Genomic DNA, 60,948 nt, shown 5'->3' on the forward strand with positions numbered 1-60,948 from the left:
TGTTCAAATTTATTTTCAAAGATGCAATCATTTCAAGGTAATATTTTCGACCTTGAAAGTATATCACTTAAGGCTTGGGGACACGAGAAGTTTTTTTCACGTTGATGCAATGCAATATGCTCCATTCCACCAACCTGAAAACTTTTCTCGTGTCTCCAAGCCAGCCCGTTTTTCTGTCTACCATTTTGTCCCAGGGAAAAAATCAGCGTGTCTTTTGGGTATTTCCCTTTTTCTCCCATGAAACTAAAAAAAACCATGGGACACGCACTCTTTTTCTTGTGTTGGTGGGATGGAGCATGTTGCATTGCACCAACACGAAAAAAATGCTCGTGTCCCCAAGCCTTTATTTTAGATCTTTTTTATCATCGCTATAGGAATGAATTGATAAAACAGTTTAATAGTATTGATATGATATGAAGTACTTGCAAAGTTCTTTTTGTGTTCCATTTCAGCGTCTTCGTATCGTATCTTGCAATAAAGTGAAATACCTGCGCTGCGTCGACATGTTCATTTTTCTGGCGACTTATAATGGTCCGGTTTGGTGTTCAAGCTGAGTGAATGGACGTGTGCGAAAGCACATAGAGGTCCGGTGTCTCTAAAAGCCTCTCAACTCAGAAGTCAACCCTCTCCCTCCCCGATGGTGTGCACTGGATAACGCAAATCGAGGGCCCTGACAACAGGGCGAGTGTTCAGCGCCCTGTATAATATAAACTGTTCACTTGTTGGCTGGCTGGTATCCGGATCCATGGTACCCAACTTGATATCATATCGGTGAGATGGTGTCTCTGGAAAAACACTCTGATTGAACCTTGAGAAAGTCAATTTGATTCAACTACTCGTAAACCACTTGATGAAATGTATAAAGTTGTTCAACGGTTAACATCAGGGGGTGCGAAAATCTGCCGGATGAAAATAAACTTATAAATTTAGCTACTTGGAACGTAAGGACACTCTACAACAGTGACGACGATGATGATTTCAAACTGAAAGCCTTAACTGAAGAAATGAAGCGTCTTAAAATCGACATACTTGGAGTATCTGAAACCCACTGGACTAACGAGATCGAAGAAGCATTCGAAATGAATGATTACGTTATCGTGCAGTCAGGCAGAAAGGACAATATTCACCGCCAAGGTGTTGCCATATTTATCACCAAAGAGCTCTCACAGCACATGTGTGGATATGCCCTTGTTAATGAGCGAATCATGTCCATACAATTGAATATCAAAACAGGACCCCTGTTTCTTTTTCAAGTTTACACTCCCGACTCATCTTACAATGATGATACCAAAGAGGATTTTTTCCAACTGTTGCAGCAGCAGATTAACGCATTACCACGTAACTCTAGATTTGTAGTGCTTGGCGATTTTAACGGAAAGGTTGGTCGACATACAGACGAACTTTTGACAGGAATCTGTGGTGTTTATGGAGTAGGTCAAATGAACGAAGGAGGAGAGAGGCTACTGAACTTCTGTGCAGCCAACAAATTGTCAATCATGAATACTATGTATAAACAGAAACTTCAAAGATTGATAACGTGGGTCTCACCAGACGGGAAAACAAAAAATCAGATTGATTACATCCTTGTACCGGCTGACCAAAAGTCCTGTATCAAAAGTTGTAGAGTATTCAATTCTGCTGATGTGAACTCAGATCATTCGCTATTAATGGCAAAATACAAACTACAGCTACCCCAAAGAAAGAGATTCAAAACTCCCCCAAAGAGATACGACATACCCAGACTAAAAACTGAGGAATACGCTAAAGAGTTCAAGATTAAGATCGGTGGCTATTTCGAAACGTTAATAAATGAAATAAACAACAGCTCAGTCGAGGCATCATACAACAAATTTGTTGAAACCGTAAATAAAGCAACCAAGGAGGTTGTAGGCTTTCGAAAAAGAAAATCTGTCGATGGCCTATCGAAGGATACCATACAATTATGTGAAAAAAGGAGAAAACTACGGAAAGACATGCTATCGTCTCCTAACTGTGAAGATGTGAGGAAAAAGTATTGTGAAATCAACAAACTTGTAAAAAAGGAAGTCCGCAAAGCAAAGAAAGAGAAGCTCGAAAACATGATAAAACAACTTGAAGATGATTTTCAGAAAAAGAATTCTCAAAGCCTTTTCAAATCCGTTCGCGAGCTTGAAGGCAAACCAAGAAAAAATGTCCCTGCCGTAAAAGGTGCAAACGGGAAAAAGACCACAGACCCAGCCGAAGTCCTTGAAATTTGGGAAAAGCACTTCAAAAACCATTTGAACACGGAATTTCCCAGAAACGAACAGACGCTAGAAACGATCGAAAATCACCATCCTGTTCTTACCGAGGAAGACGATTTCATAATATTGAAAGAGGATATTAAAAAAGCTATTGCCTCCCTTAAAAATAACAAAGCTCCCGGATCTGACAGCATCACACCAGAAGTGCTGAAAGCAGGTGGAAACACAATCGTTGATGCGCTCAAGATTATCTTTGATAAGATTTTGGATTCAGCAGATACTCCATCTCACTTTGCTAAGATGATTGTTACCCCGATCTTCAAGAAAGGTGACAAGGAAAATCCAGCTACCGAGCTATTGCCCTTCTGTCGATCCCAGGAAAAGTTTTAAACCGTATCTTACTGCAACATATTCAAGCAAAAACGGAGGAAATTACAAGCGACAGGCAGTACGGTTTTAGACCTAACAGAGGGACAACAGATGCGATATTCGTTGTCCGGCAATTGATGCAAAAATCCAAAGAGAAAAACATGAATCTTCATTACCACTTCATCGACTTCAAAAGTGCATTCGACACCATATGGAGAGAGGCTCTGTGGAAAATGATGAAGCGAATCGGCGTCAACGAAACTATAATTGAGGTGATCAAAAACATGTACGAGAAGACCCAATGTGCCGTCAACGTAGATGGTAAATTAACCAGCTGGTTTGAAGTGACAGTAGGTGTTAGACAGGGGTCCTTGCTATCACCGACGCTGTTCAACCTATTCCTGGAGTTTGTGATGGATGAGCTCCAAGAACTACAAGAGGCAACAATCCTTAACAATGGCTTGTGTATTGATGTTCGCTACGCAGATGATACCACCTTGATAGCAGCTGTCTTTGAGAAACTTCAACTCTCCACGAATCAACTACAGGACGCCTGTTTGAAATACGGCATGAAAATCAATACTACAAAATGCAAAGCCATCACAGCCAGCCCTCAGCAAGTTATAATTGACAATAAAAATGTTGAGGCTGTTCAAGACTTCATTTTCCTTGGATCAAATGTTCCGAGTACCTCCAAGGACGTCAAAAGACGAATTGCACTTGCAAATATTGCCTTTGGAAAACTAAAGCAGAAGATCTGGTTAAGGAGAGATGTCTCAAATACTCTTAAAATTCGACTGTACAATGCTCTCATTCTCCCAATCGCAATATACGGCGCGGAAACCTGGTCTCTAACAAAGCTTGATGAAAACAAGCTCTCAGTATTCGAAAACAATTGTATTCGCTCCATACTGGGGATTAGACTCCCAGACCGGATATCACTCAAACGGCTACGTAAGAGAGCAAAGCTCAAAATGCCGATTGTCTATATGATCAAAAAGAGACGCTTGTCTTGGTTTGGGCATGTAGCAAGACTGCCCGAGGAGAGTCTAGCTAAAATATGTTTGAAAGATGAGTTCCAAGGCACACGAAGGAGAGGTAGACCTGCAAAAAGATGGCAAGATAAAATCAGGGAAGACACAGGTCTTCCATTAGCAACGGCCGAACGATACGCACGTGATAGAACCAGATGGCGAGAGAAAGTTCACAAGTGGGCGAAGCCTCAACCAGAGGTGTGCTGATAAGTCAAGTCAATAATGGTCCGGTAGTTGGACAAGGAAATGAATGAAAACAATCAATCAGGTATGTAATTTGTTAGGTTTTTGAAATAAAACTTGAGTCGCTTTCATTTGAGGATTGTCTTTCACTTATCTTTGCATCCACAATGGATATTTATACACCCCCTTCCCCTTCTCACAAACCCGGTGGTATTTTTTAAGCCCTTCGTCTGGCACCTTCAGGGATCTTTGTCAAAAAGTCTAAGGTAAAGATAGTTGGAGATGACAGACATTCACCTGATCTTCAACCAAACCATGAAGATGATCCTAATTAAAGAGACTTTCAAAGATACCAGCATTTCAGGTATTTGTTGAACTATTCAGACCGTCACCTTGTTTCACAGATAACGCTATATACTAGTCATAGCTTTCACTAAATGCCCCCACATAAAGATCATGTCATGCACTTATAAAGCTTTAATGCTTTAAAGATTAAACATTAAAAAATAATCAGGAATAATTGATTGATTGATTGATTGATTGATTGATTGATTGATTGATTGATTGATTGATTGATTGATTGATTGATTGATTGATTGATTGATTGATTGATTGATTGATTGATTGATTGATTGATTGATTGATTGATTGATTGATTGATTGATTGATTGATTGATTGATTGATTGATTGATTGATTGATTGATTGATTGATTGATTGATTGATGATTGATTGATTGATTGATTGATTGATTGATTGATTGATTGATTGATTGATTGATTGATTGATTGATTGATTGATTGATTGATTGATTGATTGATTGATTGATTGATTGATTGATTGATTGATTGATTGATTTATATGGACATATGCAGTGAATAAATCCACAAGGTAACCAATCAGAAATAGCTTGTTTTTTTTATTGGCTGCTATATTTCAACATTTTTCTATTGCTACTTTGCCTAATAAACAATTAGTCAAGAGGATACTACGTATAAAATTTATCAAAAAGTTCTGCGCCATCTTAAGTAGAACCAGATGGCGAGAGAAAGTTCACAAGTGGGCGAAGCCTCAACCAGAGGTGTGCTGATAAGTCAAGTCAATAATGGTCCGGTAGTTGGACAAGGAAATGAATGAAAACAATCAATCAGGTATGTAATTTGTTAGGTTTTTGAAATAAAACTTGAGTCGCTTTCATTTGAGGATTGTCTTTCACTTATCTTTGCATCCACAATGGATATTTATACACCCCCTTCCCCTTCTCACAAACCCGGTGGTATTTTTTAAGCCCTTCGTCTGGCACCTTCAGGGATCTTTGTCAAAAAGTCTAAGGTAAAGATAGTTGGAGATGAAAGACATTCACCTGATCTTCACCCAACCATGAAGATGATCCTAATTAAAGAGACTTTCAAAGATACCAGCATTTCAGGTATTTGTTGAACTATTCAGACCGTCACCTTGTTTCACAGATAACGCTATATACTAGTCATAGCTTTCACTAAATGCCCCCACATAAAGATCATGTCATGCACTTATAAAGCTTTAATGCTTTAAAGATTAAACATTAAAAAATAATCAGGAATAATTGATTGATTTAAATATTGATTGATTGATTGATTGATTGATTGATTGATTGATTGATTGATTGATTGATTGATTGATTGATTGATTGATTGATTGATTGATTGATTGATTGATTGATTGATTGATTGATTGATTGATTGATTGATGATTGATTGATTGATTGATTGATTGATTGATTGATTGATGATTGATTGATTGATTGATTGATTGATGATTGATTGATTGATTGATTGATTGATTGATTGATTGATTGATTGATTGATTGATTGATTGATTGATTGATTGATTGATTGATTGATTGATTGATTGATTGATTGATTGATTTATATGGACATATGCAGTGAATAAATCCACAAGGTAACCAATCAGAAATAGCTTGTTTTTTTTATTGGCTGCTATATTTCAACATTTTTCTATTGCTACTTTGCCTAATAAACAATTAGTCAAGAGGATACTACGTATAAAATTTATCAAAAAGTTCTGCGCCATCTTAAGTTGGGTGAAATAGAAACTCACTTATCCTAGTTAAGGCCTGGGCTCTACTAGCGTACGCTGTGATTGCACTTCTCAAGCAAAATCTTCTTTGTTGTTGGTCAAAAGAAAAGTAAAGGAATGCCATTGTGGTTCATTCAGACGTACAGTCGAGAAAAATTAAATTGCGCCGATTATAAATGTCGCACTATTTATATATCCACGTGACCCTACTGGTCATGTGGTCAAACTGTCAATCATAATTTCTATTCTACGACACGCCTAAATTTCTTTTCAAGTGCATAGTCCTTTTTCATGATGCAATCTTTTCTCCAAGCTGATCGCAGCGCAGACAATGAAGAGACGTGCCTTCAGGAAGCTAAACTTTTGAGTTTATAGCTAGCGATATACTTTCCCTTTATGGTGTTTCTGTATGACTGTCTGTGTACCTAGTCTAACCACCGTTAAATGCCTTCGAGAAGGTCTCTCCTAACTTAGAAAGCCAGAATTTGGAGCTATTTCACCAAACCACTGGAGCGTAAGTTATTTAGGCTATCACAACTGCATGAAAAAGTTTAATGTGCGCATGTAAAGTTTAACGAGTAAACAAACTTTTTTCAGGTTTTTGAAAAAGATTTACCACACTGAAAAAACAGTGAAAAAACTCTAAGTGATGTTGAAGACCAAAAGAAAAAGTTTGTTTTACATTGATTGACATTCAACATTCATTCAACCACTTTTGGATTCAACTTTACATATGCATACATTCAACTTTTTTGTACTTTGCCGGTATCTTGTTTTACTAAGTTAAGAAGGACTTTCTCGAGTTACGACCATATGATGGTATTTAAACCTCGAGAAGCTCTATAAACAATAAAAGTAGTTATTAATAAAATAAAAGACAACAAAGATAAATTAGAGCTTGACAAAAAAAAAAAAAAATATCAAATGTACATTTGAAAACTTGAGCCAATTTCTTTAAAGATTCCGGAAAAAGAATTGAAATCATTGCTGAAATGAACTTCTGACTAAATTAAAGTATTTAGTATTCAGTTTCAAAGACAAGAAACAAAATTTGACATACAAAACACTTTTCCAGTCAATGAATCAGCTCATCATCATCATCATAACCAGTCTGCCATTTTGTTTGTTTTGATTATTTGCACAAGTAATATTGTAATTCGTGTTATATCATACACTGTTATGATTTGTTATGATTTGCATTTATAGCACTCGCTTCAGCTTTTCAAAGCTAAATCATAACTAAAGTTGTAATATGTAATAATGGTAATAGCATATAACGTAATATGAAAATATGTATACTACCGTCCTGGAAAAAAACCGAACATTACGGAAGAGACTAACTACGGGTATGCTTGCGCGACAACAAAAACAAAAAAATTTCGAGATTCCAGTCCAATATCCAAGCATGAAACTATGAATGCCTCCTCGTCGCTACGCTCCTGCGGGGGCAAAAAGCATTGATGACATTTTTAAGGGCTCTGACCATAGTGAATTATTCATAATTGCCGTGTTTAAAATGTGTTTTCTGACTGATGTAACCAACAAAACTATGGCATGTTATACATTTTCTGTTAGACAAACTATTCCTGAATCTGAAAATTCAAAAATTGCATTGAAAAAATTTGATGAAGAAGAAAATGAAGACTTTTGCGAGAAAGAGTATTTCAACTTTGAAGAGCTTAGTTTCGGCGAAGAAAGAACATTTTGAAATTTTTTTCGCAGTACATGGTGTATCTTTTACCGAACAATAAAAATTTTTGCGGAAAATTTTTGTAAATGCTTCTTTGTCTCGAAATCTTCAAAATAGTGGTTTTTCATCAATTTTTCATCTGGATTTTGCTTAAAAAAACAGTCATAACTTTTGACACATACCTTTAGAAAAATTTTCCGCAACATTTAAAATAGTTCAATTCTTTGCGGACAGTGTAAAGAAACTTTGAAACAAAAAAGTTAATTACCCATTAAAACTAAGCACTTTTTGTAAAAGAGGGCGATGCAACATATTATTAACATCTTTTTAAAGTTCATAACGTCATTTTTGCAATTAAATTCTTAATTACTCTTAAGGGATTCGATTAAAAAGCAATTTATAAAGGCAATTCTTTGTTAAAAGTGTTAAGGAACCTGAAATATAACTTTTATGTTCAAATACCAAAATCAATTTTCGGACTATGGTCAGAGCCCTTTAGTTGAACGGGAAAATTTTCAACATCTGGAAGGCTTAGATTACGGAATTTTGCAAGACCGCGTCAGGGATTTTGCAGCGGGAGGTCTGGTAACCCAGCCCTCGTTTTCGGGGATTGGGGCGGGTCCAACCGAAATATTATAAGGCAGCAAATTTTCATATGTCGTACGCACGCCTTCAAACCGTCAGTTCAGAGCAGAGAAAAAGAGTATAAGAGAGTCGGCTTCCTAGCTGTTGTTTGTTGACGATTTTCAAAATGGCGACCAAAGAGCATGAAAAAATTAATTAATAAAGTTCAAGTAATGTTCAAGTCAAGTATTGAATTTAAATCAACTGTCCTACATCAAGTATATTGATGTGCTCATTAAAATGCACTTCTAAACTGCTATTTTCTTGCGATACTGAAAACTGGGTCATGTAGCTCATTTTTAAGGGGGAGAAAAGCTGTTGCTAGAAAATGGACAACATTATTATATTACCGTGCCGTGGGTGGTTAAGAGTGGTTAAGCCATTCCGGGTTTGCTTATTTTTTATTTGACGCTCATGAAAATCTTCAATTTCAGCTCCAACTTTGACAAGCAATTGTTCTTTGTGTAGTTGATCTATAAAATTAATTATTTTTGATTAATTTTAAGATCGTGTGGAGGGAGAAGACATAACTTGGACCCCCCTATATGGACCCCAATATGGACCCCAATATGGACCCCAATATGGACCACATTATGGACCCCCTCAAAAATGGCGGGAAAGCATATTGGTTGATTAAAGAAGCTTTATATTTGACCATCTGATTATTTTTTTAAAATAAGTCATTTTGTCAACACATAAGGACAATAGAATAATTGATGAGAATTGTATCTCTAAAACGATTCCCAGTGTTTGCCTCCTGACAATATTTATCTATTTATATCAAAGGCATCTCATTCGGTACAATTAAAATATTTGGTGTAAATGAAGCTTGCAGGTATCCTACTTAAGTGCCCTGTCAATATTTTTGTCGAAAAGTGTCACTTTGTCAGGAAAATGACAGGTAACGTCTTTCTCGTGGAAGAAAAAGAAACACGTCCTTTCAAAACTTGAAGTTATGTAATGCTCTGTTCATACAAAAATAAAAATAAAAATAATAATAAAAGTACTATTTTCATATCTCTAAAACAGCTCTCTTGGAGCATTTAATGTTTTCATTGCATCACAATCTATATCCATTTGCACCGCCCGCATCCTATTGAGCATGAAAAAAACACTTGTTGTAAATTGGTGTATACACCTCATATTTTTTGATAATGTCCTTATTTACATAACTTAAGTGTCATTTTTGTCAATATTTGGGATTGATGATTTGTCATTGAAATCTTCTAAATAGCATATTTTGTATACACCATTTCCATTGCATATATTATTTTCATGTTATAAATTATATGATACGATCGCGTTACAATTTTTCTGGTCTGTAATTTCAAAGATGTGGTAACCATGATACAATTCGACCGCGTGGTGTCGTGATGCAATTTGCAATTTTTGAAGGGGTCCATAATGGGGTCCATAATGGGGTCCATATTGGGGTCCATATTGGGGGGTCCAAGTTATGTCTTCTCCCTCGTGTGGAAGGGTTGTGTGTTGCAAAAATCGAATGTCGAAATTCGTTTTGCTTTTTTCTTGGCATTGATTCTGTTAAGATGTCCAATAACAGGCGAAGAATTTTGTACAACCCAGAGCTTATTGAAACTAGAAAAGAAACAAGATTTATGATGGAATTGCTCAACATGTTTGTATAGGACTTTGTCTACTTTGAAGACCATGATGGAGACAGCGCGAGACAGCGGTTTGGTACTACATGATTTGGAAGCAATGATCAAGCGGCAACCAATAGGATTCTTCCTGAACCTTTGAGGACCAAAGAAAATAGACCAGTTGTCACTTATTCTCTACATAAAACTATACGAAATAAAATCCAAGTTTATTTTTACAACCTAAATCAAACCAGATCAAACACAAAGTTAATAATTTTGGTTAAAATTTGTCGATTTCAAACAGCTGCGAAGGAAAAAAATGTTCAGACAGTGAAACTTTCCATATTTATCAAAAAATACCTATCCAATGCAATGGTGCTAGGCTCTGAAATTAATTCTTTCATTAAAGTTATTATTTTTTACTTTTTATACTTTGGCAAGCATTTTCAGCCTGGAAATGAGGACTAGAATTATAGAGACTGGTAGGTACCACTCAGTGTAGACCTAACTCTTCACACAAAAATTACGGGAAACGCATGTTTGGACTTTGTACCCTAATGCTGCACTCAAGCACTTAAGCCAAAATCCCACAAAGGTGGGACAAAAATCAATTTTTTCGAAGTTTGAAAAAAAAAACGCCACATAGAAGATCTTTCAAATAGACATTTTTTCAAAGAGGACGTCCTGTTGAATAATTGAGTAGTCCAGCCATAAAAACAATGATGTAGCCATGCATTATTACTGTATCATGCATATTGTAATAATTATGCATGTTTTTATCATTGTTTTTATGCTAGACTACATAATTATTCAACAGGGTGGCCTCTTTAAAAAAAGGTCTATTCAGTATGTGAATAGAGCAGTAAAAAATACAACTTTTCTATTTTTCCTTTTTTTTGCAAAAGTTCTAGGAATGAAAATAAAGGGATAATGATAATTGAATACTATCCATTGATGACTGGGCACTATCGTAAAACTAGAATCGCTTCGCGTACTCTTCGCTTGAGAAAATGATTGACAGATTGAAGTTTTTCACCCGCGCAAGAGTTCGCGGAGCCTTCTCGGCTCAATCCTCGGACCGCGCTAAAAATGGTAGACTGAACTGTGAGTTGTTGGAATGTTTACAAGGCTCTTGACAGAAAATCGTTTGTTTTATTGTCAATGATGACAACGTGCGGTTATTAATTTTGTTAGATCTGACAAATTGATGTTTGTAAGTGCACTTTATAGTTTTGATTCCCATTGAAGAATCATATTCTGGTTTTCATGCTATTAGATGCTGGTTTAGAGCTTTAGGTCTACACTGCCACTGAAAAATTTGACCCTTTTTTAGCCTAAAACAGTTATTTATATGCCATGAGGAATTTTTCCTCCGCAGCGCTTCGATTACTACAAAGATAGGTAGGTTCAGCAATTTTAACTTCCGCTTTATAACGTTTTTATTGTTTTTTGCAATGCAATGTCTTCTTTTTCAAAAAAATGTCTTTTCATTTCTTCCTTGAAGTGTTACTTAGCAAGCCATTACAAAAAGAATTTGATAAAAGTCTGCAGTCAAAATGAAAGATACCTGGATTTTTTTATTGGATTTTGAAATTGGAAAACCATCAAAAAGTGTATATTTCGGTGCCATTTTATATGCCATTTATGGGCTAAATTGGGTCCAATATGGGTCAACCTCAAATGTCTAAAAAGGTGCTATTTTAGCAGAACCAAAATTTCAATATCTCCGGAACCGCTTATCATTAGGAGGTGTATGACCCCTCATTTTTTTTTTTTTTGAAGCTCTACAAGATGAACTACTTTAATCAGATTAATTTTCGCGAGATTAAATTTCGCGATTTCGCAAATTTTTGCCATTTTCGCGAAATTAAAACTCGCGAACACGCGTGAGATTCCTGATTAGCGAAATTAAATCCACCACAAAACTTTTAAAATTGTATTTTTGGCGGAGAAACTAGTTCCAAGTCTCCATTTATGGCACAAAATGGCTATTTTCAGCTGTTTGCTGGCTTATTCGCAAAATTAAATCCACGCGAAATATTTCAAAACTCTGGCTCGCAAAATTAAATCCAGAAAATTTCGCGATTTTTTTAGCTCGCGAAATTTAATCCGGTTAAAGTAGGTTTGATTGCCACCAGAATAGTTTCAATTTGACCCTGGAATGGCTGATTGAGATCGGGTAAAACGTGCATCAGTGGAGGCTAACCATCAAATGACTGACCAATCTAAGCAGCAAAATTTCAAAACAAATGAACTATACACAGCTCCACTTGCAGCTCTACTCTACCATTTTTTATTTGATTTTTAATTTTGTCCAACCAGGTCATTCATTTGAGGGCTATGCATGTTAGCATCCACTGATGCAAGTTACCCAATATCACGGTATGCATATCCTCAAAAATTTGTACTTTTTATTTTCACTTATTTTCTTGAATTTACTTGCTACTTTTCTTGCTTAATATGTTTTCTATATAACTGTAATCTGCAGGGGATGGGACAACTAAGCAATTTGCAAAAAAATAAACCTAAACAAAAGTAAGTGGATAATACCGTCAACTGCTCTAACTTAGGGACTATCTGACAAAACATGGGATGGCAATTCGGGCACCATTTCACCGAACCTCCAAAGTCATTTGATTCAACTTAATGAAAGGTATATTAAAAAATACACAATTTCTATTCCGCACCGAATAGGCTTTTAAATCGAAATATGAAAAATATCTGTAGTGGAACATACGCGAGTGTCTGGAACAAAGAAGGAACAAATTGTTAGCAGAGCGATGGAGCGTTTGACGTCACTAAAAAGGGCGTGCTATCAGTGAAAGTTATTGTGACATGAGCCTTACTTCATTTGACGTCAAATTTTTTCTGTGCTGCCACGATCCTGAAAATGCACCAATATGGCGGAAATCAACGAAAATTCTAACAAGGAAATTCAACAAAAATATGGATATTGCACACCCAATAACTGTTTAACAAACACCATCATAGCAGATAACGACACCTTACAATGTAGGAGATGTGATAGACTTGTCCATTATGCTTGCTCTGACCTCCCGGCCTATCAGATTCAGCTTTGTCAGCAATATAAAAGCTGGCGCTGCGAATGTGGAAATTGTGTTACAATAACGCCACTCTTACTTGAGAGGATTAAAACAAGCAGACAAAAAGCTCGCAGTCACATTACAACGAAGGAAGCAGATAAAGATGAACATCATGAATTGAAATTAGGTTTCAATGAAAGAATAACCTCTCTAGAAAGGAAAGTCGAGAAGCTAATGAGTAAAAAAGACGTCAACAAAGAACGGAACAACAAACAATCTGAAACACAACTCAACAAAAAAACAATCATATGCAGAAGTCACCAAAGATGATCTACAAAAACAAGAGGTGACCATAAAAAGTTTCATCAAATCAGTGAACGAAGAGGAGCGTTGGCTCAAATCAACGAAGTGCAACATCATGGTGCATGATTTAGGTGAAAACAAGCACGAAAACGAAGAAGAGCAACGAGTTGGTGACAAAGATTTCATAGAAAGAACACTGAAACAACAAATGGGTTTCGATGTGACGATAAGGACATGTTTTTTAATTGTTTCTTTTTTGGCATTTTCAAAAAAGCTAAATTTTGATTGGGGTAACTTGGAGGTCCGAAATTTTCACAGGATGTTGGTAGTGATGATAGGACCCCAAAAAGTTCTTTTCCCAAAATTCTAGCTGTTGAAGGGACCAGTTAGGAGCAAATTTTAGCATTTGTATGTGTTTCGGAAAATGATCTAAATCAGAGCTAAAAACCCAGGAAGTTGTCTATCTGACCAATGATTCTCATAGAGGGATGGCAACTAAAGCAGCCTATTGTTAAAAGGCCCACATTTTCCTATTGTGGGGCCCTTGTTAGAGCACTTTTTTAGCACCTATTTCCCCATTGACAATAAGTGCCAAAACACCAAAGTAAAAGGCTTGATTGGGTATAAGACTTACATAACTTCTTTTGAAATAGTTGAATAATCAAGTTATTAACACCAATATAACACTTGAGCTGTTAAAGGGCCCGTTTGGAGCTAAATTTAGCATCTTTCCACTATAAATACTGCAGCTGAATTACTAGTATGTTTCTAAACACCTAATTAAAAGGCTGGAGTGGGTGTAAAACCTTCATAACTTCCTTTGAAGTAGTTTAATAATCAAGTTATTAACACCAATAAAACATTTGACCTGTTAAAGGGCCCGTTTGGAGCTAAATTTAGCATTTTCCACTGGAAATACTGCAATTTATTCTGCTTCTCTTACTAAAATTAACTTTACACCTAGTCTAATTTTTGCTAAATTCAGCTCATTTTGAGACCTAGGAACATAAAATAACCTCATGAAGCTCTGTTCAATTATGTATCAAACATTAATGATAACTTATTTGATGTTCAAAACCTTTTCAGGGTCCAGAATCGAGCAAATATTTAACATCTTCCGTTAAAATGCTAAAATACTGCTCGTTTTTGGTCCATTTAACTATGACAAAGATCACAGAAAAGACTTTTAAGATTCGTGGATGATCCAAGCATCAAATAGCGCCTAAATGAGCTATGAAATAACAATAACCTTCGGGTTTTCAAATTTTAGCATAAAGACATGGCCTTCAAGAACTCTAAGTCCAGTCAATGCTAAATTTTTGCTCATAAAAGGACCCTGGAATGCTTTATATCGACCAAATTTGGTTTTTCTATCTTTTTGAATGCCTCAAGTATGCATAATATCAATATCATAGTTCTTTTGTGTTTATCTTAACTGTGCAGGTGGATTAAAAAAAAGCCACACCCAATGCTAAAAACATGCTCATAATGGGACCATACAACCATTTTTAGTGATTACTTATGTTGGTATATTGATCTTATAAGGTATAAAAAGGCATGTGCAAAGTATTAGAGTCATAGCAGAAAAATTGAGAGAGATACAAGCCTCTAAATCCAAATGCTAAGTATTTGCTCCTACTAAAATGCTAAGTATTGGCTCATTTTTGGACCGCACTTTGTTGAAGCATAAGTCATGACAGATTTAAGCTTTAGAAAAAATTCTTTTAAATTTTTAAAGTTTATCTTTTCCACGCAACCATCATCAGGGCATAATTTTAGTTCATTCATTATATTAGAAATGAATGATGATTTCCCAAGACCCCTAAAAACGAAACAATTAAAAAACATGTCCATAATCAAGGTAGAACGCATAGGTGCTTGTAAAGATGAAATGTATACTAATGAACGATGGAGACCATTAAAAGTTACTCTCAAGAGTGAAGAAGAAAGGATTAGAATACTTGCATCAGCCCACAAACTAAATAAAGACGATGATTTTCTGAGTATCAGACGATTTTTCAAGGAAAGAACGCGAGATAATAAAACAATGGCATCATAAAGCAAAAGAAAAAACATCGAAAGAAGAAGACAAGAGTCATATATGGAAAGTGAGAGGTAGTCCTAAACTCTATTTAAAGAAATTTACGACGGAAACAACATGATTGTAAGAAGAGTGGGTTAGAGGCCAAGGTGCCTAACTGTAAAACTCTATGACAGAATTGACAAACGAATGGAATGATAAGATCTATAAATTGCAAAGATGTAAGATTGTTTCATAGAGGTCAATAGACCTGAGAAATACACTTCTATTAAAATATAATATAATATGTTATGACAGAAAGTATGATTGATAAACTTGGGATGAGCTGGAGTTTTTATAAGATACTTCACTAATTGGTCATTTGAAATAATAGAGATGACGCGTTCTTTAGAAAAAGCAATAAAATCCCTTATCTCAACAAGATTCAACGACCAACCGAATCATCAAAAACCTTGTAAAAACTCCAGTTTGACCCATAAACTTGGTGGAATTATCAAAACAAATTTGTTGTCAAAGAGATTTTAACAGTAAGTAAAAATACAGGCTAGATATCAACAGTCCCATGTTTTGACCAATCGTCCCAAGTTAGAGCAGTTGTTGACGGTACCCACCGCCTAACCGCCTAACCCCCTATCGCCCGCTGGGCGATGGACGATTCATTCTGACAATTGATGATAGTAATTTTTTTCGGTCAGTCTATAATGACTCATAGTAGGGGTTCTAGTCTTGAGCCTACCTGCGCAGGATTGCAGTGACGCAGGATTGCAGCGTTTGCGTAAGACAAAACTCACAAAGTGCTTCTGTGCGATCAAAATATTGCACTTTATAACGTACTGCTAGCTAGAGATGAATCTTCAACCTTTCTCAAGCAAAAAACAAAACCTTGAAAGATTTACGCTACATTTAGAATGATGGATTACCGTAGACAGCTCTAACTTGGGACGATTGGTCAAAACATGGGATTGTTGATGTCTGGCCTGTATTTCCAATTACTATTTAAATCTCTTTGACAACAAGTTTGTTTTTACTTTAACCAAGTTTATCAATCAAACTTTTTTCATCCCATAATCCCAACCAAATGTATTTTTAAAGCATTTTAAAAGTACTGTACGTAATTTTAAGAATTACCAATTTAATCACACACTCGCCGCTCACATCTTGACACCATTTATATTTGTTGTTTTTCTCTAGAGACACTTTTTCCAGCGTGCAGTATAGATTACCATGGTGTCGATAACAGATCTCACGATTTTCTGCTGAAGAACAGACTTTTTTTATATATGTGTTCAGACGCTTGCGAGAATGCGCGATTGCATTCATCCTCTCACGCCGCAAAGATTTGTTCCTTTTGAGATGTGAAAGCCTACCTGGTGAGAGTAGCGTATTCACATTATTTGCTATCTATAATTTGCGGTTATGTTAATTAAATGTAACCAAGTTTAGAGGTTCGGTGAAATGGTGGCCAAATTGCCGTCCCATGTTTTGTCAGATAGTCCCAAGTTAGAGCAGTTGATGTTAAATGTATAGCACTTTCAATCGTATGCGTACACCCCAGCACACGTCTAAACTTGTTTAGGAGTGCAAAGATTTGTACGTCTAGACCAATGTTCTGGAAATAATGTCGTATGTGTAAAACTTATTCTTAAAAAATTATTTTTGTTTCTTTTTGTAAACATAAAGTTGTAAAAGCAAAAGTAAGTGTGTTTTCAATCAATAATCAATGACATATACACCTGATTTATCAGCAGGGTCGCAAATATAAACATGAGTCATCAGTCAATGTCCGACTGAAAATGTATTGGTCATGATGTCCGAATGAAAGGATGACACAGGAAAAAATTGTTAAATCACATCCGTGAGAAAACTGATTTCCCAGTGTGTAATCCGGTTCGTTTTTCACATGGGTAGGAAAAGGTAATTAACACTCTATGTGTTTATCTCATGTTGAATCAATTATCAAACTAAATGCACAATCTGCAATCACAATCTCACTTTTAATTCTTCATAAAATTGAGGTGTTTCAGTCTGATACTCAATTCAATATGGTGTAAACACTAAGGGTGTTTTATACCTTTTCCCACCCGTGTGAAAAACAAAAAGATTCCCACTATGGGTTATCAGTTTTCGCACAAGTGTGATTTAACAATTTTTTCCTGTGTGAATAAAACCATTGACTTGACTTGAAAGCAAATTTTCTATCCCTGCCTCTTGTTCCTAAGATCAAATTTATTGAATTCTTTGTATTTTTTGAGAGTGTTTCAAAGATCACTTTTATCGAATTGCTTTCTTCGTAACTTTTATAAGTGTTTCTAAGATCACTTTTACCAATTCGCTTTCTTCGTAACTTTTGAGAGTGTTTTTAAGCTCACTTTTATTGAATTGCTTTCTTCGTAACTTTTAAGAGTGTTTTGATTTGATTTCATTCGGACTAATGTTCTGACTATAAAGATTTTATTTGCAGCCCTGTACCTAGGTGTTTTGTCAAAACTGATCGTACACCGGAAATTGAAATTAAGAGTACTATGATACATCTTAAATCTCTTGGGCGTAAAAATGCAGTACTTTTCTAATTTATTCATTGCAAAGACTGATTTTTCAATCTAGCGTTAGTGTGAAAAACCAAGCATTTAGGAAGGGAAATAAGGCTTCATTTCCCATCCATGACTCTTATGTCTATCCTTTCGGGTTTGAAAGTCAATGATCTCAATGATAAGTACCCAAAGAATCATGCTCTTTCCTGCTATACTGTTGGTGATAGAGCCAGATTACACCTACACAACCCTTCTGATAAGGTTATGTATGCATGATCATGCTTATAAACATTTTGTTGAAAAATATGTTTATCTTACCTTTCCTCTCTGAAGGAAACATTCTTTATCGTTTTGACGAGATAGAATTTTTCACATGACCTAATTTGACAATTTTTCCCCCACCCTCATGATGATAACACCTGCTATTCTCATCCCACCCTGGCTCCCTTTGTGGCAAAATCCTAAGGTAAACGCTCGAAACTACCTGTTTTTCCATGGAAAGAAAGAAGCATTTCAATGTTAGCGCAGTAAAAGAACTTAAAAGAACATGTGGGAAAGGTAATTTAGGCTTAAGTGTATTTTTTTCAAGAATTTTTTGGCAATTGAGAGGATGGGGGAAAGAGAGAGCCTTAATGGCCTAAGGCAGTGAAAAAAAGGATTTTTGTTTGTCAACAGCCCCTTTTAGCAACTCTCTGCAGATGCAAAATAACGTCCTTCATTTGTTGTGTGTGAAAAAAAACAATTTACTCTTCAAGCTTGCTTCAAGTCAAAATCACAAGCTTCTGAAAATTGTAAGAAGCCTATTAGCTACTTCCATATCAATATGTAATTATACAAGCAGCTTGTATTAGACTTTAAGCCTATTAGTTTTGGAAGAAATGTGGTCTATTAGATTTGATTATCCCTATCTCACTAAGAATAGGTTGGTAATTTTCCTAGATCTCTTTTTAACTGAAACCACAGTAGTTTTTTTACACTCACATGCAAGTCTAAACAGAGCACACCATGGGCAGGGGGTTGAAAATAGGGGAAAACCCATGTCCGGGCATTTTTTCATATTTCGGACACCGAAAAGTGCATTTTTTGGCACTTTTGGTCATGACAGATATTTTTTTCATTTTCACAAATTTCAGTCATTTTAAAAATGTAAGTTTGTTTGTATGTACAGGGTGTCCTGGAAAAGTTATGTGTCTGAACACATCTACAAGTAGAAAAATTCTTGTGCATCTCAAAATCAGTTTTTACTTATGTTTTACTATAATGCACTTGTAAATGTTTTTTCACTTCGTTTGAATGAGACATTCATAAAACTATTTTATCACTCAATTGACATTTTAATTATGTTTATAAGTTTAATCAGTTATGTTTAATTGTAACCGGAGTTAAGTTCTGATTATTGTGTTGCGTTAAAAAGAGAAATTAGACATACACAAAAATTATTTAACTACTTGTAGTAGTGTTCTAAAACTTTTTTTCTGGGAACACCCTATATGTTCGCCAAAAATTTAAGGCAGCCTGTAGAGCTGAAAAATTCACGCATAGAGCTGAAATTTGTATTCTTAGGATAAGTACACTGGTGTATTTTTTTTCCTTTTTTAATTTCCTTTATTTTCTTGCAATTTATTGAGATTTACACTTAACGTTATTAAATCAAAATAATCGAGGTCAAGTACTTTTTTAAATGCTAGATACAAAAATAGAAATTCTCAAACACATCCTCAAAGTAGCTTTTGCACACCAATTTAGCCTTACCTTATTCTAAGTATCAATCCCTCTGGGTTTACAACCAAGCATTTACTAATTCTGAGTACCCATTACCCTGAGTTTGGAATCGGGCCTCCTGATATCCTGAATGCCTATAAGTATAACTCTGGGTTTACAATAAGATTTCCCTTATCCTGAGTACCCATCACCCTGGGTTTACAATGCCTTCCTTAATTCTGAGTGCCTGTCACCCTGGGTTTACAATGCCTTCCTTAATTCTGAGTGCCTGTCACCCTGGGTTTACAATGCCTTCCTTAATTCTGAGTGCCTGTCACCCTGGGTTTACACTGCCTACCTTAATTCTGAGTGCCTGTTACCCTGGGTTTACAATGTCTTCCTTAATTCTGAGTGCTTGTCACCTGGGTTCAAAATCAGCCTTCCCTTGTCCTAAGAGCACATCACCCTGTTTTAAAAAATGTTTGCCATTTGGCTTTCCACTTTCACACATAGACTGAAATTGAGCCCAGTGTTTTAGCACGTTACAGAGTTCTATCCAGTACTGTCAATAAAAGTTAGTTTTACTTAATTTAAATTGCTATTACTGTCTGAATACCATAAATTTCATTGATATTATAAATATTGGTTATCACTAACTGGAAATAGAATCTTCTGAATTCGGGGGACAATTTCTTTCTTACCATGAAGGATATTTGAAACAAGGATCATGTGACAATAATAATTGATTTTGCGTTTTTAGGTGTCAACCATTATATGCATAACGTTTATAAGAATATACAGCCACAGTTTTTAGTCCTTTAACAATGGCTCTATCGTTTAAGAACAATAGAATGCTAAACATAATGCCAGCCTGATATAGGGGTAAACACTTTGCTTATTGAAAAAAAATGTTTATAAAGTTAGTTCAGCAAAACACTGTTTAGAATGAAATTTTCATTGATCAATAAAATCCTTCAGAAAACGAAAGAATTTAGCCAGAAAGGGGCAATAGAATAGTTCCTTTAGGCAGCTTTTACAATTTTCTGGAACCATTAATAACTGATAACTTTTTTTTGCATTTAATGGAAAACTTCAATCATTCATTAATGCAATGTAATTCCCCAGACATTTTCCAGAGCTTATCTTTTCACATTTAAAGTTGACGTAATGTCTTTGGAAATTATAATTATGATGACATAATGCATAATCAACAGAGAAAAAAAACTGATTATGTCATTTAAAAAAAACGTAATTAATTTCATTGGAAAATTGATATAATAACATGAGGAAAGTCTGATATGATTTATTTCTTACATTTGATTTCTAGAGATGGAAGGGAGAACTAGGAAAAAGTTTTTGTCTGATTTTTATTTTATTGTCCCTTATCATTATTCTCTTTTTTTTAAATGATAATTGCTGAACTCATTTTTAATAAAGAATTTTCAGTGATTTAAAGAATTCTTATTATGTTATCCAAAATGTTTATAGCATACATCCTTTATGAAAAGAATCGGTTTCTTTCATACTACCCCCGCAAATATTTTTCATGTCTTTCTTATTCTTCATTCTTTTTCCTTTTTTTTCATCTTCACTTTTTTTCTCAATTTCTCTGATTTTTTTTCCTTGTATGTGTAAACTGGTAGATTTCTAACATTGTTTTTAAGAAAAGGAACATATTTCATCTTTCTTATGTTTTCGTCTATATTTTTATATCTTTTTTCTTTTTTCTTCATTTTATGAGGATTCAAGATTTATTTTCCCCTTTTTTCATAATATTTTTTTATTGTTTTATTTTATGCACAATATTTTGTTCTTCTTTTTTATTTCTATATAGCAATTAGTAATCATTAAGAATTTCAATGTAATTTATAATTTTTGATATCCTATCAGATCCTGTTACTAGTTTTTTTATTTTGAAATGGAATTTTTGAGCTGGTTTTTTTATCTCATTAAGTTCACTCACTGTTTTCCTTAATTTCTTAAAACCAAACTTTTCTTCTCCCTTTTTAGTTTACTTTTTGATAGCGTTGAATCCACTAGAGTCAGGGAGTGGATCAAATTGTGAAATCTTTTTTCTTTATTCTTATTTCTGACAACGGAAAAACAAAATAATGTTTCTTTAGTCCAGTATTTTAAGTGATTTTAGAGAGCTGGTTTTAATATAGTCTAGACACAGTTTTAATGTTTTGAATCTCAATCAAAAAAGTAAATGACATCAAAATGAGGCTAAACCTTCGTTTTATTATCTGACATGTCAAACTTTTCGACAATCAGAATTTCTTTCCCTCTTGGAAAAGAACAGCCGTTAATGACAGTATTGTGTTTATCAGAACTATACTACTCCAACTTGTCAATAAAAAAGTTGTAAGAAAATGGAATATTACATCATCGTTTAGTACTCTATTGTCTGTAAGAAACAAATGGACTATGTACTTTCTCTATATGTTTTTTTGCTGAGGATCTGTGAAATTGTTTTTATTACTTGTCATTCTACATTTCAACATCAATAAATAGAGAGTAGTTCTCTCTCTCTCTCCACAGTGTCCACTGTTTATCCACTTATCAATCTATCTGTATATTGTGTTTCATTTCAGGAAAATAAAAATATACATATACGATTTTTTACGGATTATTCATAATAACGTTTTGTTAAAGTTTTGGTTAGTGGCTTTTTTTGTATATCTTGGAATCATGAAAAAAGACAAGGAGAGCAAAAAGGTATGATGTAATTCTCATTTTCACCCTAAAGGTATAACAACCCACATTACCATCTCTCAGTGTTCCCAGCTTCTTTTATCATTTTGGTTTTTTAAATACATAGATTATTATTATAGCCACTTTTAGTATGGTTTGACATTGACAAAAGGGAACGGCTTATTTTTATCAATCTTTCTTTTATTAACTCTCTCTCATTCAATAGGTAGCGATTATAAACGAATCACTTTAAAAAAAAAAGTTCAGGGTTTTCTCTGTGCTTAAAAACTGACATTCAAAATTGTTGTCATTCTTGGAGAGTTTTTTTGCTTATTATGTCAAGTCTTATGATATATGCTGGTACATGAAGCTTGAAAATTCTTTCAAATCATTGTTGGGAGACTGTCAGAACTTAGACAAGCCTTGATCTTGCTTTGATTTTGAGTTTTGGTAATTGGTTTTGAAAATTTGAGAGATTGGAAATTGGAAAACCTCTCTTTTCTAAAGATGGTTAGTATATAGGAAATAAGTGCTTAGAAATAAGAATGAATGAGTCTTTCGTGATTCTAAAACATACTGCAGATGTGCCTTCTTATCTTTTTCTAATGCATGTAGTTGTCGCAAATATTAATCAAATATTCCTGAAAGCCTTTACAGTAAACACTGGGTCCAAATGAAATTTATCTTCAAAAAAGTCAAGACTCTATGGCTAGGTCCCTGAGCCTCTGTTTATTCAATGAACGAGAGGTAATTCCATTTTCCTGCTTTTTTCATCACCAGAGTAAGGCCAACGGAGAATTGGTTTTAGATGAGATAACAGGCGACAAAACAGATCTTCGATTACTCAAAGAACAGGGCATCACTTATCCAAAATCCGAAAGAAAATGTCTACCTTCTGCTAGAGATAAATATCATTTTAGTTTAATTTCGTAAGTAAGGTTTTTTACTCATTTTGAGAAATCGTGGAAGATTTTTTTAACACCACCTTGAGGCTTCTTGATACGAATATCGTTATATATACTGATCATTCAAAAACTACATTTAAAAGTTATGGCTGGAATTTGATATAATATACTCTGAATAACGAATGATAGGATACTAATTTGAATATTCGAGTGTGAGATTCTGAACAGTTTTTGGCAATTATCATTTTGAGATCTGTTAAATTTTTTCTTCTTTTTTTTGCCAGATTCTTACGTACAACAATAGGCAAGGATTTAACAAAAGTTCCGATGCCTGTATTTTTCAATGAACCTTTATCATTTTTACAGGTAATTATTGAATCATTTTCTCATTTTCTCTCCCTTTTTGCAGTTTTCCTACAATTTTTAGCCTATGCATACGCTTTTTATTGGCAATCATTCCATGCCTATTTTGCATTGCCAATCACTTTTAATTGAAATTACTTCATATTAAAGTAAAACATGCTTATATTTGTTAAAAAACTTTGATCACGAGGTATTGTTATAAATTTAGAAAAATCATCATTTGGCTTGACAATATTCCTTTTATTTCTGTGTTGCTGATTATGCACAAAAATTCCTAGTATTCATCAACTTTGTTTTTACAGAGATTAACTGAAGATTTAGAATATGCAAATTTACTGAATAAAGCTGCAGGTACTTTGTTGTTTTGCCTGTATAATCCTACTATATTTATTTGCTTTATTAAGACTTTACGTTTTGGGATTGGATTCCAAATACATAAGGGCTTAAATACTTTAGAGATATTATCTTTGCTTACGTGATTCTTGTGGAGAACTGTAACTTCAAATCACCTTATCTGGAGACATGATTAAGCTGCCTTAAGTGTGCAGAAGTGATAGATGATTCTGATCATTTTCGGCCTCGAGATATTTTTAGATTCGTTTTACGTGATTCAGTCGCTAATATTAGAAAATTTCAAGTTTTGAATGAAAATAAGCTTTTCTAGATTCAATATTTTTCCTCTCAATAGTTATCGTTCCATTTTCATTTCGTAATAACTTGATAAAAAGGAAACTAAATGATATTTTCCCCTTGATTTATTCTATTTAAAGTCATTTTCGGTGTTAATGACCTAGTTCAATCTCATCCTGATATGGGCCGTTTGAAATTATCAAAATGAATAATTGATTTGTCCCTTTTCTTTATATCCGAGGTTTAAATTACAGGGGATCGATCCCGGGCCCTTCAAGTCCAAATTCTAAATATTTATCATAAAGTAAATTGAGCCTTACGGAAATAGTGTTATAAATTAGCCTAAAGTTTGATTCGGATATGCAAGTTAACCGATAATAACAAGGATTTAGTGCTTGATTTAAATTCTTCTTTTTCGTTCTTTTACAGACTGTGAATGTCCTGTAGAAAGATTAGTTTACGTTTCCGCATTCGCAAGCTCAAATTACGCAAATGTACCTGGAAGGTGAATATCATAACTTTTTTTATTTATTCTCTCTTTAGAGTTGGTACCACAAAAAATAGTTACAAAATACTAGTTAAAACCAACTTGACATTACAGTAAATAATAACTTAGGAAAACTAAAACTATTAACAAATTTGTTCTTGAAACTTGAAGCCATTGAAGCCTTTTTTAAGCGCCGTTTTTAAACTACGACTAAGAGAGATGCAGTATTTAGACATTAAAACTACCATATATTGGTAATGGAGTAAAACCCTTTGATTGTTTACTTTTATAGATTTTGGAAACCTTTCAATCCTCTACTTGGTGAAACGTTCGAATATCACAATCAAGAACATGGTTACTCGGTCATAGCAGAACAGGTACACATTCATAATTGTTTAGACTCATACACACCCCTGTCTCACAGTTCAAATCCCTACAGTGGGGATGAAAATTTCGATCTAAATTCCGGTGGGGATTGATATTCTACCGTTGTCAGGTCAAAAAGTAATGTGGGGAAGGTTTCGAAGTACAGTTTTCCCATTGAGCTTTTAAATAGGAATGAAATTATACAATTTTTTCCAACCGGGGACGAATTTTGGCCAAATTTTCCAGTGGGGGTGGGAGTTCCACAAGGTCACTCATTGTGATATTTGTCTGTGGAATTCATTGAACTTTCTTTTCTAAAAGATGTCGTTGTAATGCTCGAAATGTATGATAATTGACCCCGATTGAATGCAAGGGAGATGTTCGATTGACAAAGATGACGTCAATTTTTTTTAGTGTGAATATGATTCTTTTTGGATTGGTTCTAAAGTTGTTTTTTTCGGGACTGAGACTTGCTTTTGATGGAAACAGGATGAATAGTGTTAAAAATAAACGAAAAGTTCTTATTGAAATAAAACCCATAATGATTGATTATATTATTTGTGGTTTGCAACTATCAAGTCTCTTCCAAAAGTTGGCAACTTTTCATCTACGATATTAATTTTTATCTCTTAGTCCTTGAAAAACGAAGTTTAATATGGTTGTGGAAAAGGTCAGAGTCCTGAAACATGAGATTTTCATCCTAATCAGCCTTCATTGAGAGATTTTCACACTTCCACATTAAGTATTATCAGAGTGAATTACAAATCGAAATGAGAAAAAAAAAACGTCTAAAGCTTGCAAAAGTGGCGTGATTTTCGATGGTACGATGCATATGCACAATGTGCTTATAACAAAAATATATCCATTTGAGTATTCCTTCCTGTTTGTGATGTCATCCACAGTACTTGCCCTCTTTCATCTCTTAATGACCTCTTGATTGGCACTTTTCTTGTAAGAACTTTGTATGTTTTTGAAGGCTGACAAAAATTGTATGTTCTGACCTCTCACTTATGGTTATTGCCGTGGTTAGGGTTTACTTGGAGCCTTGGAGCTCATCATAAGAGATATTTCAATGTTCTAACCTCTCATTTATGATTATTGCTGCAGTCTGGGGTCGACTTTGAGGCCTGGAACTAGCCATAAGGGATATATTTCAATCTTAAAGAATCTTTTTTGATTTTCATAATTTCTTATCTTAAACATAGGAATATTCTTTTCTTAAAAATCACTTAAGTAATCCAATTTCTTACTATTGTTTACAATGGGTTTTTTTAAATGGACATGTCTTTTCTTTTGTTTAATTTCGTGTTTATGTTGTTTGTTGGCAGGCTTTTGTCAACAGACATGACAAGTACAAAGTCCGAGATCATAATATTTACGTAAGAGTTATCACGAGCCTCTGTCGCTCTGAGCCGCTAGATGCATCATTATCAACTGATAAATAGGCCCTTGACATGAAAGCATTTCTGAAAAAACAATTGACCTACAATACAGCGTTTTCAAGTTTTCAATTTATACTTTGGAACACTTTTATTGAAAATTTGGGTTGAAAACAATAGTAAAAAAAGCTCATGTTATTACGTGTTGCATAAAAACTGTCAATCATTTTACGAGCTGTCATTCTCATTGAGTTAAAAAAGTCCTTATTTTTCGTGAGTACCCATGAGTTCCAAGTTTTTTTTGCACGAAGCTCGTAGTGTAGACCTTTGAACCTTAAAGGTTTGTCTCTTTAATAGAATAATAGAGGTTCGTATAAGTGAGAGTCCACTCTTTCAAAAGTCCAATCCAACTTTGAATTCGTACAGTTTTTTACGTATATTAAAAACATTTTCTTCACTAGAAATACTTTCATGACGAATAGGAAAGTTTTTTGTTCCTTTTTTCGAATTTCGAATAACATAATTTCTGCCAAATACTTTATTGTGTTTCAAAAACACCTTTTCACAAGCTCCTTCGTGTCTTTGCAAGCCGACAGCAAATGATTGACACACATCAATACTTTTTGTCTCTTAGTAATAGCAAAATGTCAGCTGACTCGTATCATACTATTGTAAAATTCTAAGAGGTCGATCATATAATGCAAATTCAATTCTAGTTCTAATTTCGGTATGATAACAGATCCTTCAAAATATACACGTTTTTTTTTATTAGAACCTAATTTATAAGAACATTGAGGCTGAAATTCGTCGAAAAATTAAGAATATCGTAAGAACATGCCCAGCCTCAGTTTGGGAAAAAATGACAAGAAACTACAATTTTTTCCTCTTTTCAAGCAGTTTTAACTGAACTTAGGGATGGATTTTCTAAAATCGAGAGTCAAATATTGTCCGAATTTTACCAATTTTAAGTGCTCTTTATTTTGCATGATATTGTCGATTTAAAGGAGTCTGAAAAATTAAGAACGCATTTAAGAACATTTTAGGCTGAAAATTGCTAAAAACATAAGCACATCCAGGCTCAGCCAAATTTTGGGTGTTCTAATAAAAAAAAACGTCTACTTTTTGCATTCTTGCAAAAAACTTTAAACTTATTTACGATATCACTCAAAGCTCTAAATAAAAGGTTTCAAAGCTATAACCGCTAACTGGCCATTGTAAATCTACTTATAATTTACAAAATGTTTCAAAATAATTTTTTTCTCTCTCAGTTTCACTTCCTTGTTCAAGATTATGAAGAACGCTTGTCAATTTCTTTGAAAGACCAGCGTTTCCATTTGTTTTAACAAATGCCTCTTTTTCCTTCCTTTCCTACTTACTCGAAAAGAAACCAAAAATATCTTTAATTTCGCCGGTTGCTTCCTTTCCAGTTACATAATGGATGCGTCATTTGGAGAAAAGAAATTCAATCGATATTAGAAATTTACCCTCGAATACATTTGAAACAAATGTAACCTGATTTGCCACCATTGTGCGCTTTTTTCGAAATTGGCGACAGTTTTGTCTTTTGTGTTCTTTTTCTGGATTTAGCAGACTTTCTGACACTTGCCAAGTTAAAAAGTCCATAGCGCGTGTATATCAAAAGTTATGGAAGGGTGGTGGAAAGCACCCCCTCCCTATTTATAATAAGAGCTTGATAATAATAGGACTAATTTTAGGTTGAATTTTGATTTAACCCAAGAACACCGTTAGGATATTTTAGAAAGATTTATCCCCAGGGAGGGCACTCATTTTGAAAAGGACCACATACGTCCGGCCCAAAAATTGACTTTCAAAATCGGACCTTCACAGTGCAAAAATAAGCTACCAAATTTGACACCCTTACAGTGCAGAAACCGACAAAAAGTACACCCTTACAGTGCATCATTCTCTTCCCAAAAATTTAAGATACAATAGAAATGGGAAAACACCATTCTTATGAAAAATCAACATTCTTACAAGAAAAAACGTGTAAAAATCAAGCCTCCAACATATTTTCCCAATCTCGTTCCCAGGTCTCCCACCATCCACCAATCAGTGCAATACACGTGGAAAGTGACAAATGGATCTTTTGGCAAGAATACAAATTGGATACGCGTTTTCGTGGTGTGGTAAGGTTTCTAGCATCTTTTGTTGCAGGGCTATTGACACACTTCATTTATATTATTCATTCTGATAACTTTAGTTTTTTAAAGGTTTTGTTTTTAAATAAGAGTGATATCGTTAGCTTACTCGTCAACTTTGATTCACAAGCTTTTTCACATTGAATTGGCACGAATGTGGAGCAAGATTGGTCAGAAAGAGGAAAAGAAAAAAACTTTTTTTTGCTTATATAAGCATAATATAACAATAGGGAGACACTGTCCTGATATGAAATATGTGTCTGATATGAAACGGGAAAGCTTATGTAAAAACAAAACCTTTAATCCGCTCATTCTTCAGGCAAAAGATTTTCTCGCGAAAATATCTGCTCGGGAAAATTTAACTTAATTGTATTTATATATGGTCCAACTCTATTTTCAGTACGTCAAGGTATGTCCGACCGGTGATGTCCATTTGAAGTTCAAATCTAACGATTGTCATTATTCGTGGAAAAAACCTAATACAAGTATTCACAATATCGTGTTTGGTACTCTATGGGTAGATCATGTAAGTTGTGCGATATTGTTTCGTTTTTAAGGAGCCCAGGTCCCTTTATCCTTGAAAATTATCAAATACAGTCAATTCTCTCTTTAATTCGAATCTCTTTGATTAAAATGTCACTGTAATTCGAACTAAAATATTGGTTCTCACATTTGGAAAGTCGGAAATGTTTTCTGTAATTCGATGAAAATCCTTGGTCCCTTGAAGATCGAATTAGAGAGAGAGTCAACTGTATTCTCTATGACTACTAATCAGCTACTCTAGCCAAGAAATTTACTACGTAGTTTGTGTATTAATTTCCCATGCTTCTTCTCTCTGGAAGTCTATTTTTTATTTTATTGCTCCAATAGGCTTTGACTTGATTTAAAAAACATATCTTTTATTTTTGTAGGAAGGTTCCCATGGTATTCCGCCTTGGAAGCCCACATTTTATTTTATTGCTTTAAGAGGCTTTGACTTGATTTAAAATACATGTCTTTTATTTTTGTAGGAAGGTTCTGTGGAAATAGAAAGTCATCAAACGAAAGAATCAGCTGTCGTTCATTTCCGTAATTATAAGAAAGTTTCCAAAGATTACCTCAAATTGACTGGTAAGATGCGCTTTTGACTTCTTTACTTTGGTCATTCATCACTTCTTTATGAAGTTTATTTTCAGCTTTACATTTGTTCTATTGCGATTTAACGGCTTTCGGGGTCCCCTTTTATCGGAGGAGGGAAGGGTTATTGTTAAAGATGTTAAAGAGTTCACTTTTCAGGGTTTTTTTTGGTCGGAAGAACAAAATATTGACCTACGCGTGTCTCGAATTAAAGATCCTAAACTAGCTAAAAGTCTTACTTATTAAGTCTTAAAAATGATACTGTATTATTAAATCGTAAATTCCATTGAATCAATTTTATTAAAGGTTATTTAGTTTACAAGGTTGATACCTACATTAATTTTTCGTTTTCAGATTTCTTCACTGCTGAGATACACTATAGTTTTCTTTTGTGTTTTTTTTTGTAGGTTCAGTAACAGACAAGAGTGGCGATGTTGTTTACCACTTGGAAGGCGGTTGGATGGAAGGCCTCAAAGCGAAACCATGTGAAGGTATACAGTAGTTTTAAACCTGTACAGTATTGACCAATCATTTTTATCACTTGTAATTGATTGCTTTCAACCAAACGTAAAGTTTCTAGCATCTAATAGTGTTTTTGTCTCGATTCTTTAGTACATAGGTATTAAAATTAGTTATCTTTATCTTTTTCAAAAATATTTCGTAATATTAAAAGATGATTAAAAATATTTTCCTTTGAAGAAAATCTTTTCATTGTCAATTATTTTCGCATTCAATTAAAAACCGTATTACTTCGAATGAACGCCCCGGGCGTTTATTAATTAATTTTTTGGATTTTTATAGGGACGTTTATTCGCGAAGTAATACGGTACCCATAATATTTTTTCAATTCCATAAAGTAGTAAAATTTTCAACAATTAATAATAATAATAATAAAATTTTACAATCTAATCCCTATATAAGGATGGATTGGCTGTAGGGCTACCAAAGACACTGGACAATTATTGTCTGTGTTGTTGGGAACCCTAGAGCAATCTCACACCCTCTCATTTAATGATCTATTACAAAATACATCAATTGAAACATCTTTATCAGAAACAACTTGGTCTAACAGTGTCTTGGAAGGTCGACCACGTTTACGATTTGTGTCATCGTTAAACATTAATTGTTTCAACGACCGTTCGTTAGGCATTCTTATTACATGTGCCACATAGCTCGCTTGTTGACTTTTGATAAAGTCAGTGACGTCACGAGTTCCACAAAGTGCATGCAAATTCTCATTCGTGATGACTAGTCGATAGTCATTGTTTTCTCTGTCAATTTGTTTAAACCCATTGCATATCATTCTTCTCAAGAATGTTCTGTATGTGATGTCTAGTCTGTTTAGTTGATTCGTAGTTAGACACCAATTTTGACAGGCGTAGGTAAGACGGCTACGCACAAAACAGTTCAGAAATGAAATGCGTGTTCTCAAGTTGATATGGAAATTTTGCAAGAGGTTTGATAGTTCTGCAAATTTTTGACAAGCGAGTTGGATTCGTTGATTTATTTCACTGTCTCCTGTACTAGGCTCGCAGCAATTAATGTAAGCTCCAAGGTATCGAAATATGGAGACATTTTTGAGGTCGACACCTCTCAGGGTTGCAATCGATGTTGGAATTTCGTCAACATTCAGTATCATTGTTTCTGTTTTGGAGTTATTTATTGCAAGTCCAAACAGGTGAAGATTTCGTCTAAGAGTTGGATGCTTTTTTGAAGACCTTCAAGTGATAGAAGGTACAGCACTAAATCATCGGCATATCCTGACCATGGAATTTCTGACGTCCCCCAAGATCGTTGGTTCCTGTCTCTCATTTCAGCCCTTTGTTTTCGAGAAATGGCTCTCGTGTTCAAACGATATTTATGGTTGAAGAATTTAATTTCTTCAATCTGTCGACTATTTTCAAGAAAAACCCTCATTACGAAATCAATGTACAAGTTGAAAAGGTTAGGGCTTTCTGGTCCTCCTTGACGAACACCGCTTGTTGTTTCAAACGTTGCTTCCTCAAAAGTTAAAGAAGTGTTTTCATACAGTTTCTCAAGGATGTCAATCAGGAGTGAGCTTTGATCATCTTTGAAACGAAGTTTAATTGAATCAAACATCCATTTGCGCGGGATGTGATCGAAAGCTGCCGAGAGGTCGACAAACACAAGGTAGAGTGGCTGTAGTTTTCGATTGGAGATCTGTTGTATACGTTTGATGTTGTAAATCCCATCTGTTGTTCCCCGGTTCTGTCTGAATCCGTTTTGCTCGTCTGTCAATTGTGCCTCGTACCAAGGCTGGAGTCTACTCAAAATAATGTTCACGATCAATTTACATATAGTTGAACCTATGCTCAAGCCTCTATACTTTGAGGGGTCTTTCTTTGACCCTTTTCCTTTCCACAATGTTTTCAATCGGGAATTTCCCCAGGCAGTAGGAATGTCGAAGTTTTCCCATACGTTTGTAGTCATTTGATGAATAGCATCGAGAAGGATTGGACATTCACATTTCTTTAATAATTCTGAATCAATGTCATTGTTTGCTTTCTTGTTTCTAAGTTTATGTAAGTGTTCACTAATTTCATCAATAGTGGGAGGTTCATTGTTAATAGTGATCGTCGATGAAATTTTACGAAGTGATTCAACAAAATCTGGTACGTTATCAAGTTCATTGGGTCTCATGTTATCATTATTTGGATTGAAATGGAGTTTGAAATGTTTTAACAGTTTTTCAGGAGGACATGAAGAGTTGCTACTCGAGGTATTTAAAGTCGTAGTTTGTCTTTTAGCAGTGGTGAATAATTTGTCAAGTTCTCTTGTTGCAGCAAGTACGTCAAGTTTCTCAGCTTCGGCCTTGAAGTGTTCATTTCTGAGTTGCCTGGATCGTTTTCGAATTTGTTTACGAAGTTTTTGCAAATCTTTTGGATTAGCATTCTTTTTGAAGAGTTCATCTTTTTTACAATAAAGTTCTCTTAATTTTTCATCATTTTGCCATGGTTGGTGAAGTTTTTGTTCAACAGTTTCAGGTAATGTCTCTGAAGCAGCAGTTTCGATATTTTTAATAATCAAATCGTTAATATCATTGTTTTCAAGATTGTTTATCTGAATGTTATCCCAGGAATTAGAGAATTTCGAAATCAGGTTTTCACACATATCGTCGTTTTCTAGTAGTTTATAGTTGAGCTTTTTGCGAATAGTCTTTGGTTTCCTTTTTCTCGCACGAGATGATTTGTTTCCTGGGGTGTTCATATTCGAAATAACCAATCGATGATCGCTGTCGAAATCAAACGAATTATACACTCTACAGTTTGTAGTGTACTGGCGTAACCAAGAGCAACTAAGTATAAAATCGTAAACTTTCTTTGTTGTACCATCTGGGGAATGCCATGTGATTCGCCGGCAGCGTTTATGGTTGAACCATGTGTTTAATGCTGATAAATTCTGAGTTCTTATCAAATTGTGAAACCGTTCACCATTATCATTCACAGTCAAGTTATCAATGACACTATTTTCCCTGAGGGAAGAATTATACCATGAAGCTGAGGTTGTAGCATTAAAGTCGCCAAGACAAATAACTTTGAATTTTGGTGGTGTATTCAAGAATTGTTTATGAAGAGTTCTGTAAAATAAGTCTTTTGAACTGTCACTACTTTCCTCCGTAGGTGCATAGCAAGTTATAACTTTGAGTAGACATCCGTAAACCTTGGCTTGAAACACAATGATCCGAGCGTTAACGTATTCAACTTGAACGAGTTCAACATTAGGGTCTATTTTGATGATAAATCCAACTCCATGTTGTCTTTTAAGAGAGTGACCAGACCAATGAATTTCGTATTTGGTATTGTCGCATTTGATAGTTGCAGATCCTTGATTTAAACGTCTAACCTCTTGAAGCGCACATATTTCGAGATTCGCTTTGTGGACCTCCTTCACGACACGTTCGAGTTTTTGGTCGTCTTTGCAAGTTCGTACATTGATTGTTCCAATCTTCCATTTGTAAAATGTCTGTTTCATGAGAAGGGTGTTTGATGTTCAACCGTATATTTAAGGGCGTGACCGGTCAGTTCCTCGTCCCGAGACAAATAAAAGTAATCACATCATCATCGCGTCAGTGTTGTTGTTCTTCTTGGGCGTGGTGGACCTCTCTTAGTTGTGTAGGATTACCACCACACCCTTTTTGTTAGTTAGTGAATCTATAAGAACAACTTATTCACTAATTCTTAATGGAGTGAATTTTTTTATCTGTAAAATAAATTTTATTTTGAAAAAATTTAGTATTTTGAGGAAAACGGTCCTGACAAAGCATTTGTCTCAGGATTGGTATGCAGAAAACCCTTTTAGTAATCTGAATTTTAGGAAGTGACCCTCTCCACTAATTGAATACACCTCCTGTTACCCTGTTTTTAAAAGTTTTAATTTCTTTGAAATTTCAGGAACGAATCGACGTGAAATCGACATGTGGATAGCCACTCCTAAACCAGACGATACTGCAAAGTAAGTATGGACAGTGCCTTAAAGTTGGCCCTTCGTGCATCTTTGCCTAAATTAGCCATAGGTTCGAAAGATTGCAAAATGCTATTGACTTGAAATCGTAAAAGGAATATTTCTATACTACATGAAAATTAGTACGTGAGAAAAAAACATCTAATAGTTCCATGTTTATTATTCTTTCAGGTATTTTGGTTTAACAGAATTCGCAATGCATCTCAACGAAATGAATGAAGGTTGAACGATAATTTCATTTCTTTTACTACCATCTCCTACCTTTGAAATTTAAGATTTTTTTCAAATGGGGTGGGATCGAGTGGTAGCACGCTCGTCTCTCGACCTGAAGGTTGTAGGTTCAACCTTGAATCGAGGTCACCTCTGGAATTGCCAATAGCCCTATGTCATGGAAAGTTAGGTCTGACTTTCAGACGAATTTTTAACGTTAAATGGTTGAAAAACGAATCCTGAAATTGCCTGTAACTGATCTAAGAATAATTGGTTAAAATCGTTACAAAACCTACGACGAGAATTCTTCCCATTATAATTAAATGAATTTTCTTTAAAATTTATTTTCTAATTAGGAAGTTTATTTTGTAGATATCAACTGTCCTACAGATTCGAGGCTGCGTCCTGATCAACGTTTGCTCGAGGAAGGAAATGTAAGTTTATTCAAATTCATTTTCCAAACATCTCATAATCTAATTGAGCCCTTTCCCCTCCCTTGGGGTTGCTAGGCTGTCCATCAAATTCGTCATCCTTTTAGAGAACGCAGTGGAGGGGGAGAGGGGGTTTAACAAAGGCGTACGTCTAACCAATGACGTCATTTCTATTGTTCTCTTCGTTCTCTTCGTACACGGGGAGGGGAAGGGGTGTCAAATATTTGGAAAATGTTTGCGTAGGTACTATATGGATGCATAGACTGTAATTTTTGTCTTTAGTGTTTTAAGAGGAAGAAGGAGAGATGTAATTCTTTTGATATTCATCGTCTAATAGACCTTTTCATAAATTACGTCACGAACATCACTTGCCTCGTTTTGAAATTATTGCCATGGTGATTAACTCCCAGTGGATTTTATTAGAACTACTTTCTGTTCGTAAAAAAAATCATTTAATGTCTCAAGGGACACAATCACTATGGTAATTGTTTGAATACGAGTCAAGTGATGCTCGTGACGTAATTTATGAAAAGGTCTATTATCGCGCTTTTTAATGAAGCATTCTAGATTTGGACCGTAAATACGGTGATGTTGAGGCTCATTAACGAATTTAGCCTCGCCGTTTTGATTTTCATTTATCTTATTGATCTTTAACTTTTTCACAGATCGATGAAGCAGGAGCACAAAAATATAGACTGGAAGAAAAACAAAGGGCCGCTCGTAAGAAACGAGAAAATCAACGCCAGTCTTGGACGCCAAGGTAATTTTGTGTTTGGGTTTGTTTAAGGGAGGGGGGGTTATTGACAAGAAATCTTTATTGGTATGATAAAGAAAGTAGATGACAGCACATTGGCGAAAAAATGTCGAAAAAATAAATATTTTCATTAAATTTTATTTGGAGAAATATGACGACATTTATGAAATATCTTTGAAACATGAATAGAAAACATTTATACTATCGAGAAAAGGTAATTGACGAAAAGTAATTTTTACAAAAAAATATTTGACGAAAAATCTTTGATTAAACGAATTTTACAAAAAAATATTTGACGAAAAAAATTGAAGATAATTTGACGAAAAAAATATGACGTGACAAAAAACATATGACGAAAATGATTTTTACAGAGAAATATTTGACGACAAAATTGATGATAAGGGGATTTTGAGCAAAAATTTGACGAAAAATGTTTCGAGAAAAAGTATGAAATATTGACGAAAAAAAAGAAATAATTGAGGAAAGGAATTTCGAGAAAAACGGTATTTGACGAAAAAACTTGATGAAAATAATTTAACGAAAGAGTTTTGAGCGAAGATTTGACGAACATTATGTCGAAAAAATGTTGACGAAAAATATTTGGCGAAATTGCTCTCGGTATATCATCTTTTCTGTATATTTTCAGGTGGTTCCGACTAGTCACTGATCCGGACACAGGCTCATCGTCCCATGTTTATAATGGCGGCTATTGGAAAGCCAAGGTCGAAAAAGACTTCAGCGCATGCCCAGACATCTATTGATTGGAAACAAAGACAGAATAATGTACAGCATGCTTCAACTCGTGCCTCTAGCTTCCTGTCCAATTTAGTGACGGGTTTATTTCAGAGGCTAGCTGGCTAGTTTCATGGATCGTTTCTTGATAGAAACTATATTAAAGAACCCTTCACACTGGAAAAGAATCCTTTTTTAAATTAATTGTATATGCGTGTGGTGTAAATGGGGAATTACGAGCGCTTTATTGAAAGTTTTTATAAAATTCATATCTACGAAATTTCTACTTTAAATGAGTTTGACCTTTGCCTATTTACGCAAATTTTCCTTTTAAAATTGGCGTTTAATTCATGTTCAAACGGTTTTTGTTTTTGTGCATCAATTTCTCAAGTTTACAGGTCTGGTTTTTTAGACTTATACATATACATGCTCAAACTTGCTCCAGTGGACGGGCTGGTCCCTATTTATCCCAGGATAGAAAACCTTTGATCTGTCCCTGCTCATAATGAATGGGCTTATGAAAGAGAATTCTAATATAGAAAAAAAATATATGGAAAATATACAATCATATTAATAGAAAATTATATTTTGATACTATATATCAATATTAGGGATTGAAATTAATTTGTATTTTTTGTTTGTTCGTGTTTCGTTTTAGGAATCAGTTCTTTGAAAAAGAATGATGTCAACTACAAAATATTTAAACGGAGTTTTGATTTTAACCCAAAAACCCTTACCTTAGCTAGCTCAGGTACATTAAAATGCACATCGACACCATAAATCCCAAAGGGCTAGAGAGGAAACTTCACATCCTCGATCTTTTAAACTCAATGGTTACCGTAGTGCAGTGGTAGAGCATCTGGCCACGGTTCGCAAGGTATGGTTTCAACCCCTAGCCGGGTCATACCAAAGATTCCCAAAATGGTACTTGATGCCTCTCTGCTTGATGCTCAGTAATTAAGAGAAGGATCAAGGGTAAGTGGAGCAATCCAGGGGAAAAGAGTGGCACCCTCCCCTACCTTCGGGTAGATAGCTATCGAAAGAGCAAGCCTTTAGGTCACCTCCGACTACGGTCGCAGACTTACTCTACAATTCAAACTAATTCTGAGTCCGAGTTACATTATGTAGATTGAGCCTTGCTTTTTGGTCATTGTAGAATTTAATGTTGTCAAATTTCATGAACAGTATATGCCTGAGTTTTTTTACAAGACTTCATCGATACACATTTTTCGAACCTCGAAAAAACATCTATAAAGTGTCATAAAACCTAAGTCTGTCTCAATAAAAATTGCAACGGAAACAAAAAAGGCTATAACTTTTGATAAAATTCGAATAAAATAGCGGTTTTATGCTTGTTGAAAAGACAAACAGGAGTGGAATATTATCAAAAAGAAAAAAATTCAAAGATATCAAAAAATTAAACGATTAAAAATGAAGAAGAAGAAAATCATTTTCTTCAATAGTTGTGCTGTAATCATTACTTTCACACGAGTGATTCTTTGATCTTAGAACATCATAAATGTGAAGAAATTTCTCAGAAAACTTTTTTCAATCGAAAGATGTAGTCGAAAGTTGTATTGACTTCAAAAACCACAAAAAAAAAACAACGAAAAATAGCCCTTTTTTAAGTCGACCAGAACAAAGTTTTAAGCTGTATTTTTTGACTGAATGATTTTTTTTGAATTTTTATTCCCATTTATGACGTTCTAAGATTGAAAAATCTTTGATAAAAAAATGAAAATCATAGCATTATTCTATAAGAAGTTGGTTTTCTTCTTCTTCATTTTTCATCTTCATATTTCCATTTTTTAAAGATTTTTCTTTTTTGATAATATTCCGGACTATCTTTTAAACGAGCACAAAACCGTTTTCTAATTCGAATTTTATCAAAAGTGCCATAAAAGTTTCATTTTATTCAAAGTTTGAAGTTTTACAGATTTCCTTTTTTGTCAAGAAAGTTTCTGCTCGCGAAAGTCTGTACGCCATAGAATATTTAAGGAAATTATCCGAACGTTCGGAATAAACAAATTTTAAAGATAGTTGACAAAAAATTCGAAATAAAAGACACCAAAACTGAGATTACAGTTGGCCAATGAATTTGCGAGAAAGACATCATTTTTAGAAAAATTGATCAAAGAGATGTTGACGGATAGAAATCTTGAAATTAATCAGGACTAAAAGAGAAATGTTAATGCATGCCTGTAAATTTTTATCAACAGAAATTTCATATAAAAAGTACAAAATATTTTAGTACTATGCCCAACAAAATAATCTAAAAGAAAAAAATAATTTAAATTAATTATCAAAATATTATTACAAAAAATGCCATTTTTAACAAAAAAAACTATAATAATTTATCTGCTTCATGAATAATCGATTTGATTAAAACTTTGATTACATTTTCGAGGACTTTTTCACCAGTTTTGGCAGACACAGGAAACATATCCAGATTACGTAATAAATCGTCTGTATTTGTAACTCCTGGATTTGTTAATAAGGTCATTGAATTTTGTTCATTGACTTCACTTGTCAGGTCGATCTTGTTGAAAAACAAAGCAACATAAGGGTCATATTTCGATTGTGTTATATCTTTGACCCACGGCTCAGACATAGAAACAGAGTCTTTATTTGTGATATCACAGATCACAATGAAAGCTGTCGCATCTTTATAAACAATATGAGAAAGCTCTGAAAAACGCTCTGACCCAGCTATGTCCCATAACTGCAAGCTAATCATGACATGCTGGTCTGGCTGCCCTGGGTATAAATGTAAACAAACATGAGCAAGATCAGCACCCAGGGTTGCCATATAATACTCTGAAAAGCGATCGTATAAGATTCGGTGAAAAATACTCGTTTTACCGACATTGGGTTGACCGACGAGAATCAATTTTATAGCGACTTTGATTCGAACAGTTTCTTTCACTTTTTCGAAATTTCGGTTTTCGGTGAATCCACCACGACGACTTATGGTGGAAACTGTGGAGGGCGAAAACAACCAATCACTTTCGTCATGATAAGCAAGGAATTTCGATAGAATAAACCTGATTTCCTCCAGGTCTTTATCTTGTAAATCAGACAAACCTGGAGTCCAGTCTGCATCTTTGTCTACCACTTGAGGAACAGGGGCTGCTATCGTAGCCTCGCCACCATCAATCTGATCTTTCGAATTTTGAAATTGCCGATAGATTTTTCTCGCTTTACGTTTTCGTAAACTCTCAGTACAACGACTCATCCATGTTCGACGCCCACAACGAAAAATGAAAATCAAAAACACAATAGCGATGATAACACACGATAAAGCCAATACCATTTCCTTGTAATGTGGATGTGTCTTAAAATAGCGATCCAAAGATGGTATATGGTCATAATGAAACAAAATCAAAAACACTGAGGAGACAAATAAAAACATGACAAAGATCAAATCACAACAAAACACTCGCGTCCGGTAATCAACTGATTCTGTGGAGGATCCTTGGTACATTGTCGGTTGATTGGTAGTACTACCGTGACTTAACTCTACTTGTGTGTATATGATGTTCTCGCTTACTTCATCCTGTTGAATTCCTTCTTTCTTCATGTTGACATCATCTTTTGTCTCGATTATCAAGTGAGTATTATCGTTGGACATGTTGCAAACTGTAGAGAAAAATAAATGAACAAATACATAACAGATTTGAGACATCGAGTCAAAGTTTGTTATATAGGAATAACAACATCAGGGATTAGAAAAAGGAGGAAACTTTGGCAAAACTTCAATCCCTGGGACTCGGTTATCAAAGGCAAAACATTTTAGTGTTTTTGTCAAAAGTCTTTGGCATTATTTTTATATAAATCTTTATAAAAATATAATTCGAATGCAATAAACTGGAAATTTCAAAGATCGAGAATTTCAATGTTTTGATTAATTTTTCTTACAAAAAAAGCGAAACTGTATCTCGATTACAAAGTGTATATCTTTTAGTATTAACACGTGAAAAAAGTATGGTCAGGTCATCTTCCCAGTGATGCAACATAAACAATCAATCAATCAAGTTTCAAACATGGAAAATTTGTTGTAAGTATGTAAGAACCATTAGGAGCATACAATCGTATCAAAAAGAAGTGATCATATTCCCTGAATGACTAAATACAAGCCCAGTCCCAAAAGTAAATGAACACTTTAATTTTTAATCAGTTTCTAAAAATCAAGTAATCAAAAAGCTCTTCCTGGTTGGAAAGATCATTCAAAGTGTGATGATATAAAAAGTTTAATGATACGGTTTGTGAGGCAGTGAATTACATACATTGCAGTTTTACGGAAATTCTTCGATACCTCAAGAAAACTTAAAAGAACACTTGTCCATCATTTTAACGACCTTACCCTTCTTAGTACTAGTAATCGTATGGTTTGGAGTGCAATTAACGATTAATCACGAGTAACAAAGGAGAAAATAGTAATTTGCACGAGTCCGAAGGACGAGTGCAAATTACGGTATTTTCTCCTTTGTTACGAGTGATTAATCGTTAATTGCACGACAAAACATACGATTCCGAGGTAATCGTCAGTAAATAATCATTAGTAAATCATAGTTTTGAAAAAGAATCTTTTTCTAACTTTTATATTTTTGTAAACATTCGAAAACCTCCTTTTTTTCTTTTGTTTAAAAAGAAAACATTGCAGTGTAATTTTTCTTTCTTTTCAATTAAAAGAAGCTATTGTAACGTAAAATTTCTTTGTTCTTTTTTATATTGAAGAAAAAAAATGTAACGATTAATTGCACTCCTCTAAACCAATCAGATTCGAGTAATTTTGCACGGCTGACGATTATGTATATAATTAAATCCTTTTTTACCCGCAACTTTACAAGCCTCAAGAAAAGAAAAAGGAAAGACAAAATTTCCGAATAGATTTAGCGCAGTGCTTACAATCTTACAAGATCAAACATAAATATTGACTTTAGTCACCGCAAAAACGGAAACAAGCAAATACTTCAGAGCGTGTGAAAGATTAGCATGCCTCGTTTCGAAATGGAAAAAAATGACCTTTGAACACGAATGAAAACATAACACACAAGGAATTCGAGCATCATTTCAGTACAAAAATAGTCTTTTTTTTAGTAAGAACAACGAGGCTCAAAGCCGTCTCAAAATTCAAGAAGTGCTGAGCAATGGTAGAATCAGGTAGAATTGATAAATTTTAATCAGATTAAAAGTTTACTTACTAAGAGTCTTTGCAAGAAAACAAGATCAGAATTAGAACAGTTGGAGGCTCAAAGTTCAAAATAAAAAAGAACAGTCGAGCATCAACAAACATTTTATGGTTCTTATAAGAATTATACTACAATACGTTAAAATATATTGGCAGAACAAGACTAAAGAATTAGGAAGTTCCCTTTTTCTTATCAATTTTATATCCCTCCTACAGCATCTCACAACTCACTAGACTAGAGCCTACATCTGGCTGAACTTTACTTTCTAATAATTTTTGATGACGCTGAGTCCAGTGAAGTAGACTAGGAGCATTTGACGAGGTTGCCATTTTGAGAAAAAAAAATGTTTTAAACCTAAATAACAAAAAAAGCTTCTTGAAGTTAAAAATATAATCAAGAATGAAAAACAAAAATCAATAACAGATTTTGAATCTCTTATTTTCAAAAAACATTGCTTCATTCTTTTTTTACCTGGCAAAAACAACGAAAAACTGGCGGACCGTTTTACAGTCCACCTATGCAAAAGCATTATTACCATATACTACCGGGCCACTTAATCGCGCCATCCAGTCTATAAAAAAGCTTTACGTGGACCCCGGGCTAACAACTCACCTACTGTAACATTAGTTTTAGAAAGAAGGATCGTCCAATCTGTTATAACAATATCTGCTAGCGGATAAAATCCTAACGTGTATATACAAGAATTATTTCATTTATTATTTACTTATTTATTATTGCACTAAAAATGGGCAAATAAATGGCAAAGAGCCGCATTCAAAAAAAAAAAAATAATTGAATTATTTATAATTTATAATTATTTTAATCAATACCTTGCCAGTAGAAATTTCTTCAATTTCTTCACTTTTATAGCCGAAAATTATATTTGACCGATTATTTTCAAATGATTGACTTTTTTTTCCGTTTAAGATTGAATACTTTAGCGCTAAATTTTGTGTCTAATGTGCTACTTTCGAAAAGGGGTTGCTACAAAAACTAAAGGAAATGAAAAAGTTGCTCAATCTCTTGGTGTTTCCAGCCTTAATTTTACTCTAGATAAAGCTGACGTTACTCTGGTTAAAAATATGTCAGCATAAACTATTCGCCAGGAAAAAATCACAAATATTTTTGCCGACGATTCTTTCACCGGAGAATTTTTCAAAAATCAATTTTTCTGATCATCATTTCTGTCCACTTTAATGACATTCTATCTGTGATCCAATCTCTCCAAACAATCCCTTTTCGGTAAGGAGCAATTTCTTTGTGATAATATTTACCGTTCAAATACAAATCACCGCAAGATGTCCCACCACTATACCAAAAGGCTCCTCTAGAATAATGGACAGCACAATTAGTTACATGATAATCATTATCCCTGTCATAGGTCGTAAAATTACAACCCCAATGCACCGCCATTGCGTTATGTCCACTTATCTTAACTGCACCGCTTTTGAGTAAATATTGATTTGCTTCGCTTTCAACTTCAAAATAATTCCATCGTGAATGCTTACTTTCGTTGTTAAAACGACTCCCATGTACATAAAACTCGTAACGACCTTGCGATGTCAACAAATGCAAAATTTCATTACCTAACCAATGTTCATCCAAAACAGAACCGAAACCGTTTTTATAGTCATTCCAATTCCGATGAAAGTTCTCCACACCGTCAAAGCGGCGCTGGAAAACAAGCCAACCGCCACCCAACACATCCATATTACACCAGACATTTTTTGATACCCCATTCCGGAGATAGATGGAGTATACCCCAGTTTGGTTGAAACCAGCATCTGACCAATCTTTGCATGAAACCTTTCGTAGTCTTGTTGTATAGAAGGTAGCTTCACCGGCATAAGGTTTAAGTGATGGATGAGCTTTATCATAAAAACGACATTGATAATCATTTTGATTGAACTTTTCAATCAAGAGAGATAAACACTGCGGCATGAAATGACAAGATACAAAACAGCGTTTCTCCGGAAAACGTTCAACCACTGAAACTTGGATTGGATCTACCGTCGGTATCTGATTGACAGCAACTTTTGACAAAAGTTTACCGTCAATCTGGTTCAAATAACTGAGGATCATCATTCTGAGTAAAATTGTTGAAATCGCCATTTTCTGAAACTTCGAGTGACTTGAACTGTTTTGTATTGACTATTATTTTTGAAACTCTTTTACTCTTTTATCATTCAACTAACTTCTAATTTATTTTCGAATGAAGTGAACGTGCGATACACCAGGATACACAATAAAATTTCTATATTGAAAACCATGACAGGAATAAATAATTTTGGACAGATGAAGTAGATTCAATAGTACATTCATGATACATAAATAGACAGAAAAAAATATCAAAAAATTATTTCTATGGTGACAAATAGAAGGGGGCAATACCTTAGGATCCATGACATTTTTCTAGGACTCAATCACACTGAATCACACGATTCTTCTTTTGAAAATTGAATGTATTTGAAGTCGTTTTACCCCTACGGTTGAGTCCATTAACATAGTGTCCTTCAGGGTCTCTTCCCCCCCCCCATGCCTAGAATGAAAATTTTCCATCCCCCCCCTCATTTTTCCCCACCCTGCCTCCAAAAATTTCTCTGTCCCCCTGCCTCCAAAAATTTCTCTGTCCCCCCCCCCTCAAGCAAAAATTAAGAAGCTGTAATTTGATGAACTTAACGCTTATTGTTTTCCCTAAGGTAGTTCTAATTCAAGAAGAAATGGAAAGGATGGTGTTTTTAAACCATAATATTAATAAAACTAAGCATTATGCTATATCATCTCATAAAACCAGATGTTTTTCAATTTTGAATTGATTTTGGTGAGTTCCCCCCCATGCCTAGAATGAAAATTTTCCATCCCCGCCTCGTTTCCACCCCTGGCTTCAAAAAAAATTCTTTTCCCCCTATACGTCCTTTTGACCTCAAAACCCATTCCCCCCTGAATCCAGGGGGGGGGAGGACACTATGATTAAGTCTGACCTTATAGGCGAAATTGTAGAGGTAAAAAGTTTTCTTCAACGAAAACTTTATATTATCGGATAGAGCATGGAATTTTGATAAAAAAAGTACACTAAAACAAATTTACACTGAAACACAAGAAGACATACGGCTGTTTATGTTTCAATTAACTGTTTGTACGTGATTTATAGTAAGCTTAAGAAAAAAAGTGTTCATTTAAGAGATGAATTTTGGCACTGCTACCTAGACGAAACCTCTCTAAAATTGGTTCCCATAAATAGCCTGAAACTCTAAACTTATGCAATATCCCAATTAGATTTTGGAACTAAGCATTAACCTTTAACCGAATTTAGAAATTTGAGCCAAGAATTATTATAACCATCTGCCATAGGGTCAGCCCAGGCAAAAAAATAGGTCCCCCCAAATAATAAAAAAATTTTAAGCAGCCCCCAGTCCTATACATAGTATATAATGTTTGTTGATTTAATATCATTTCACTGAAGATTGCCATCCTGGATGGCATGAAACTTTGAGTATGAAATTAAATTAAATCGTTTTCTTTACTCAAACTAGTGTTGATTTGACATCGTTTTTAAGAAAATCACATTTCTATTCTATTGACTATAATGGTTAATGATGGTAAACACAAATGAAAACAAGCTAGATGCTGAATGGACCTACCTGATGATGAAAGTTAGATAGCAATGCGAGGAGAAAAAAATCAGTCAGAAAATATATCGTTTAGCGAAAATGCATAACGCAATAAATTCATCATTGATTGTTGATGGGGGGAGAGGGAAGGGTTGTAGGGAAAAATTAATAGAAAGTTCTGGTCGCAAAAATCAGTTTTATTGACAATTGAATCATGCTTGATGGTGAGCATTGTTATCAATAATGTTTTTGTGTGAAGAACATAGAAATACAAGGAACACATATAATGAAAATCTGAAAAGACGGCAATTTCCGGCATTTTCAACCGGAAAAAATTTTTTCTCAAAAATCGAACTCGGCCATGTTTTGAGCATTGCAAATACGCATCTTTTCTGCAAAAATCAGAAAAAGCTAAAGATGAAAATTCGAGAAAATGTAAAAAAAAACGGTTTTCCGGCATATTTCTGGCATTTTCGGCCGGGAAAAAATATTTTTCGAAAATCGGGCTCCGTCACATTTTAGGTATTGTAATTTTGCATCAGTGTGCAAAATTTTCATGAAAAAATATAAAGTAAACAGCTCGAGAAATTCAGAAATAATACCGTTTTTCCGGCGAAAATAGGCTGTTCCGCGCGATTTTAGAAAGTTCCGGCTTCAAAAATCACTTTTATTGACAATTAAACCATGCTTGATGGTGGGCATTGCTATCAATAATGTTTTTGTGTGAAAAAACAACGAAATATAAGGAAAAAGTCTGATGAAAATCTGCAAAAACGGCGATTTCCGGGATATTTCCGGCATTTTCAGCCGGAATAGAATTTTTCCAAAAATCGGACTAGGCCATGTTTTAGACATTGTTAATACGCATCTTTGTGCAAAAAATCAGAAAAAACCAATGATGAAATCTCGAGAAAATGCCAAAAACGGTTTTTCCGGCATATTTCCGGCATTTTCGGCCGGAAAGTACGTAAAAAATCAGGCTCTGTCATTGTTGGGTATTGCCATTTTGCATCAGTGTGCAATTTTCATGAAAAAATATAAAGTACAGCTCGAGAAATTCAAGAAATACGTTTTCCGCGAAAATAGGCTGTTCCGGCGATTTTTAGAAAGTTCCGGCTTCAAAAATCACTTTTATTGACAATTAAACCATGCTTGATGGTGGGCATTGCTACAAATAATGTTTTTGTGTGAAAAAACAACGAATATAAGGAAAAAGTCCATGAAATCTGCAAAAACGCGATTTCCGGATATTTCCGCATTTTCAGCCGGAATAAATTTTTCTCAAAATCGACTAATCCATGTTTTAGGCATTGCTAATACGCATCTTTGTGCAAAAAATCAGAAAAAACTAATGAAGAATCTCGAGCAAATGCCAAAAAACCGGTTTTTTTTCGGCATATTCCGGATTTTCGCCGGAAATGATTTTTTTTCGAAAATCGGTCTCACGTCATTACATTTTGCATCTTTGTCCAAAATTAGGAAAAACTATGAGCCATCCGAGAAAGCTAGTAACGAACGGACGAACGGACGAACGGACGAACGGACGAACGAACGAACGAACAGAGGTTAATTTATAGGACCTACAGCCCACCGGGGTAGGTCCAACAAACAGAATCAACAGACTGTAAAATGAAAGGTTTTTGGATAAAAATGTGGTAACATAAAGAAAAATAATAGAAGAAATAGTCAGCCCCAGCCTTGGGCCCCAAACATATCAGGTCCCCCCAAATATTTGGCTGTATTTAAGCTCCCAGTTTTTGTTTGCGATTTTTTGGGAGTACTCCCCCCCACCAAATATTAGGGGATAACGCTATGTTTCCCCATCACCTGTACACGTTAAACTGTATGGTATGATTATATGTATAGAAAAATTGCTAGTATAAATCTGCCGTGATCTGACAAAAGGAAGTAACTGTATTTTTCTTATTTTGAGATAATTGCATAAACGAGTTGCCTTATTCAAGAATAATGATATCGTTTTAAGATCAAAACTTTTGCTGGTTGTGAAAGACCAAACCCTAGAATAGTATATAATATTTAAAAGGAAGGAGTTAAAAGGAGTTTAACATCTTGATTTTGGAAAAATCTACACAATTTTTACTCTACTCAAGCTCTTTCAAACTAAAAGTTTTAAAGTTACTTCTTTTTGTCAGAAAATAAACTGCAAAATATTGCAAGCAATCTTCATTTTTCAGGCTATAAAAGGAAGTAAGTGACTTACTTCCTTTTGTCAGAAAATAAAATGAAACTTTAGTCCAAAAAAAAATTGATAAAAAGAAGTCTTTTACTAGAAATCAACTACTGCAAAACACAAGCTGGACTCTTAGGAGTTGATTTTTGCAAAAATATGAATTTTCAAAAAATGATGGTTACTTCCTTTTGTCAGATCACGGCAGAAATAACCTGTATCTTTGAGCTGAAAAAATAAAGCCCAAATCACTTATTTTAACATTTAGAAATTTTATATCTGTTTAGTTTTCTCTACAGCCCTAACAGAAATCCAGTGATTTTTGGCTTTAAAAAATTGGAGTTTTAGTTCATTTCCCAATAGGTTTTCATATCTGAAGAAGCTAATCAAATTTCAGAAAACACTAAAACTTTTCCCACATCATATGACAACAATCAAATGACCAATGAATTTTAACAACCCAAAATCCTCAAAAACAAAAGACAAAACAAAACAAATTTCACTAGAGACACTAGTTACTATTACTAGAACAATTAAAAACAAATTTAGCGAATAGGAAACCAATATTTAAAATGAAAAGAGATCTAAACCGAAAAAAGAGCTTAATTTTCATCTTTATTTATTTGCTATACAAGTGTCCATGCGCTAAACCAGAAAGAAACAAACACTTATTAGGCTATATAACATTCACAGACTATCAAACCTATTGGCTACATGTGTACTTTTAGGCACGTTGTGGGAGCACTCTTTGTAAGAAAGACAGAAGATAAAAATTAAAAAGTGGAAATTGATCTACTATCTATCAGGTTATTATGTTATTATTTTTTTGAGTCATTACGTAATGTTTTCAACTCTAATTTATGCAGTCAAAGTGGATTGCAACTAGAAAAAAGTCTATTCATGATATTCATGATGTAATCTTTGCGCCTAAACAATAGATGTGACGTAACATCTTAAGCTGAAGTCCTCCAAAAATCAATTTTAAATCCAAAACAGAACATCTTTCAAATTCAATATGTGAATAAAACAGATTTTCTAATCTTCATTTTTTTTGCAAATGTTCCAGAAATGAAAATAAAGGGATAATGATAATTTAATATTATCAGTATACTAAACTATATAATATACAGACAGTCTGGGAATTCCTAATTACCTGTATGTGCCTAACTTTTAAGATCCAAACACGTAATTACACAGCTATCAAAATTGTAGGGTGCAATTACACACTTATCACTATTTAAATAAACAGTAAGTGTGTAATTGCATCCTTAACAAGTCTATCAGTTAAAAAAACTTTATTTGCTCTTGATTGCTTCGTTGAAGCACTGGACCAGTGCCGAAAAGTTGTACTTTCTTGTTTTTTGAAATTTAGACCACCACCACTTAAGTACCCTGGTACAAAGTTGAATCTACCCCTTAAAATAGGTATACCACCCCTTAGTACTCTGTACAATCTTGATATCACCATTAAGAAATGACACACCACCGTTAAGTACCCGTAATAAATTGATTTCCCCACTCAAAATAGGTATACCACCCTTTAATTCTTAGTTATAGTACTTTCTGGTACACCTCCTTTAAATTTTCTAAAAAACTTTACTGACACTAAGTTTATATATTCCTCAAATTCCACAATTCCTCAAGTCCACAAAAAAGCTTTCATTTTAAAACATTTAATGATAACATCCAGGAGAAATAAAAAACAAAAGTTTAATAAACAATAAACGTAATAAACCTCTGCATTACTCAGCAGTGAAAAAAGGTCGAAAGACTTTATAGGTTTTGATCCAAATAGTATCAAATTTTCCTAAAGAATAATAGGGACCCTTAAACAGTGATCATATTGTTTCAATATTATCTGATTGAAAAGCTTTCTCTTCAACTCACTTTCTTACCAGATACTAACTTGATGGCTCATATTTGGTATTGAGACCACCATTTAGTCCCTTGCAAAAATGTTTTTTTCAATCAAGAGCACCACTTAGTACTAAGTTGTTTTTTACTTACCTTATCAGACCACCACCCGGCACAAGCCCCCACAACTTAGTACTCTTGTCTCCCGAATAGACGGGGGGTCCGAATAAACAGGGGGTAGGAAAATTTTCTAAATTTCAATAAGCGGGGGGGGGGGGTAATTTGAAGACAGAATTTTTTTCAACTTGTATCAATTTCAACAACAAATAAGAGATTTTAGCAAATGAACACGTAAAATAAGAACCAATACTAACAAAAAGGAAAATTTTTACAAGTTTAAGGTCTATCTACAGTGTGATAAAATATTGAATTATTCCAGGGATATGTTATAGCGGAGCTGGATAACGCACATTTAAAAAAGCCTTGTTCTATCTCTGTCCCTGACATTAAAATTTGATATGAAATTTAACTTTTTTAATTACAAAAAAACTCGTGAAATTTGGATTTCCTCTTAGCCAATGATTCTGCTGCTGCATTTATCGTTCAAGAGGGTCTGTAAAACATTGGTGAATGACAATTTAAAAAAATGAAAAACATTGTTTTCATTAGTAAAGTTATAAGAAATTTCTTCTCTAAGATTATAAATAGTACTTTTTCATTTGAAATACCGCGCTACACCGCGGGGTGCCTCACTTTCTAACTGATATTTTCAGATAGCAAGTCGATATGTCTGATTATGGAAAAAATTTCAAGTCAATTGAAACAATATTTGTCAAAATATTTACATCCGAAATTTTTAAAGAGAAATCATGAAAGCTTCTCAAATTCATAACACGTATGCTGATAAAAATAGATTTCATTTACAAGGAAGCTTTTGGGGTATCTTCTACAAATATTATTTTGATGAAAAGCGGGAACATCATAGCAAAATATGTGCAAACTTACTGCATGAATACTTTGTCTGCTTCATTTTTCTTATAAAAACAGAACACTCAAGGGGACAGAGATGGATTTCTATTTCAACAGTTTACAATAGAAAAGACAAAGAAGCAATCCGCTAAGGAATTCTTGTCCTTCATCCAGCTCCGCTATAACATATCCCTGATTATTCAAATTTAATAAGAGCGGGGGGATGGATTTTTTTTCTCTTAATAATTAGCAGGGGGATGTCTATTCGGGAGACAAGAGTACTGAGCAAAGGTACAATAAAAATTCTTATTTGGCTGAAAGTAAATTATTCTCCTTGGAATAGTACTGCAAAATGATCAAATCAAAACTTCTGGGCCCCCTGATTTACAGCGGCTTTTATTAAAACGTGTTTCGCTTGATCTTGTACATCTATCCAGGGTTTTTGATATTTTCTTGGTTAGGAAAGAATGTGTGACGTCATAATTACCAGATTGGTGATTGCACCAATCAAAGGTAATCGAACGCGATCGAATAATTTCAATTCAATTGTTGAACGCGATAGAATAATTTCAATTCAATTGTTGAACGTAATCGAATCTCAATCCAACAACCAATTCTTGGGGTAATATTCAACTGTGTTTGATTGCATTCAAATTAGTACTAGTAATCGTCAGTAAATAATCATTAGTAAATCATAGTTTTTTTAATAAGGGGCAAAAGTGTCCCCCCGCCGAAGAGTGCAAAAAGTGGTAATAGTGCAATTAACGATTAATCGCACTCCTCTAAACCAATCAGATTCGAGTAATTTTGCACGGCTGACGATTACGTTAGATAATCGAATTGCAATTATTTGATTGCATTCTATTGTGTTCAATTGATTCGGTGTGCGATTCGTTTGATTGACATCGTCTGGTAATTACCGTCAACTGCTCTAACTTGGGACAATTGGTCGAAACACGGGACTGTTGACAATCTGGCCTGTATTTTCACTTACTTTTAAATCTCTTTGACAACAAATTTGTTTTGATAACTCCACCAAGTTTATCAATCATACTTTCTGTCATAACATGTCACAATAACTTTCACTGATAGCGAGCCCTTTTTTGACTTTGGAGGTTCGGTGAAATGGTGGCCGAATTGCCGTCCCAAGTTTTGTCAGATAGTTCTAAGAGCAGTTGACGGTATACTGCTTTCAATTTGCATGTTTTGAAAGTTTAGTGTGTGTACTCTGTCTTCATCGTGGATTTATTTAATGGCATCAAAACAGAATATGCTACCGTACTTACCCATAACAATCCAAAAGTCCCCCTAACAATCGAAAGCGCCACAATCACAAAAACTTGGATATTGCGTGATAAAATAAAGAACACCCAGGGGATAAAGCCACTTTTTTGTGAATTTGCCGCTTTTGATTGTTAAGGTAAGGTTAAGGGAGCGTTTGGATTGTTACAAGTATATAAATAACGAATTCGAACACAGTCGAATGACAAAACAATCAAGCAAATATTACCCAGAATTTTGACTTTCAATTGAGATTTGATTGCGCCTTTGACAATTGATTTTAAATCGTCCAATTTGACTAGATTTGGTTAAGCATTTTTTTTGATTAATTTAACCTCCCTCAGGATTTTCGACAGTACAGTACAGATGTACAATCACAGCCACAGCTATGGATGGCCGAAAAAATGTCTTCTTACCTAGCGTCCTTCTTGTGTCCTTTCCAAGTCCTCTTCTAAGACACGAATTATGGATGGTATGTTTAATTGGAATGTATGATATAATATCTTGTGACTAGCATGACGTGAAGATGCTAATGGATTGTCATTACAGCAAAACAGAAGATGGAAGATGACACCATGATCGTCACAGCATTTTTTGCAGCTTGGATTGCGAAAGTTGAGAAAAAAATGAAAGTGAAAGTGTTTTATGTCGGAAATCGGGAAATTCCCGCCAAAACCTTTAGCCGCCCGTAACGTTGGGCGGAATATTAGGGCGAATATGATAAACCAAACCACCCTGGATGGGGATAAACTGATTGAACGAGAGACTCAGAGACTGATTTTTGCTGAAAAGGTGATCTTAGAGAGAATTTTTTTGAAAAATTTTCTCCGATTTTTGAAAAAAGTGGTACCCTTAGAGAGACTTTTTTACAATTTTTTCAAATGAAATCAAAAAGATTTCCTAAAATAGTGAATTTTCCGACCCTTATAGTTATAAGAGAATAGTTTAAAACTTTCTGATTTTTCCGACCCTTAGACTTAGAGAGACTTTGAAGGATGAAAAAACCTATCCTTACCGTCCACACATACCAATGACTGCCACGCCAGTCGGACTGGAACGGTATCACGCGGGAAAAGTGAGTGTAGGAGTTAGGTAAGCCCAGGTAAGCGTAGGAAGAAATTTTGTCGACGGCATATGCAAGGGCTGAAAGCTAAAGCTGAAAGTTAATGCAGCCTCTCACCAACTTTTGCTCGTTCTCCTACGCAGCTCCTATTTTAGCAAACGCCCGCCGCCTTTATGCTCCCGCCCTCTGACATGATTAATTAACATAGACTAGTTTGCTAGTCTAACCCATCACCGATTGTTGCCTAAGTACCCCCTCCCCCGCCGGGGATGTGACACCACCTTCTCACACTGGAAAAGTTTGGTCCGTTATTTTTACCCCCGCTAGCTGAAAAATCCTACCGGGTCTGAGAGGGAGGGGCGTGCGTATGTTACTTTAGCGAGCAGAAACTTCACGATTTTCGCGATTTTTCGCCAAAGTTTCTGCCAAGTAAGAAATTACACGAGAAATTCGTGAAAGTTTTTTTCCACAAGAAGTACCCTTTTTTTGCTTTTTTTGCTACTTTTCAGCTTTGTGCATTTTTATCGCTTTTTTGCCTACAAAATCAAATAACATATTCTAAAATTCGCGCTGAATTTGTTCCAAAAGTAAAACTTGCAAAAGTTTCTACGCCCACGAAAGTTTCTGCCCTTAAAGTATGGCCTCTAGATTACTACTGTACTTCATCAGTAGTTATACCCCTGGATGTCCATGCTTTGATGTCTTATTTTATATACTGATACGAAATGAACATGAACACTATTTGTATTATAGATTAGAAATATAGGACAGGTCTCGTGTCTGTGAAATTGGAGTTGAAGGTGCCAGCACCGAATTTCTTAAATTTCAAATGTGGGTGATTTTGGGATACCCACAGATTTCCTATGAATCTTTTGCTCGAATTGTTTGGTTGTCAATTTACTCCAAAAACATTTTTTCAACTTAATAATTGAACATATAATACTGATCATTTAGCAGGCATCTGCCGAGAAAGAGAAAAATAACAAAATGAATCAAAAGGAAACAAAAAGAAACAGATAGTCGTAAAAAATATGAATATCTTTACAACGATATCAAGAATTGGAAAACTGTAAAAACTACAATTTGAATATAAACTATAAATTTGAAAATATTGAAGGCAAAAATTAAGAAAGTGCTAGGACAGAGCAAATTGTATCAACTTTAAAAAGTAGAAGAGGTCAAGACTAAATTTAAGAACAGCGTCAGGAGTTAAATGTTTTTTCTTGCATTGGTTGACTTCCTTCTAATAAACTACGGTGTTATGTTTTAATGAACAGCATCTTAGTATAGTTTACAGTAATCATCTCCTAGGACAAGTATAGAATAGGTTAAATTATCTCTTTATGCGGGCGATATTCGTCCGCAAAAAATAAGGTCAACCAGTAGAGTAGGGAACCAACTTTGAAACAATTTTTAAAACTGGTAGACGAGTAACTAGAACAATCTAAGGATCAAGTCCCCTTGCTCAATAATGGTGTAAAGTGGATTTGAAAATAGATCTTCATCGTTCTTTAAAGGGCAATAAAATATTACCTCAATCCTCTTTATACCCATCATTGAGTCAGGTCCGTTTAATCGCACTTGACCACAAATTAAATATTATCTACAAACAACTTAAAAAGATCATGATTAAATCACATTAAATCAACTACCACCACCCGATTCCGCTTGTGATTTCGCTAAGGCTTCCGCTAATTGTCTATCTTCCTCATCTTGTAGAGAAGAAGTACCACCACCACCGGAACTCCCTTGTTCCGTAGATGCTAATGTTCGTTTCCGGTTTAATCGAGCGCACTCAGGTAGTTCTGCTTCGTTCAAGAACGGTGTTTCAACGTTATTCGTCCCAAAGATGAGTGAATTTTTCTTTAAATCGATACAACACTGGGAAGAAGAAAAAGAGAAAATTAGTACCAAGGGAAACAAAACCTGCAAAAAGGCAAGATCGTTCTTACGTGAATAAATTGAAATTTACAATCGATCTTCTGTAGTCCATGAAATAGAAATGTCAGGTGAGCGCGAACTGCACCTTTTTACAAATGCATCAGGTTTTTTTAAAATCCTTGGTAATAGTTCGACAGCTGGCCAAAGATATCGAACCCAACATTTAAGCATAACCCGATGCTCTTTCTCAAGATTTTCTCTGGTAGGATTATCAATCAACTGTCAATTCGGAAAGTTATTTTGAAGCGTTCGTAGCAGAAAATGATATACCTGATGTCGTTTTAACATGTCAAGCCCCAGTAACATATCCATAGGTTGATTCTCTAAGATAGTGAAGGAAGTCGGTAAATGCATGTTGCCTATCTCCATATCACCCATGTGTATACGCCCTATAATCTTCTGTTGTCCAACTCCTACAGCTGTCCCTTGCCAACGGAAATCCACCAATCGCATAACGTTACATCTGAAAATAGCAATGTCAAAATTTTAAACATAAGTTGCAACCATGTTTGGTAAATCTTCACTTTATGGAAATAAATCGTTGGTATTTAGGGGTCATTTTTGACCAAAGATCCAGTATTGACAATGCGAAAATAGACTAATTTGTATCTCAACTTTACTGATTCCGTTTACAGAGAGATCGGTTGTATCAATGACCTTTATAAACCCAAGACTAAGCTACATCCACCATCTTCGATCTGAGTTTTTTGAAAGTGGTACCCGCAAAAAAAAGGGATTGTATTTTTAAAACTTTGCCCAACATCAAATGGCGCTACATCACAATTTTTTAAGGAAAGTCGATCTAGCGCTGTCGTTGCTATTACACTCACAACGAGTAGTGGTACCATTTAGTGTACCAATTTCAAAAAACCTCCGATCAAAGATTTTGTTTGGCCGGGATTGAAAAACTTAATATAATACAATATACAATATTGATTCGAATTGACTTCTTGTGATTCGAACGGAGGCATACCATCTACCAATCTGAAATCTTGGATTGGAAAAGACCAAACGATTTCAAGTCGTTAACGCTTCATTTTAAGTCGGTTTTCGTTCAACCAGAAAGCAAAATGTCGATCACTAACGTAAATTATGTATTCGAGGCCGAAACAGACAAATAAAATATGTTGGGGTTCATTATTTAAGAAGAGCTTCGTAAAAGAAAAGCTGGTACAAAATCAGAAATGATCACTAACCTTTCAGCACACGCTTTGCTCATGATGGTCATCTGTGCTCCAGAATCAACGAAAGCCTTCACCGGATGTCCGTTCACTTTGCAGTTAATGTATAACATGTACACCTGAAACGGTGTTTACAAATAATCGCATAAAATAATAAGACGGACAATTTAACGTGATAGATTAATCGTGTAATACCTTATTACACGAATATTACTAGTCATTTTATTAACACGAATTGAAAAATTTCGCGTTAATAAAAATCCCTTAAATTAAAACCAGACGTGGTTTCCTTGAAAAAGCAGTATAATTCGTGTTAATTTCAAATCGTGCAAATTTCAAGGCCGTTAAATACTTACCTAGTAATATTTGTGTAATAAGGTAGTTTGTTTAGGTCAGTAAAAAATACCATGGTTGTGTTAAAAATGCTACTGTCAACCCAACTTTTGAGTTTTGAGCCCTTTTTAAGTTTTACCAATCTACTTGGACCCCTTGGACAAAACAATGAAGTTACATTTAGGCTACAATCTATCGAGTGATAATGAATTTACGTACTTTCAAACAAACATGCAAACTCCTCTCTCCACCATACACATTAATATGCTTACCTCAGCGAATGCTTCTGGATTGTGTTCCATAGCCGTCTCCATGTTTTGATTGACATTTTCCATACGAATTTCTTCAGCTATCATCCGTTGTGCTTCCTGATCGAACGGATCGGCCGTCAGTAGACGTATTCGAGCGCGCTCTTGCTCCAAGCGTTCACGTCGTTGTTGTTCGATCATCTAGTGAGTATTTAACAGGAAAAAATATGAGAATTTTTGCATCATACGAAACTGTACGAAAAAAAGAAGTTACTATCAGGTCTCTGAAGAAGGCATATACTCTTGGAATATTGTAACAAGAGGGCTAAGCCCAATAAGCCCAAGCACATTATCCATAATTATTGTAGAACGAAAAAAACTCATCTGAAAGCTACATTAAAAAGCCTAAACCAATTCAAAACTTCATCCTTTTCAATTTGCAAACCTCGAAAAAAAAGCCAATCCTAGACCTAAATTTACCGGTTCTTTTGAAAAAGGTGTATACAAACTAAATTGCAAATGTAAAATTCTTGAATTAACCTTAGCGAATTCCTCTGGATTATTGATGGCGTCAGCTAAACGTGGGTTTCGTTCTTTAAGAAGTGACAATTGATGAGGGTCTGCTAACAATAGTTGTCGAATGTTTTCAGGACTTTCTTGTCCACCAGTATTTTTTTGTTGCTGTTGTTGTTGTTGTTGTTGTTGTTGTTGTTGTCGAGCTTGTGGAGAGGCTGTCTGCTGCTGGGTTGAAGATCCAGGAGTTGGAATCTTAATAGCTCCCCAATTGATACCACCTTATAAATGAGAATTAGATAAATCAGATATGCAATTATGAACTTTGAGTTTGATTAAAAACTAATAAAGAATCTACTTAGATCTCTTTTTTTTTGGGAAGGAAAAGGTTAGAGATACGAAATAAATTGATATGAACCAAGTGTCTGCAACTCTCTGACATGTTTGGTCAACGACAAGTGTAAATAGTGAGGGGTTTAAAATCAAAAGGCTTTAAAAATAAGAGTGAACATTATATACAGCATAGAGGCGTGATATAAATTGAGACTCGAATACCACTAAACCATTGTCTGCCAATTTAGCTATTTGGCTATTCTCCATCAACAAAGAAAAAATTTAAAATTAAAAAAATAAAAATAATGTCGATGAATAGAATTTCAATTTCGACATGAATCAAGATAGCACAATAATCTTTCTGAATAAAAAAAAAAAAAGCAAAACCATACTTGCTCCAGTCCCTGATGTTGCTTGTGGTCTTGAAACTGGTTGTGCCCTGGATGGTGGATTTCCCATAGAACCCTGCGGTCTTGGGCCGAACAACAAAACATCATGATTGACAACACCATAGTCACCCAAAGTCTTTTTATCATCCATTAAAATACGCCCATTATGGAAAAAAACCATATTTATCATACTGTCTACACCACTTTCAACTTGCACCAAGACTTTGAAGTTCTCTAGTTCAATGTCTGGTGACACATCCAGTAAAACCATGGAATCATTTGTTGTACATGTTACAGTCACTTGCATTATGTTCGGTGGTTATATAGTTGATAATTCAGTAATTTTGCTGTAATGAAATAAGGTTTTTGAGAAATTAAAGTAAGTAACTCAAACAACCTTGTTTTCTATGTTTATAAATGTTCATATTAAAGGGACATAACAGTACTTGCGAAATTTGTAAACAATCTGTATGCAGCGGATACAAAATCAAAACAAATTTCACATGTCAAAATAAAAAATCAAACCAAATATGGCTAATTTTGATTGTTCAATTGTTTCACAAGTTTGTTTTGGACACGTGATTTTAATTGTTCTCTTTAATGACACGTGGTCTGCGCAATGTTTACATTTTACTACTTAAATGTCCTTTTAATGTAGAGAAGACCTTCAAAAAGTTTCAAATTTTTGAGAACATACATCCGTTTGATATTCAAGAAATATGGTCTTCTAAGAAATTTGGTCTTATAGTTATACTGTCTCTAAACCCTCATCTAACAGCCAAATGATAGAAACATGGGATAAATAAGATTAAGGATTTACAATAAATAAATTGTTTTCATAGAAAAGTAAATCATATCTACAAAAGAAAAATTCATTAAAACACAACAAAGTTGAGAAAACTTCAGTGAATATCTTGTAAATTCACTGTACTACTATTCTCATACAATTTATTGGAATATATATGATCTGGCATACAGGAAGAAGCTTGAAAACATGCTCCATCAATCTCCAAATGTCCAGTACTCAATTCCATAGATGGTTCTAAAGTCACTGGCTCATCTAGGGTACTCATAGTAGGTTTCTCTTTGCTCTCAATGTTTAATTTATTGCTTGATCCTGGTGGAACTAAATAACTTGGTAGGAAAGAGTGATCAGTGTTTACCGAAGATGCGTAAATATTACGTACAAACTCTTCTTGAAGATCTTTTAGTTTTTCTTTATCAGATTCATTCAAGACATTGATATCGATAGTATTGTCAACATCTTTTGGTACTTGACTTGAATCAATATTCATATACTCATTACATGCGATCTCTCCAAAAGCTGCAGCGACAAGAGCCTCTTTAGACATGATTGAGATATCCATTGCAGGTAAGTTCATGAGTTCGTTTGTATCTATAGTTTCTTCAGCTTCACTATCATCACTGTCATCTGAAGTTGCCAATAACTTACGCTTGTGAACCTTCTCATGAGAGCGTAAATTGCTGGCTGTCAAATACGTCTTTTCACAGCCTGTATGTGTACATTTGAATGGTCTATTATTGGCATGTTTCATTAAGTGCACTTTCAATGTTGATGTACAGGAGAAATGCTTGAAACAATCTTCAATAGGACATTTCAATGGTTTTGTATCCTGGTGTGTTCGTAAATGAGAATCTAAGTATTCCTTGCAATTAAATGCTTTATCACAACCTTCTACAGGACATGAAAAATTTCTTTTGTTCTCATGAATCCCCATATGTCGTTTTAGTTTCTGTTTGGTAGCAAAACTCTTTGTGCATGATTCAAAATCACATTTAAATGGTCTATCCTGTGTATGATTTGCTTCATGTTGCTTTAAAATGCTAGGTTTTGAAAATCTTTTATGGCAACCATCAAAAGAGCATTGGTATTGCAAATCATGATTCGTAAGATGCACTGCAAGTTCTTTTTCGGTAGTAAATTTTCTCAAGCATCTTTTCTTTGGGCATGGGATTGATACATCTTTGCAATCAGAATGTATATTTGTTGTTGTTTCAACAGTTTCCTCTCTTACAACATTATTTTGCTTGGCTGTAAGTCTGGTATGAAGTTTTGAATGTTCCTTTAAATTATACCCATTTGCAAAAGATTTTGCACAAAAGTTACAAATCCATGCTTTTTCACCAGTATGAGACTTAATATGTCGATCAAGCTTGTAATTGGTAGGAAATGACCACGTGCAATTTGGGTAAGTGCATGGAAATTTTTTGGTTTCATTTCTTTTCATATTTCTGTTATGTTACGAAAAATAAAGATTTTATGAACAGACTTAAAAAGAGACAATCGATGCACCAAGGTCGGTAGTGTTTCATGCTATAGTTTGATATAATTTAAATATGATCGATCCTCCTGTAAATAATATTTTGAAACCAAGACTGAGTAGATTAGATATAGCACCAGGTTGCAATGTATTCCCATGTACAAAACGCTCCTCAAGTAACAATTTCTTCCAGGAAACTTACAAATGAATAAAACAGAATGATCAATCTTAATTGTGTCTAGCTATACAACCGCAATCAAACAAAATCAGTGGCTGTGCTAATTGAAACCAAATTGAATATTTGTTTATCAAAAGTTGCTAAAAATCATTTGATTGTTTGATAAGAATTGTAAGATAGAATATTTACAAATTTCCAAGGCAATTTAATCAAAACCAGATGATCTTATTCAATAAAATTGATCATCGGGTTAAATCGATAATAGATTAGCAATATTGATCAAATAGTTATCGAGTAAAATCTATAATTGATATCCAGTTAGGAACATTTGGCAAGTTCCTAGTGTTAGATGACCGTAGTACAGTGGTAGAGCATCCGGCTACGGTTCGCAAGGTTGTGGGTTCAACCCCCAGCCGGGTCATACCAAAGATTGCCAAAATGGTACTTGATGCCTCTCTGCTTGATGCTCAGCAACTAAGAGAAGAATCAAGGGTAAGTGGAGAAATCCAGGGAGAAAGAGTGGCGCCCTCCCCTACCTTCGGGTAGATAGCTATCGAAAGAGGAGCCTTCGGGTCGCCTCCGACTGCAGTCGCAGACTTACTTAGTGTTAGAGACCGCAATCAAAAAAATCAAAATAGCACCCATAAAAAAAGGTTTGTCTCTTTTTACTGTTTTTGCCTAGAAGATATACCGTGAGATCGGGTAACTTGCATCAGTGGAGGCTAACATGCATAGCCCTCAAATGAATGACCTGGCTGGTCACTAAAATATAAAGTTAAATCAAAACGAACCTGATTTACAAAATTTGCAGGTTATGTAAAATGCATCTCCTAATAGACATTTTTGCCTTTCCATCAATCATCTTAAATTGTATGCAAAAATAGAGGAACGAAAAAGCCGTGGTTGGATTTAGTTGGAAAATATGCAAAACATATGCAAGTTTAAACAAAGATTAAAAAGACAACAAAGCATCTTTAAAATAATAATCATTAGAACAATAAAAGATGGAATTTCTTAATCCAAAAAGTAATATTTACAGAACAACAAAAGCCTTTTAGAAATTTGTTCTTAAAGACATATTATTCTGTTTTCATGTCATTAAAAAATTCCACTAAGACGGAGTACACACATCAAACTTTCAAAACATGATGTCACACATTCAGCTGGTTCAGATCAATGTTTTGATCTGATTGTTTGGCAGTTCTACTTTAATGGGATAAACTTTCGCGGGGATTAAATTTTGCGGTTGGGCCCATCCGCAAA

The 60,948-nt window shown here is 34.6% G+C and overlaps 6 protein-coding genes across 7 annotated transcripts; 2 read left to right on the plus strand and 4 right to left on the minus strand.

Moving 5' to 3' along the window:
* Window positions 1-1,004: 1,004 nt before the first annotated feature.
* On the plus strand, window positions 1,005-2,612 carry LOC136801762 (craniofacial development protein 2-like). Its single transcript, XM_067058432.1, has one exon. The coding sequence runs from the start codon at window positions 1,005-1,007 to the stop codon at window positions 2,610-2,612; it is 1,608 nt and encodes a 535-aa protein (XP_066914533.1).
* Window positions 2,613-21,989: 19,377 nt separating this feature from the next.
* Window positions 21,990-36,828, plus strand: LOC136801801 (oxysterol-binding protein 1-like). Of its 2 annotated transcripts, none has more exons than XM_067058476.1 (15): window positions 21,990-22,139; window positions 22,896-23,044; window positions 23,305-23,386; window positions 23,686-23,734; window positions 24,443-24,518; window positions 24,793-24,877; window positions 28,297-28,392; window positions 28,805-28,930; window positions 29,415-29,514; window positions 29,928-30,011; window positions 33,933-33,993; window positions 34,174-34,223; window positions 34,585-34,646; window positions 35,309-35,403; window positions 36,044-36,828. In XM_067058476.1, exons 1-15 carry the CDS (start codon window positions 22,113-22,115, stop codon window positions 36,156-36,158), a joined length of 1,257 nt encoding a protein of 418 aa, XP_066914577.1. In that variant the 5' UTR covers window positions 21,990-22,112; the 3' UTR covers window positions 36,159-36,828. The 2 variants fall into 2 exon arrangements, with proteins under 2 accessions (XP_066914577.1, XP_066914571.1); XM_067058470.1 differs by lacking the exon at window positions 21,990-22,139 and adding an exon at window positions 22,543-22,625.
* A 1,489-nt stretch (window positions 36,829-38,317) lies between these two features.
* Window positions 38,318-51,851, minus strand: LOC136801814 (uncharacterized). The gene is made up of 2 exons (XM_067058484.1): window positions 51,641-51,851; window positions 38,318-39,768 (listed from the first exon to the last, which is right to left on the minus strand). The coding sequence occupies exon 2, from the start codon at window positions 39,758-39,760 to the stop codon at window positions 38,474-38,476; it is 1,287 nt and encodes a 428-aa protein (XP_066914585.1). The 5' UTR covers window positions 39,761-39,768; window positions 51,641-51,851; the 3' UTR covers window positions 38,318-38,473.
* On the minus strand, window positions 42,477-43,459 carry LOC136801782 (microfibril-associated glycoprotein 4-like). The gene has a single exon (XM_067058451.1). It carries the CDS (start codon window positions 43,431-43,433, stop codon window positions 42,477-42,479), a length of 957 nt encoding a protein of 318 aa, XP_066914552.1. The 5' UTR covers window positions 43,434-43,459.
* Window positions 51,852-53,537: 1,686 nt separating the features above from the next.
* LOC136801822 (protein DDI1 homolog 2-like) lies at window positions 53,538-57,594 on the minus strand. The gene is made up of 6 exons (XM_067058492.1): window positions 57,229-57,594; window positions 56,531-56,784; window positions 56,015-56,191; window positions 55,425-55,528; window positions 54,499-54,691; window positions 53,538-54,168 (listed from the first exon to the last, which is right to left on the minus strand). The coding sequence occupies exons 1-6, from the start codon at window positions 57,530-57,532 to the stop codon at window positions 53,932-53,934; spliced, it is 1,269 nt and encodes a 422-aa protein (XP_066914593.1). The 5' UTR covers window positions 57,533-57,594; the 3' UTR covers window positions 53,538-53,931.
* Window positions 57,595-58,040: 446 nt separating this feature from the next.
* Window positions 58,041-59,850, minus strand: LOC136801833 (transcription factor IIIA-like). The gene has a single exon (XM_067058500.1). The coding sequence runs from the start codon at window positions 59,472-59,474 to the stop codon at window positions 58,128-58,130; it is 1,347 nt and encodes a 448-aa protein (XP_066914601.1). The 5' UTR covers window positions 59,475-59,850; the 3' UTR covers window positions 58,041-58,127.
* Window positions 59,851-60,948: the final 1,098 nt, after the last annotated feature.

Source organism: Clytia hemisphaerica, unplaced genomic scaffold (genome assembly GCF_902728285.1).
Source record: "Clytia hemisphaerica strain Z4C2 unplaced genomic scaffold, Clytia hemisphaerica genome assembly, whole genome shotgun sequence".
NCBI lineage: Eukaryota > Metazoa > Cnidaria > Hydrozoa > Leptothecata > Clytiidae > Clytia > Clytia hemisphaerica.

Excerpts from the sequence above, each read along its gene's own strand:
- LOC136801814 (XM_067058484.1), bottom strand. The coding sequence starts at position 39,760 with ATGTCCAACGATAATACTCACTTGATAATCGAGACAAAAGATGATGTC.
- LOC136801782 (XM_067058451.1), bottom strand. The coding sequence starts at position 43,433 with ATGGCGATTTCAACAATTTTACTCAGAATGATGATCCTCAGTTATTTG.
- LOC136801762 (XM_067058432.1), top strand. The coding sequence starts at position 1,005 with ATGAAGCGTCTTAAAATCGACATACTTGGAGTATCTGAAACCCACTGG.
- LOC136801833 (XM_067058500.1), bottom strand. The coding sequence starts at position 59,474 with ATGAAAAGAAATGAAACCAAAAAATTTCCATGCACTTACCCAAATTGC.
- LOC136801822 (XM_067058492.1), bottom strand. The coding sequence starts at position 57,532 with ATGCAAGTGACTGTAACATGTACAACAAATGATTCCATGGTTTTACTG. Across the intron at positions 55,529-56,014 it reads ATCCAGAAGCATTCGCTGAG|GTGTACATGTTATACATTAA; the intron begins GTAAGCATATTA and ends ACACCGTTTCAG. Across the intron at positions 54,692-55,424 it reads AGCAAAGCGTGTGCTGAAAG|ATGTAACGTTATGCGATTGG; the intron begins GTTAGTGATCAT and ends TGCTATTTTCAG.
- LOC136801801 (XM_067058476.1), top strand. The coding sequence starts at position 22,113 with ATGAAAAAAGACAAGGAGAGCAAAAAG. Across the intron at positions 23,387-23,685 it reads AACCTTTATCATTTTTACAG|AGATTAACTGAAGATTTAGA; the intron begins GTAATTATTGAA and ends TTGTTTTTACAG. Across the intron at positions 30,012-33,932 it reads CAAAGCGAAACCATGTGAAG|GAACGAATCGACGTGAAATC; the intron begins GTATACAGTAGT and ends TTGAAATTTCAG.